At 60.7% G+C, this 63,397-nt stretch overlaps 8 protein-coding genes and 1 non-coding gene across 14 annotated transcripts in view; 4 read left to right on the top strand and 5 right to left on the bottom strand.

Annotated features, from left to right (window-relative positions):
- Window positions 1–4,522: 4,522 nt before the first annotated feature.
- Window positions 4,523–13,552, top strand: CARNS1 (carnosine synthase 1). 2 transcript variants are annotated; one of them, XM_045855499.1, is made up of 10 exons: window positions 4,523–4,640; window positions 5,129–5,149; window positions 6,514–6,787; window positions 7,480–7,569; window positions 7,834–8,321; window positions 8,509–8,683; window positions 8,774–8,859; window positions 9,511–9,742; window positions 9,845–10,128; window positions 11,317–13,552. In XM_045855499.1, the coding sequence occupies exons 2-10, from the start codon at window positions 5,147–5,149 to the stop codon at window positions 12,550–12,552; spliced, it is 2,868 nt and encodes a 955-aa protein (XP_045711455.1). In that variant the 5' UTR covers window positions 4,523–4,640; window positions 5,129–5,146; the 3' UTR covers window positions 12,553–13,552. The 2 variants fall into 2 exon arrangements, with proteins under 2 accessions (XP_045711455.1, XP_045711456.1); XM_045855500.1 differs by lacking the exon at window positions 5,129–5,149 and having other exon boundaries at window positions 4,580–4,640.
- Window positions 13,553–14,618: 1,066 nt separating this feature from the next.
- Window positions 14,619–25,342, top strand: RPS6KB2 (ribosomal protein S6 kinase B2). 2 transcript variants are annotated; one of them, XM_045854841.1, is made up of 15 exons: window positions 14,619–14,800; window positions 15,154–15,194; window positions 15,289–15,409; window positions 15,677–15,745; window positions 21,512–21,659; window positions 22,669–22,726; window positions 22,803–22,903; window positions 23,018–23,108; window positions 23,195–23,285; window positions 23,421–23,528; window positions 24,064–24,126; window positions 24,244–24,321; window positions 24,411–24,518; window positions 24,636–24,748; window positions 24,972–25,342. In XM_045854841.1, the coding sequence occupies exons 1-15, from the start codon at window positions 14,726–14,728 to the stop codon at window positions 25,153–25,155; spliced, it is 1,449 nt and encodes a 482-aa protein (XP_045710797.1). In that variant the 5' UTR covers window positions 14,619–14,725; the 3' UTR covers window positions 25,156–25,342. The 2 variants fall into 2 exon arrangements, with proteins under 2 accessions (XP_045710797.1, XP_045710796.1); XM_045854840.1 differs by having other exon boundaries at window positions 14,620–14,800; window positions 24,414–24,518.
- LOC123829630 lies at window positions 17,861–17,996 on the bottom strand. Its single transcript, XR_006787633.1, has one exon. It is a non-coding gene; the product is annotated as a small nucleolar RNA SNORA21 (small nucleolar RNA).
- Window positions 25,343–25,444: 102 nt separating the features above from the next.
- LOC123829299 (protein tyrosine phosphatase receptor type C associated protein) lies at window positions 25,445–27,765 on the bottom strand. 2 transcript variants are annotated; one of them, XM_045854844.1, is made up of 2 exons: window positions 27,454–27,765; window positions 25,445–26,264 (listed from the first exon to the last, which is right to left on the bottom strand). In XM_045854844.1, exons 1-2 carry the CDS (start codon window positions 27,454–27,456, stop codon window positions 25,647–25,649), a joined length of 621 nt encoding a protein of 206 aa, XP_045710800.1. In that variant the 5' UTR covers window positions 27,457–27,765; the 3' UTR covers window positions 25,445–25,646. The 2 variants fall into 2 exon arrangements, with proteins under 2 accessions (XP_045710800.1, XP_045710798.1); XM_045854842.1 differs by having other exon boundaries at window positions 27,406–27,533.
- Window positions 27,766–27,917: 152 nt separating this feature from the next.
- Window positions 27,918–33,287, bottom strand: CORO1B (coronin 1B). The gene is made up of 11 exons (XM_045854839.1): window positions 33,179–33,287; window positions 32,174–32,376; window positions 31,668–31,790; window positions 31,437–31,566; window positions 31,076–31,257; window positions 30,870–30,989; window positions 30,106–30,210; window positions 29,875–30,020; window positions 29,607–29,664; window positions 28,492–28,770; window positions 27,918–28,378 (listed from the first exon to the last, which is right to left on the bottom strand). Exons 2-11 carry the CDS (start codon window positions 32,372–32,374, stop codon window positions 28,253–28,255), a joined length of 1,470 nt encoding a protein of 489 aa, XP_045710795.1. The 5' UTR covers window positions 32,375–32,376; window positions 33,179–33,287; the 3' UTR covers window positions 27,918–28,252.
- Window positions 33,288–36,088: 2,801 nt separating this feature from the next.
- Window positions 36,089–44,342, top strand: LOC123829381 (calcium-binding protein 4-like). Its single transcript, XM_045855034.1, has 7 exons — window positions 36,089–36,208; window positions 40,793–41,490; window positions 41,874–41,904; window positions 41,984–42,127; window positions 43,339–43,448; window positions 43,751–43,898; window positions 44,006–44,342. Exons 2-7 carry the CDS (start codon window positions 41,113–41,115, stop codon window positions 44,032–44,034), a joined length of 840 nt encoding a protein of 279 aa, XP_045710990.1. The 5' UTR covers window positions 36,089–36,208; window positions 40,793–41,112; the 3' UTR covers window positions 44,035–44,342.
- GPR152 (G protein-coupled receptor 152) lies at window positions 37,393–40,262 on the bottom strand. Its single transcript, XM_045855026.1, has 3 exons — window positions 40,222–40,262; window positions 37,915–39,174; window positions 37,393–37,794 (listed from the first exon to the last, which is right to left on the bottom strand). Exons 2-3 carry the CDS (start codon window positions 39,133–39,135, stop codon window positions 37,603–37,605), a joined length of 1,413 nt encoding a protein of 470 aa, XP_045710982.1. The 5' UTR covers window positions 39,136–39,174; window positions 40,222–40,262; the 3' UTR covers window positions 37,393–37,602.
- Window positions 44,343–50,045: 5,703 nt separating the features above from the next.
- On the bottom strand, window positions 50,046–54,812 carry TMEM134 (transmembrane protein 134). 2 transcript variants are annotated; one of them, XM_045855051.1, is made up of 7 exons: window positions 54,554–54,812; window positions 53,590–53,654; window positions 53,031–53,120; window positions 52,803–52,879; window positions 50,744–50,788; window positions 50,517–50,570; window positions 50,046–50,438 (listed from the first exon to the last, which is right to left on the bottom strand). In XM_045855051.1, exons 1-7 carry the CDS (start codon window positions 54,725–54,727, stop codon window positions 50,356–50,358), a joined length of 588 nt encoding a protein of 195 aa, XP_045711007.1. In that variant the 5' UTR covers window positions 54,728–54,812; the 3' UTR covers window positions 50,046–50,355. The 2 variants fall into 2 exon arrangements, with proteins under 2 accessions (XP_045711007.1, XP_045711008.1); XM_045855052.1 differs by lacking the exon at window positions 53,590–53,654.
- Window positions 54,813–62,248: 7,436 nt separating this feature from the next.
- The window catches only part of LOC123829378 (aryl hydrocarbon receptor interacting protein), a 5,261-nt gene continuing 4,112 nt past the window's right edge, over window positions 62,249–63,397 (top strand). Inside the window, exon 1 of one of the 2 annotated variants that reach the window (XM_045855030.1) lies at window positions 62,249–62,458. In XM_045855030.1, the coding sequence (XP_045710986.1) occupies window positions 62,360–62,458 (99 nt within the window). In that variant the 5' untranslated portion in view covers window positions 62,249–62,359. The remainder of the gene's footprint in view (window positions 62,459–63,397) is intronic. The other variant, XM_045855029.1, reaches the window with a different exon arrangement.

Genomic DNA, 63,397 nt, shown 5'->3' with positions numbered 1-63,397 from the left:
CCCAGGTTTACCCCGACCCCTACACTGGCAGCCATGAACCTGCCCCCTACCACTGGGCACCCACCTCAGTCCGCCCTTCTGGGGGTGCCCCCTCTCCTGCTCCCTCCCCCTCCCGCAGCCGGCCCCAGCGTGAGGCCCCAGCCCCTCTGAGCACGGAGCAGCAGCTGGGCCGCCTGAGTTACAAGAACGTGGAGAGCCCGCCCCGCCCCACGAGGGGAGCTGCATGAATAATAGCCAGCTCACCTGCAGGTCACAGCCCCTTTCCCCAGCCCCCTCCCCACGCCCTCTCTCTGCAGGCGGGACTGATGGCTGACACGGAGACTCTGGCAGGCTGAGCACCCCGCCCACAGTCACAGGGAGGCCGGCGGTGCTGGCCGGAGCACGGGGCCTGGTGCCCTCTGGCCCGTGCCTCAGCCGTAGAGCGGGGCAGCTAACGGGCTCTCAGGCACGGTAGTGGGTGGGGTTGGCGGATTTGCCCCTGGGATCCCCCCAAACTCCTGGCTCTCCGTGGGCTCAGCTCTTCTTCTGGGGGCGTCAGAGACCAGGACAGGCACAGCCGCGGCCGGGCCCAGGCGCCCATCAGGAGGCTGGGGGGGGGCCCACGGTGGCAGTGGGTCCCCTGGGATAGAGACCCTAGGGGCAGGTGGTCTCCAGCAGGGCCCCTCCACGTGGGGCTGAGTCACTGCCCTTCCTACTCAGGAAGGGATTTTCAGGACAGGTGCTCTCAGCAACCCATCCGCACGGGGAGACGGAGCCAAGGCCTGAGGCCAGAAGGTCAGCTCCCTCCTGGTGAACGTGCTCCTGTGCACTCAGAGGGACTTGTGGTGGGGGGGAGAAGTGACTCATGCAGGGTCCCCCAGCCCCACCCGCATGCCCCGCGCAGCTTCCCAGGGCTGGCTGCAGGGGATCTGCCGGCCCCGGGTCCCGGGCTGCTGGGATGACAGGCAGCCACCCTAGCAGGTCCTTTCTCTCACAGCGCAGGAGTGGGAGTGGGGCACGAAGTCATCAAAGAGCATGAGCTTTGACACTTAGCACGTGCTGAAAAACAGAATTCAGCTGAGTAGATCTCAAAGGTCTTTTTTTTAAAGATTTTATTTATTTATTTATTTTTAGAGAGAGAAGGGAGGAAAAAAGAGAGAGAGAGAGAGAAACATCAATGTGCCGTTGCTGGGGGCCGTGGCCTGCAACCCAGGCATGTGGCCTGACTGGGAATCGAACCTGCGACACTTTGGTTCGCAGCCCAAGCTCAGTCCACTGAGCTACGCCAGCCAGGGTAGATCTTAAAGATCTTACTGGCTCCATTCCGCTATTCGTGCATCGAGCAGCATCCAATCCCGCGCAGAGGAAGGGGCTCTGAGGCGCTGTGAGCGATGAAGGAGTTTATGGGTAGAGGGGCGGGAACAAGGAAGTAGCTATGCAAAACAAACCCAGCTTGTTTAGTGCAAGGTTGGTTACTGCATATCTTTTTTTTTAACATTATATTATTTTTAGACAGAAGGAAAGGGAGGGAGGAAAACATCTATGTGTGGTTACCTCTCACGTGCCCCCAACTGGGGACCTGGCCCACAACCAGGCATGTGCCCTGACAAGGAATCGAACCCCCAACCCTCCGGTTCATAGGCCAGCACACAATCCACTGAGCCACACCAGCCAGGGCAGTTACTACACGTCTTTAATGGATGGCAGGGGTCTAATGAATGCTGACCCGGTGATTCCTGTTTAATGGGTTTACGATCCCATTTCTGGGGGAGCTGCAGCTATCAGTAAGTCATGGTTTCTGTTGTCTTGGTTTTTTTTTTTTAAGATTTTATTTATTTATTTTTTGGAGAGAGAAGGGAGGGAGAAAGAGAGAGAGAGAAACATCAATGTGTGGTCGCTGGGGGCCGTGGCCTGCAACCCAGGCATGTGCCCTGACTGGGAATTGAACCTGCGATGCTTTGGTTCGCAGCCCAAGCTTAATCCACTGAGCTACCCCAGCCAGGCTGAGCGAGGAGTGTCAGAGGTGAGTGCTTAGTAGCAGTGACAGCAAGCATTTTTTTTTTAATGTTTTATTATATTTTTATGCTCCCTTGAGGACATTTTACTCAAGGACATTTTTCTCCTTGCTTTTAGAGAGAGGAAGGAGAAAGAGAAATATCAATATGAGAGAGAAGCATCAGATGGTTGCTTTGCACACACCCCTGGACCAGGGATCCTATGCACCCAGACGGGGGATCGAACTCACAACCTAGGTAAGTGCCCCGACCAGGAGTGGAACCCGTAACCCTTCAGCCACAGGATGACGCTCCAACCGACAGAGCCACATCGTGCTGGGCAGCAAGCGGTTCTGGACCTTGTCCCAGGCGCCGCGGGGAGGGCCTTACGTGCCACGTCTCCCTTAGCCTAGAGAGGTGGGCATCACGAGTCTCTGCCTCTCACGGATGAAGACAGTGAAGCCCAGAGAGGTGGTATCACTTGCCCAAGGTCACACAGCTGGTGAGTGGCAGAGCTGGGCCCCTCCCTCTGCCACCGTGCACGCACACGTGCCTGGAGAGCAGCGTGGTTCTGAGCCCACCCCCAGACCCAGGCCCGCCCTGGCTAGGCGCTGGCCGCGGTGGTGTTTGTCTTGCGGGCGCCGTGAGGAAATCAGGGTGGAGCAACGGCAGCTCCGGCCCGGGGCTCTGGGGTTCGGGGCGAGCAGGCTAGCAGGGCAGGGTAGTCCTGCTCCGGCCTGGCCAGGCGCTCCTGCAGGGCACCGGAGGCGGGGCTGAGTCAGGTGGGGTGGGGCGAGGAGACTCACCCCATGCCCGGGCTGCCGCCCAGCTCCACTGGGCGCTCGTCACAGCAATGAGGGTGAGAGCTCTCTCGGGGCCGGAGTGAGAGCAGCTCTTATCCCATCATCTGGGGGAGGAACCTGAGGCTCAGAGAGGCTGAGAGGGCCTTTCCCACGCAGGCTTTGCAAGGAGTCCTCAGCTGGTTTCTAAGTGCCTGGGACAGTGTGGGGATGGGCAGAACCTCTGTGGAGGGTGGCAGATGGTGGCAACCCCGGCCTCCTGTCTCCTGACCTGGGCTGACGCACACAGCTGGCTGCCATCCCAGCTTCGGTCCCCCCAGGCTGAGTGCTCCGGGGCGCACGGCTTGCCTTCTCTGAGCCCTTTCCCCGCAAGCTTTGCGGGAGCTGGGCTGCCAGGACCACCGAGGGTGCCTGCCTGCACAGGTTGCTCGCTGCACAAAGGTACCCTGCTGAGCGGTCGCTTCCCTCTGCCCAGTGCAGAGGGCTGCACGCGCCCAAAGGAGCGGCAGCGTCTTTGTCCGGTCGGGTGCTGCCATTGCAGAAAGGACCCCAAACTGCCCCCTCTGTCCCTACAAGTGCCATGAGCCCCTCAGCACCCCCCGCCCCCCCCAGGAGGCTTTATGGGACAGCCAGGGGGTCTCTAGGGAGATGGGGTCAGTTTGGGGGCGTGAGGGGGCGGGACTGTAACTGTAACAGCAGCCCACCTGTGCTGGGCGCCAGCAGGTGGCAGTCCTCACAGCCCTGGTGTGGGGGGGTGGGGGAACCAGCCCCATTCCAGGTAGTGGGAAAGTGAGGTTCAAACCGGAAAGTGGGGGTTCCCTGGTCCCATGCTGGAACTAGGGGTGGAACCCACCAGTATGACACACTCGGGCTTGAGCAGAGGGTACCCATCTCTGGGTGCGTTTCTTGGGGTCAGTGAGTGGCTGTGAGTCGAATCTGGGGTGAGCTTCTGCGGGTGCACTTGTGTGTGAGGGGGTGTGTCTGGGAGGCCATGGGCACCCCGCTGGGTGTGACCTGTAGATGGCCCCCTCCCAGCGCTCAGGCCCGCTGGCACGCCCCCAGCCTGGCCTCCAGTGCTGGCCACCAGTTCCCTCTCTGCCCCTGTAGGCCAGAGGTGTCCCCAGAGAACCGGGACCACCCTTGTCGGGGCATCTTACTCAGTGGTCACTACTGTGGCAGGGGCTGGGACGAGCGAGGCGAGGACCCACGGGGACACCTGGCCAAGAGGCTCTTTCCAGAGAGTCTGCCCGTGGCTGGGACAGACGGTGGCCAGCTGGGCGTGCTTGGGGGCTCAGGACACCAGCCAGGGTCAGAGCTCTGGATAGTGTGCCCCAGGGCTCCCCTGTCCACCCCACCCCCAAGGGCCAGCCCTGGTACCAGCCCCTGTGGGCTTGCTTGCCCTTCCCCTCACCCCCTGTCCCCTTTCCATCTCTTCCGTGGGGGGACGTTGTCTCTCTGTCTCTGTCCTCACTCCTGTCTGTCCTGTACCACAGCCCTGTGTCTGTGACCCTCTCCGGGCCTCGGGCCAAGGGCACTTGGCTCTCCGTTCGACAGTCTGTGTCTCCGAGGATCTCATCTATCCCTCCGCCTCTCCCGGGCCCTCCTGGTCCGCCCTGCCTCCAGGGGGACCCCAGATTTCCTGACGTGGGTGGAGGGTTTGGGCGGGAAGGGCGGGGCGCGTCCTCTGGCAGCCGGTGTGGCCCCAGGGCCCCCGCGCCGCCCCAGCCGGGCACTGGGCATGCCCCAGGCGCTTCTATATAAAGCGGTGCTGTCTCAGCCTGGCATTGTGTCGCCACCGTGCTGTCGCCAAGCCCCCGCCCGGTCCTTGCCATCCACTGAGCCCCGCCGAGCCTCTGTCACCCGCCAGGTACCCCGGCTCCTGCCCACACCCCGGGAAAAGCCAGGGAGGGGAGATACCTGGGCAGGGGCTGCGAGCACAGCGACCTTTGAGCGCCCGAGACCCCGGCGGGACCCGCGACACTACTCGCCCGCACGTACCCATGCGGGGTCCCTCCCCTCAAACCCTCCTCTCGTTGGCCGGGCTGAGTTCCTAGAGCCCCAGCGCCGGCGCCGCAGGCCTGGGGCAAGCTCGCGGGGTCGGGGGCAGAGAGGCGGGACCACCACGGCCGCAAGGCTCTCGAGTCCTGGCAGCAGAAATCCCTCCGCCTCCTTGGGGTGGGGGTGGGGCTGGGGCCGCCTCGGGCACTTCCTTGCACGGACGGCGGAGACGCTGCGGGGCGCCCACCTCCCCACCCCGAAGTCTGAGGGGCAGGCCGGGGCGGTGGGGTGGAGACCCGGCTGCCCTGACGCCCTCTTTCTGTCTCTCTCCCTCCGCCTCTGCCGCCGGGCACTCAGCCTCTCTCCACCTGTGAGATGGTGAGTTTCCTCCGGCCTCTCTCCCAAAGTGTCCAAGTCCCCACCAGAGGCAGGGGGACATGCCCGGACGGCCGCCTCTGGCACGCAGAAGCCTCGCCTAACCTCGGCTGCCCTGCGTGCAGAGCCAGCTGCAGGCGCCCTCCCACGCCCCGGCTCCTCCCCATTCTGTGTCCTGCGGGACCGGAGCGGCGCCTCCGCGCGTCTCACTCACCCCGTCCGCTGGGAGGTGGGCCCTGTTGGTCTCCTCCGGCATTCACTTATTCCTCAGCATTTATGGAGCACGTACTATGTATCCGGTACCATTCTAGGTTTGGGGACATGGCAACGAACCCAGTCTGGGTTCTCAGGGCACTCGCTTTCTAGGGGAGGGCCCCAAGGCACCAAGTTTGGCCCTGGTGAGCTGGGATTCCCGCCCAGGTCTGGGCTTTCTGCCCTCCCGGCTGCGTGCGGTATGCCGTCCCTCCAGCACCGAGGCGATGCTTTTGGTCCAAGGTTCATCAGCACCCAAGGGTGGGACACGCAGCACCCAGCATCCACAAGACCCATAGAAACCTCACGACCTGTCTGCCATGGCCCAGCTGGTCCCCTGCCAGAGAGAGGGGCCCGCCTGTCTTCACACTAAGCCTCTGAGCAGCCCCACCCGGGTGTCGGCCAGATGCAGAGCAGGTCGGGAATATAAAGGGCACCCAAAGAAAGCATTTCCATGACTCAGAACATCCGAAAAAGGGCGTTTCGGATGTTCTCCCCTGCCAATGCCTAGCACGGAGCCTGGCGCGCAGCAGGCCTCTGGGGCCAACCTGCCGATGCCGATGACCGAGGAGCAGCTTCGCCGGCACGTTCAGGCCTGGGCAGAAACCCCTGACGGCAGATGCTCATGGAGCTCGGAATCGAGCAGCGGTCCGACAGCGGTCCGACTGCCCGCTCATCCTGTCCGCCTCCGCTCCTCTCTGCTCAGCGCACAGTCGTTCCCCCCCCCCCAGCAGCCGCGGGGCGCCAGGCCCCGTTGTGGGTGCCAGGGCTGCCTTGAAGAACCAAACACACAGAAACCTCTGCCCCCGGGAACCGCGCTAGGGCAGACCTGGCACAGGCGGGGGTGCAGGGGGTGCCGCAGTGGTCCAGCCTGCAGCACCCCCCCCACCCCGGGGGCACTGCACACACAGCCTGGGAAGCACCGCCACCTCCACCCACGTTCCCGGTCTCCACGCCCCAGCCCAACCTCACCCTCTCCGGGTTCTTGGGACAGGGTCCGCCCCCCGCACAACCCCGGGCTAGGAGAGTGGGCACTTATTCTCTCGGGCGACCTAGTGTGCCCCCTTACCACCTTGCCCAACACCTACCGCTTCCGCCCCACCCCGTCTCCCCAGCTCTCCTTGGATCCGCTGGGTCCCAAGTGGGACCGCCCCCTGGGCTCCAAGGTCCTGGAGGATGAGGAGGGCCCGCGGGGAGGAGACTCGGGCCTGCCACCTCCAGACGACTTCCCCGGCTCCTGGCGCCTCGACGTGGGCCTGGACTGCAAGGGCTCCCCGGAAGGGGCAGAGGCCCGGGCCTGGACGACCTACTACTACAGCCTCCTGCAGAGCTGCCTGCAGCAAGCCGGCCTTCCGGAGACCCAGGACCGCAGCCAGGCGCCCCGAACAGGTGCCCGGGGGCTCCACGGAGGGGGGATCCCTGGGCTGAGGGAGGTGCCCACAGCCCTTCCCCCAGACTCGGGCGAGGTCTGGAGCCAGGTGAGCCAGTCACCTGTGGGCGGGCAGGCATTGCCTGTGGCTCCAGTCAAGTCAGAGCTCAAGGCCCCCCCCCCACCACCCCCAGCCCTGGAATTTGCAACCCTGGTTCTGCAGAGCCAGAGCCCCTGAAGAAGTGTCTTGGGAGCTGCTGTAGAGGCAGCCAGCAGTCGGGACCCAAGACTCTCCCCCGCTTTAGCTATTTTACATGCCAGGTGGCTGCCAAAGTTCTAGAACATACGAGGAGGCACAGCCTCGGCTGCACTGTGCAGACCAGGACTCGGGGGTGCAGAGACTGGGAGGAGGGCCCACCACGGCACAGGGGCCAGGGGTCCCACAGAGAGTCAGCGGGAGCCAGGCTGGAACCCCGGGCTCCGGTCACCAGGCCTCCAGTGCCTTCCAAACCGGCTACAGAGAGGAGGCGGCTAGCCTCGCAGGGCAGGGCAGGGCAGGGCAGGCAGCACCTTCCTCTTCCCTCCCCGGCTTCCCCTTCGTTCCCTTCGCTCTTCTCACCCGTGCCCAGAGGGACCACGGGGGTCGGCAAGGGCGGGCAGAAAGACAACAGGGGAGCCCCCGGTGAGCTTGGCGACGTCTCTCTCCCCCCAGGCTGCCCTGGGGCAGAGGTGACCTTGTGCATTCTGGGCTCCCCCAGCACCTTTTGGTCAGTGCTGCTGGAGGGCGGTGTCCAGAGTCCGGGTGAGTGTGTGCCTGAGGTCCCCACCCCCTCCCACGGAGACGGAGACGGCAGCCCTGCCCTGGCCCAGCCTCATCCCAAAATAACCACCGCCCCTGGCAACTGCCTGCGTTCCAGGGGACCAGCTGCCGTGCTCTAAGTGGGGGTGGGTTCTGGGAGCAGCTGCCCCCCAACCCCCGCTACCCAGGGGGCCTGGGCTGGAGGTGGGGGGGGCACAGGGACACAAAGCCTGTCCCGGCCAACAACCCTCCCTGCTCTCCCCACAGGAAACATGCTTCTTTGCCTGTCCCCTGCTTGGCTGACCAAGGTGCCAGCACCGGGGCGGCTAGGAGAGGCAGCCCTGCTGGTCTCCAAGGCAGTGAGCTTCCACCCAGGGGGCCTGACATTCCTGGATGACTTTGTACCCCCGCGCCGAGCCACCTACTTCCTGGCGGGGCTGGGACCCAGGCCTGGCCTGGGCCAGGAAGCGGCGGAGCTTGCTCGTGACCTCACCTGCCCCACCGGAGCGTCAGCGGAGCTGGCCAGGCTGCTGGAGGACCGGCTGCTGACAAGACAATTACTGGCCCGGCGCGGTGGCGTGGCTGTGCCAGCTACCCTGGCTTTCACCTACAAGCCACCCGCACTGCTTCGGGGAGGGGAGGCCAGCCCGGGGCTGCGGCTGGTGGAGCTGAGCGGCAAAGAGGGCCAAGAGACCCTGGTGAAGGAGGAAGTCGGGGCCTTCCTGCGCTCTGCGGTCCTGGGTGATGCCCTGCAGGTAACAGGCTCCCGCCCCCGAGGTCCGTGCACGCGCCAGCGGGACGGGACCCATGCATGAGTACCGAGTCCTGCTGGGAAGTTAACCCCAACTTGGTGCCCATTTCTCTCGGCCCCTGCGGTATGACGTCTCATCCTGCAGTGACATGGGGTGGCGAGGAAACCCCTTTCCCTTCCTGTGGCTGCAGGTGGCCGTCAAGCTCAGCAGCTGGCGCTGGCGAGGGCAGCAGGCACTGCGTCTGCACGCCCGGGCAGAGGTGGGCACAGTGGTGGACACAGTGCTGGCGTCACTGGAGAAACTGGAGGAGGAGGAGAGTGTCTTAGTGGAGGCCGTGTGCCCACCTGCCCGGCTGCCCTTCCCAGGTGAGGGCCCCTGAGTCAGCGGGGGTGGGAGCTTGGCTTGGCCTCCCGGCTGCTCTGTGCTGGGCTCAGGCCTCCCTGGCCTCCCCCCAGGCAACGCTCCCGCTGGCCCCGCGCTGGCTGTTCGGATCTGCGCCGTGGTGTGCCGGACGCAGGGCGACAGGCCCCTGTTGAGCAAGGTGAGTGCGGACAACATCTTTGAAGGGGGATCCCGGTTGCCTCTGGGGGTACTCCCGGGTCTGACACTTTTTCCCTCCCCTCCACCCCTCCTGGACCCCTCCTGCACCTCTCCCCACATGGGGGCCACAGCTCAGGGCTGAATGCTCTTCCCAGGGAGCTCTTTCCCGCAGAAGAGGCTGACCCAGGGTCCCTGATAAACCCCCAGTGCCTCCAGCTCTTTAGGAGGGGCCTGCAAGCTAGGGAGCTCAGGAAGGCTTGGGGACCCTCCTGGGTGTACAGCTCTGGGCCAAGCTGAGACGGAGAGGCTCAGTCCTGTCTGCAGGGTGTCCCTGGGCCGGGGCACACCAGGGTAGCACAGGCCTGCGGGGCTGCAGGAGCTAGGAGCCAGTGTGCTGGGGGCCCTCAGGGAGCAGAGACTCTGGCTGGGCCTGGAAACCTGGGTGGAATACCCCGGGGGTCTAGGGACCAGATGGGCAGTGGGAGGGGAGGCGGTGTGCAGTGTAAGTCACGTTGGGGAACAGGGCTTCGTGAATGTCCAGAGGGGTCTGGCCTGGGTCTTGGCACAGGGGGAGGTGTGCATGCACGGGTGGGGGGTGGTTCTGGGAGGAGGGCTCCTGGGCCGTCTGTCCTCTGAGCCACACCCTGCCCAGGTGGTGTGCGCCACGGGTCGCGGGGACCGGCCTCTGCGGCACCAGAACTCTTTGCCGCGGACGTTGGAGGTGGTGCTGGCCCAGTGCGGCTTGGGCGAGGAGGCCCAGGTGGCGGTCTTCCGGCGGCGCGTCAAGGAGGCGGCTGAGGCTGCTCTGGCTGCCGTGCTGGCCTTGGAGGCCGGTCTGAGCGCCCAGCAGCGCGGCGGGCGTCTGGCCGGCACGGACTTCCTCGGTGAGTGCGGACGGGCCGGGCCGGGGGCTGGGAGGGGGGCAAGGGTGGGTGGAGCAAGGCCCGAGGTGGTCCGCGCTGAACCCACGCCCCTGCCCCGCCCAGGCGTGGACTTCGCGCTGACGGTGGCGGGTGGCGCGCTGATCCCGGTGGCCCTGGAGCTGAACAGCGGGCTGTGCCTGGAGGCGTGCGGCGCGCTCGAGGGGCTCTGGTCGGCCCCGCGCTCGAGATCCGCCACCGAGGAGGCGGCGGCCGCCGCGCCGCTCGTGGAGACCATGCTGCGGCGTTCGGCGCGCTGCCTCATGGAGGGAAAGCATCTGCTGGTGGTCGGCGCGGGCGGTGTCAGCAAGAAGTTCGTGTGGGAGGCGGCGCGCGACTACGGGCTCAAGGTGGGCGGGGCGCGGGCGGAGCCAGTCTCGGGAGCGGCCCGAATGGTGGAGGCGGGGCCTAGGCAGGGGTGGGGCCGGTTTGGGGGCGGGGCCATCGCCACTAGGGGCGGGATCTGCTGGGGGCGCCGGCCACCTAGCCCGGGTTAGAAGTCAAAACTGGGCCCCTAGCCCAATTCTGTCCAGGTCAGTTTTAAGCGGAGCTCAGGGTAGACAGCCTGGGGGGAGCGGGGACGGCGTTCAGGGTTAGTGCCAGAACCCGGGCTCTGAATGCCAGGCTGAGGAGCCTGGCTGCAGAAAGGTCGGGCGCTTCCTTTGAGGTTGAATTCCTGAGGGCAAGAGGAGTGTGCTGGGGAGCAGCTTACAGACCCAGAATCACACTCCCAGCAGCGGGCTTGTTACAGGATCTGGGGCCACGCAAGCCCACTGGCCATTCTTATCCCCATTGAACAGCTAAGAAAACGGAGGCCGAAGGCCCAGGCCTTCTCTGGCCCCACCCAACCACATGGCCTCCTCTGCCCTCCCCCACAGTACAACACCCCCCAGGCAACCCTCCCCTCCAGCCATTCCCATGCTTCTTCGTCTCCTGCCTTACACTGCATTCGTCTGGACTGTCTCCTCACACTGCCGAGGGTTACAGCGCTACCCTCCCCGCCCTCCTCAGGGGCTGCCTCTGCCCTGGGTACCAGCTGTTTTGTGTCTGCTCCCCCAGTGGGCAGTGAGCTTTGGAGGTGTGGGGGCCCCCCCTGGATTCTTCTGTGGGCACCTCCCATTTGTCAGGGCACATTGGATTAATGGTGACCCAGAGCATAATGCCCCAAGACACCAGACCACCTGTCCCGAGCCCCCAACCTGGTGGTTTCCTTACAAGCCCTGGCCGGAGTGAGGCTGTCTGTGGGGACGGGCCCACTTGTTCTCCTCACCCTTCCGCTCTGCCTTCTTCCTCCCGCTGCCAGCTTTCCTCTGGCTGCCTCTCATTCAGCTCCCAGCTCAAGCATGGCTCCTCCAGGATGCCTGCTCTCCCCTCCGCACCTTCCATTTACTCAATAACCAACAATTATTTCTCTGAGCTCCTGATGTTGGTGACCCCACCTCCCCTGAGGGCCAAGACCACCTTTGAGGCCCCAACCTGCCTCCCCAGCGCCCGGCACAGGCTCGTCTGAGCGTGTTGCCCTCCTGTGGTTTCTGCAGCTGCACCTGGTGGAGTCGGACCCCAACCACTTTGCCTCCCAGCTGGTGCAGACCTTCATCCACTTCGATGTGACGGAGCACCAGAGGGACGAGGAGAACGCACAGCTGCTGGCCGAGCTGGTGCGGGCGCGCGGGCTGCAGCTGGACGGCTGCTTCTCCTACTGGGACGACTGCCTGGTGCTCACAGCCTTGCTCTGCCAGGAGCTGGGTCTGCCCTGCAGCCCCCCAGCCGCCATGCGCCTGGCGAAGCAGAAGAGCCGCACCCAACTGCATCTGTTGCGCTGCCAAGGCCCGCCCTGGCCTGCGCCCTCCCTCCATGCTGTGCCTTGCTGCCCCCTGGAGAGTGAGGCCGACGTGGAGAGGGCTGTGCACCAGGTGCCCCTGCCAGGCGTCATGAAGCTGGAGTTTGGGGCAGGCGCGGTGGGCGTGCGGCTGGTAGAGGATGCATCACAGTGCCGCCAGCACTTTTCCAAGATTGCCCACGACCTGCAGGGTGAGGCAGATCACCCTGGCATTGGGCTGGGCTGGGGCAACTCCATGCTGCTGATGGAGTTCATTGAGGGCACGGAGCACGATGTGGACCTGGTGTTGTTCGGTGGGAGACTGCTGGCTGCCTTTGTCTCCGACAATGGCCCCACGCGGCTGCCTGGCTTCACTGAGACGGCAGCCTGCATGCCCACCGGGCTGGCTCCGGAGCAGGAGGCGCAGCTGGTGCAGGCGGCCTTCCGCTGTTGCCTGGGCTGTGGGCTGCTGGATGGCGTCTTCAATGTGGAGCTCAAGCTGACCAGGACCGGGCCTCGGCTCATCGAGATCAACCCCCGCATGGGTGGCTTCTACCTGCGAGACTGGATCCTGGAGCTCTACGGTGTGGACCTGCTGCTGGCTGCTGCTATGGTGGCCTGCGGCCTGCGGCCTGCCTTGCCCACCCACCCACGGGCCAGCGGCCACCTGGTGGGTGTCACTGGCCTGGTGTCCCAGCACCTGCAGGTGCTGAGCTCCACGGCCAGCCAAGAGGCCTTGCAGTCTCTTCATGAGCGGGGCCTGCTGCGTTTCAATCAGTTTGCATCTTTGGAGGAGGCCCGGGGACCCGGCGAGTATGAGGAGCCCTACTGCAGCGTGGCCTGTGCTGGGTCCAGCCTGGCCGAGGCCCGCCTGCGCCTGCTGGGCCTCTGCCAGGGCCTGGGCATCGACGGGCCCCACTACCCCGTGGCTCATTTCCTGTCCCACTTCAAATAGCAACTGGGGCCAGGGCGCAGGAGCAAATGCTGGAGGTGGCGCTGTGGTGCCGTCTGCTTCCTGACACTCTCCCTGCCTCTCTTCCCACAGCCCTGCCCCAACGCTGGCCTCAGGCCGAGGGTCCCTTCAGAGTAGCAGGGCCATTTTGACACCAGGCCTCCTGGGCTTAAGGGCCACAAAAAAAGTAACTGGGGCGCCGTGGGGCCCTCTTGCCCTTCCAAAAGTTCCAGTCCAGCTCTCAGCTGCCCCAGGACTCTGGCCAAGGAGAAGTGACAACAGCTGCACACACGCACACACACCCACACCCTGCCCCACCTGCAGGGAGGTGGGGGTGGGCCCAAACCTAGCCCGTCCTCCCCACCCCCCAAGCGTCTCTCTCTTCCTCCCATCCGCAGGAGAGAACCTGGCAGGCCCCTGGCCTTGGACAAATCCCAAGAAAGCCTGAGACTGAACCCCCATCCTCCGATCCCCACCACCTCCTTTAACAAATTCTGGAGCAGTGTCGCACCTGCCTCACGTGACCTGAGCAGCAGAGGCAGGTGGCCCCGGGGTCAGCAGTTACCATCTCCCCTCCAGGCAGACACGATGGTCTCATTCTGCAGATGAGGAAACATGCTCAAGGCAGAAAAAACACGCCCTCGAGGTCATGTCGAGGTGGATGGAATGACGAGGGGAAAGATGCAGGGCCCAGGTTCCGCTTTTACTAAGTCTTACGTGCCCACTTAGTTTCTAGGCCTTGCTCGCCTCCTTGCCCTCATTCATAAGTGGCCCCGACACATGCAAACAGCCCCCTCTCGTGCACCAGGCATCTTCTGCACCGAGTTTGGATGCTTGGCCTCTGTGTACAGCTAACCAGCACTGGCGGGGGAGACTCTGCGCTCCCTTCCTAACTCAGGGGAGTCGGCTTTAAGAACTCCTGCTCCACGAGCACCCCTCCCCAAATAAAGGCTTAAGGACTACTGGAACGTCCAGAATCTGGGACAGGTTCTTGCAACTGGGACAACACCTCTCAGGCTCAGCTAGATGGGGTTGGGGAAGGGAGGAGGGAGAGGTGGCCAGGGGGTACCCGTGGCACCTGGAGCTGAGGATGACTGCCGCACTGGCCAGGCCTTTGGGTTGAGCGGTGGGAGCCTGCTGGGGGCACCCCCCCACCCCCAGGCTGCAAACCCGAGGGCCTCCTGAGGGTGGAATTACAACCAGAGGGCCACATAATAGATAACCTTCCTCTAGCATGGAGACCCCTGAGATCTGTCCATCTGAGTTTGTATCTACTCATCCAAGGCCTCCTCTGGCCCAGATTCAGCCCTTCAGAGCCCCACCCAACGAGAATCCATGGCCAAGTCTTCATCCATTCTTTTAACAAAGTTTTGGTTTTTGTTTTTGAAATTTATTTTTAGAGAGAATGAAAGGAGGAAGGAAGAAAGAAATATCAATGTGTGGTTGTGGTTGCCTCTCGTGCGCCCCCATCTGGGGACCTGGCTGCAACCAGGCATGCGCCCTGACTGGGAAACAAACCGGGGACCCTTTGGTTTGCAGGGCGGCACTCAGTCCACTGAGCCACACCAGCCAGGGCTTCTCTAACACTTGTATTAAGCCCCTATTCTGTACCAGGCTGCCAGATTACTAAATGTGCTTAAGTTGGCCACGGAGCAAATTCCAACATAAACCCACATGTACAGGTGGATTAATAAAACCCAAATCCTTTCTGGCAGGAACCTAACAACAAAGCCCGGAGGTAAGCTGGGCACGGAACAGTCATGCAGTAAACACTCTGACCGGCAGGTGCCTCGGAGGCACGACAAGGAGAGGCTGATGCAGCCGACGGTGCCCCTTTCAAACTCTAACTCTCTCCAAGAGCCAAGAGGGTAACTTCCCAGGCTGCCGCTGTCCGGTGCCGCTCCCTGGGAGCGGTGCTCTGAGGACTCGAGAGTTTCAAAGACAGACCCATAGGTTTTGGCACCCGGGCACCCTGAAACTACAATTCCCGAGAAGCCTTGCGACGGACGCCATCTTTCTCGCAAGTCCGTGCGGCCGGCTCCAGGGCGGGCGACGCCTCTTGCGTAATCGGCGCGCGCCGCCGCCGTCTCAGGGTGATAACGTTGAGCCCCTGCCCCAGCTGTCAGTCACAGCGCGGCCGGGCACCCGCGGAGGGGCTCGCGGGGCCTGCGCCTCCATGGCGGCCGTGTTTGACCTGGATCTGGAGACGGAGGAAGACAGCGAGGGCGAGGGCGAGCCGGAGTACCCTGCGGTGAGTGGTCCGCCCGGGCGGGGCCCGATCCCGCAGCCGATCTCCTCGCCCTGGCGATAGGATCGCCTTGCAGCTTCCCCCACCCAGAGTAGGCCAGCTCTTGCAGACCCCCTTCTCCCTCAGATCCCGGCCCCTAGTAAGCTCCCACCCTCCCCTCACCCCGACCCGCTGTCCAGGACCCTAGCCTTTCCCCTGATTCTCCTTTTTCTGCGCTCGTCCTCTCCCTCCCCCGTCCTGGCGCATCACCTGCCAGCTCCCATTCCTGACTCTCTCTTCCCCTGAGCCAGGCAGCCCAGCTTGTGGGGGAGGGGTCCCTGTACCTCCCTTGCCTCTTACCCCTCGGTTTCTCACAGGACGTGTGTCCCCTTGCCGAGTCGAGGGCGGCTGGCCTGGAGTGAGTGAGGGTCGTGCTGGGGGAGGAGCAATGGGCTGGGGAAGGGAACTGGGGCGTATGGAGCCTTGTCCCCATCGACTTCCTGTGTCTACAGGCCCGTGGGACACTACGAGGAGGTGGAGCTGACCGAGACCAGTGTGAACCCTGGCCCTGAGCGCATCGGGCCCCACTGCTTTGAGCTGCTGCGTGTGCTGGGCAAGGGGGGCTATGGCAAGGTAGGGGCCCCGCCTCCTTCCTCTCTGGCCCCCCAGTGAAGGCTTCTCCAAACAAACAGACTTGTCAATCAGGAGAGCCCCGGACAGAACTCGGAGACAGAAGCAGTATTAAGGAGGGAAGGGCAAGTCCTCTCAGAGTCAGACTGGAGATCATTCCTGCCCCACCCTTGGGTGGATGTCAGCCTCTGGATCCCAAGGGTCAGGGTGGGGGCTTTCCAAAGACAGGGCGTGGGGAGGGAAGTTGATCCGGTCTTCCCTGCCCCGCAGGTGTTCCAGGTGCGAAAGGTGCAGGGCACCAACGTGGGCAAAATATATGCCATGAAAGTCCTGAGGAAGGTGAGTCATCCGTTCAGCCAGCGAATGTTCACCGAGTGGCCGCCATTCCAGATGCACTGCGCTAGGTTTTGGGAAGACAGCAGTGGGCATGATGAAGGAGACAGTCCCTGTGCTGGGCATTTGCCAGTTTGCTGTCTATGCTGATTACAGTCATGTTCTGCTTAACGAGGGCGTACATTCTGAGCAATGCGTTGTTGGGAGATTTCGGCGTGCGTGCATGCGAACTTCGCAGAGACACCTAAGCAAACCCAGGTGGTCTAGCCTCAGGCACACGGACGCCGTGTGGCGGCGCCTACGGCTCCCGGAGTATAAGCCTGGACAGCACATTGCCGAACAAAATAGCGCGAGATAGCATCAAGCACAAGAGAAAGAGATACGGTCCAGATATGCTGTAAACTCGAGATGCACGAGGCTGCTGCCGCTGTAACACGGCACTGTTTTACAGCAGGCTTTTTTTTTGAGGGGGAGGGGGTGGTGGATTTCTTTTTATTCATTTATTTTTAAAATATAGTTTATTGATGATACTATTACAGTTGTCCCAATTTTCCCCCCTTTACCCCCTTCCACCCTGTAACCCCATTCCCTCCAGCAATCACCCCCTTAGTTCATGTCCGTGGGTCAGACATATAAATTCTTTGGCTTCTCCATTTTCTACCCTGTTCTTAACCTCCCCTGTCTACTCTGTACCTGCCAATTTGTGGTTCTCGCTCCCTGCACCACCTTTCCCCACATTCTCCCTCCCCCTCCCAGCTGACAACCCTCCGAATGATCTCCGTATCTGTGATTCTGTTTCTGTTCTGCTTGTTTGCTTTGTTTTTTAGATTCCGTTTTTTGATAGTTGCGAATTTATCACCATTTTAATGTTCTTAGTTTTGATCTTTTTCTTATGATTCCCTTTAACATTTCCTATAATAAGGGCTTGATGATGGTGAACTCCTTTACCTTTACCTTGGCTGGGGAGCACTTCATCTGCCCTCCCATTCTAAATGAAAGCCTTACAGTAATCTAGGTTGTCGGTCCTTGGTTTTCATAACTTAAAAAATTTTTTAATGTATTTAATTGATTATGCTATTACAGTTGTCCTATTTCCCCCCTTTACTCCCCTCCGCCCTGTGCACCCCCTCCCACCCACATTCCCCCTTTTTAGTTCATCTCCGTGGGTCATACATATAAGTTCTTTGGCTTCTCCATTTCCTATACTATTCTTAACCTCCCCCTGTCTATTTTCTACCTGCCATTTATGCTACTCATTCTCTGTACCTTACCCTCTCCCCTTCCCACACCCCTGCTGATAACCCTCCATGTGATCTCCATTTCTGTGTTTCTGTTCCTATTCTAGTTGTTTGCTTAGTTTGCTTTTGTTTTTGTTTTAGGTGTGGTTGTTAATAACTATGAGTTTGTTGTCATTTTACTGTTCATATTTTTTATCTTCTTTCTCGTAGATAAGTTCCTTTAACATTTCATAAAATAAGAGCTTGGTGATGATGAACTCCTTTAATTTGACCTTATCTGGGAAGCACTTTGTCTGCCCTTCCATTCTAAATGAAAGCTTTGCTGGATAGAGCAATCTTGGATGTAGGTCCTTGCCTTTCATGACTTGGAATGCTTCTTTCCAGCAAGGTTTCTTTTGAGAAATCAGCTGACAGTCTTATGGGCACTCCTTTGTAGGTAACTGTCTCCTTATCTCTTGCTGCTTCTAAGATTCTCTCCTTATCTTTAATCTTGGGTGATGTAATTATGATGTGCCTTGGTGTATTCCTCCGTGGGCTTATCTCCTTTAAGACTCTCTGAGCTTCCTGGACTTCTTGGAATCTATATCCTTTGCCAGATTGGGGAAGTTCTCCTTCATTATTTGTTCAAATAAGTTTTCAATTTCTTGCTCTTCCTCTTCTCCTTCTGGCACCCCTGTGATTCTGATTTTGGGGTGTTTAAAATTGTCCTGGAGGTTCCTAGGCCTCTCCTCACTGTTTTGAGTTCTTGTTTCTTCATTCTGTTCTGGTTGACTGTTAATTTGTTCCTTTTGTTCCAAACCGTTGATTTGAGTCCCAATTTCCTTCCCATCACTGTTGGTTCCCTGTCTATTTTTTTTCTGTTTTCTTTTTCTTTTTCTTTTTCCCTTGTCACACCACCGACTGGAGCGAAACAACACGACACGCTGCCGCTTCACCCAAAAGCGGTGTTTTCACTTTGCCCTTTCTGGACGGCGCAGTGGGTCATTAGTGAAAGGCCCAAAGAGTGCTTTTCAAAGGGGTTACATTTTCTTTTATTTCACTTAGCATAGCTTTCATTTTTTTCATCTAATTTGGGACCACATTCAACCAATTCTGTGAGTGTCCTGATTACCAGTGTTTTGAACCGTGCATCTGATAGGTTGGCTATCTCTTCGTCACTTAGTTGTATTTTTTCTGGAGCTTTGATCTGTTCTTTTGTTTGGGTCTTTTTGTCTCCTTGGGCCTGTCATGTAGTAAGGGGCGGAGCCTTAGGTGGTCACCAGGGCAGGGCAACCCATGTCTCTGCCTTGTGACGCTGTATTTGGGGGAGGACCCAAGAGGGAACAGCACCACTTGCTCCGCTCTCTGCTGGTTTCAAGCAAACTGGGCCCTTCTGGTGCTGATTCCTGGGTGGGAAGGTTTGTGTACGTTCTAGGACCCTGTGGATCTCTCCAGCGAACTCCTGTGAGGCTGGGAGTTTCTTCCGCTGCTGCCGCAACCCCCACAGGTGTTTTCAATCAGAGATTTGAGGCTTTATTTCCCCACACTGGGACCCTAGTTTGCGTGGTCTGTCTCGAGCCCCAGTTGTACCTCCCGGTTTATCTGCGTGCGAATGTGGGTCCATCCAGTCTGCCAGCTGCCGCCACCTCACCTGCTCCACCGGCCACTGCCTCCCCGTGTGTCCTCTCTGCCCAGCTGCCTGTCTCCGCCCCTCCTACCGGTCTGGTTGAGTGTCTCTTCTTTAACTCCTTGGTTGTCGGACTTCCATACTGTTTGATTTTCTGTCAGTTCTGGTTGTTGTTTGTTTTTAAATTTGTGGTTGTCCTTCTTTTGGTTGTGCGAGGAGGCACAGTGTGTCTACCTACGCCTCCGTCTTTGGTTTCCATAACTTTGATACTTGTTGGCAGTCTCTTCTAGCCTGCAAAACTTCTTTTGAGAAATCAGCTGACAGTCTTATGGGAACTCCTTTATAGGTAACTCTCCGCTTTTCTCTCGCTGCTTTTAAGATTCTCTTTTGCTCTGGCTGGTGTGTCTCAGTGGATTGGGTGCTGGCCTGTAAATCAAAGGGTTGCTGGTTCGATTCCCAGTTTAGGGCACATGTCTGGGTTGTGGGCCGGGTCCCCAGTAGGGGGAGTGCAAGAGGCAATCACACATTAATATTTCTCTCTCTTTCTTCCTCCCTTCCTCTCTCTTAAAAAAAAAGGTAAAGATTGATTTAAAAACAGATTCTCTTTATCTTTAACCTTTTGCATTTTATCTTTTTAAAGATTTTATTTATTTTATAGAGAGGGGAAGGGAGGGAGAAAGAGAGGGAGAGAAACATCAATGTGCGGTTGCCTCTTGCACACCCCAGGCATGTGCCCTGAATGGGAATCGAACTGGAGACCCTTTGGTTTGCAGGCTGGTGCTCAATCCACTGAGCCACACCAGGCAGGGCAACCTTTGGCATTTTAATTATGATGTGTCTTGGTGTGGTCCTCTATTTTGGGACTCTCTGTGCTTCCTGGATTTGCATATCTATTTCCTTCACCAAATTAGGGAAGTTTTCTTCATTATTTTTTCAAATAAGTTTTCAATTTCTTGCTCTTCCTTCTTCTCCTTCTGGCACCCCTGTGATTTGGATGTTAGTACATTTGAAGATGTCCCAGAGACTCCTTAGCCTATCTTTGTTTTTTTTTTCTTTTTCTTCCTGCTGTTCTAATTGAATGCTTTTTTCTTCCTTTTGTTCTCAATCATTGATTTGATTCTGAGCTTCATCCCCTCCTGTGTTGGTTCCCTGTAGACTTTCCTTCATTTCACTTAACGTAACCGTCGTTCCCGCCCGGGTCTGTCCTGTGCCGCTGAAGTGCCCAGGGAGTTCCCGGAGCGTCCCGGTGCCCAGTGAGCTGAACTGCGCACCGGGTAGGCTGCTCATCTCTGTTTCACTTAGTTCTTTCTTAGGAGTTTGTTCTGTTCCTTCATTCTTTCTCTGTCTCCTCACTTTGGCAGCCTCCCTGTGTTTGTTTCTGTGTGTTATTTGGTGGAGCTGCTGTGACTCCCCACCTTAGTCGTGTGGCCTGTGGTGGCAAAGGCACCTGTGAGTTGTCTGGGGCGGGGCCTCAGGTCATCGGCAGGGCCCGCGTCACCGCTCTACGGCTCTGCGTGGGAAAGGGCTCGCAGAGGGGACAATGCGACTGCCTGGCCTCTGGAGTTTTGTCCAGGAGGAAGCTGTCCCCTGGCACTCAGCCGGGTGCTAGTCACTTCACTTTCTCCCTGTGATGCCCCTGGTGCCCTTCCAGCTGCTGCCCCGGGAGCTGACTCCCAGAGGGCGTGGGTCTGCGTAAGTCCTAAGTGCATGGTTGGCCCTTTAAGAGAAGTCCCTTGTGAGCCCCACAGTTCCTTCCGCCACCCCAGCCCCTGCCGGGTTTCCTAGCCAGAAGGTGTGGGGACTTATCTCCCCGGTGCTGGAACCCTGGGCTGGGTGATCTGGTCCGGGGCTGGGACCCCTGCTCCTGGGGTGTCCCTTCTGATTTTTACCCACCACACATGGCCGTGGGACCGCCCGTTCCGCCTCTCCCTGCCACTGCACGTCTGCACACCTGACCCCGCTCTGTGCCCCCGCTCTGTGCCTCCGCTCTGTGCCTCCGGGCATCACCGCGTCTCCACCCCTGCTGCCCGCCTGGACGACTGTGGCTTCTTTCAATCTTGGTTGTCGGGCTTCCACGCAGCTGTATTTTCTGAGGGTGCTGGGGGATCATTGTTTTGTCGTCTAGTTGTCATTTTGTCTGTAGTCGTGCGAGGAGGCCAAGTATAGTTACATATGCCCCCACCTGGACTGGAAGTCTCACCGGGTGACAGTGAACTTGTGTGTAAGTAGCAAGAGTGCACTCTACAGTAGAGAAGAAAGTGTGTGTAGTGCACACACACACGTCAGGAACGCAGTCATTGGTCCTTGTGAACGGGCACCGTCTGCGCTCTGTGATCACATGTGCTCTCCTTTTGCACGCACAGCCGGCAGGTCCGGTTACGCCGGCACCACCGTGACCAGGCGAGGAACGTGTTGAGCTAGGACTCCGCCTCGTCACTGGGAGACAGGAATGTTTACCTCCGTTATGATCCGTGGGACCGCTGTCATGTGCGGGGCCCACTGTCGACCGGAATGTCATCGTGCGGCACGTGACTGCACATGATTTTTGCAGAGATTATCAGTCACGGGCAGTGTTGCCTCCCAGGGGACACTCGGCAGCGCCCGCGTCCCTTCCGGAGTCGTCGTGCCCAGAGAGGGTGCTAGTGGCATCCAGCGGGGGGTGGGGGGCCAGGGATGCTGCCGAGCATCCTGTAGCGCACAAGGCGCCTCCCACACCAAGGAGTTATCTGTCGCCCAGGACGGCAGGGGTGCCGCGGCCGAGACACACGGAGCCGGCGGAGGAGCCGGTCCCTGGGAAGGGCTGCTGACGGCGGCGGCGGCGGCGCGGAGAAATACAGTGGAGTGACAGACAGTGGCGGAAAGAGGACGGTGGGGGGCCCCGAGGGGGGCCCCAGACGCCCACCTTCTAACCAGCTCCTGCCTCTCCAGGCCAAAATTGTGCGCAACGCCAAGGACACGGCGCACACTCGGGCCGAGCGGAACATTCTGGAGTCTGTGAAGCACCCGTTCATTGTGGAGCTGGCCTACGCCTTCCAGACTGGCGGCAAACTCTACCTCATCCTTGAGTGCCTCAGCGGTATGCTCGGGGGCCCGGCCGGGGGCGCGGGCGGGGTGCACGCAGCCCTGGGGGCTCGGGGGGAGGCCTGAGAGGTGCGGTGTGTAGAGTGGCTAGGGGGCCCCCACACCCATCCATCCATCTGTCTGTCCATCCCGTCATTCATTCATTCAGCAAACATCTATCCGGCCCCTCGTGTGCCCCTCCCCTGTGTCCGGGGCGGAGGGGATTGGGGGGGGCGTTTGGTTAGAAGTCTAAGGGTTGTTTTGTCCGTTTCCACTGTCCCTTCATGTCCTGTGCCTCTCCCCTGTGTGCCCTGCATGCGGTCAGGCCCCAGAGCCAGCTGGGTCGTTCTCCACCGTGTTCTCCATCCTCACTGCGCTCTCTCGGGGGGAGGGGGAGGCGCAGCTGTGTCTGAACTCCGGCTCGCCCTCTCCCAGCATCCCCTCCGCCAGCCCCCGGGGCCCCGTGCCCAAGCCCGGCATCGTTCCAGACACCCCTCCTCAGAACGCACGGCTCCCCGTAACTGCCTGGCCCGGCCCTTCCCTGGGGCCTCTTGCTCGCTGTGGCGCGGTCCAGGCCTGCTTCTCCCGCTGGCCTGCCTGTCCCAGCAGGGCCCTGTGACCCCGTGCCCTGGCCTCCATCTCAGCGTCGCTCCGAGTCCCACCGCTGCCATGGACCCCCTGCCCCCTCACTGGGGTTGGTTCTGCCCCGCCTTGTCCGCTCTGGGAGGTGTTTCGGGTGGAGCTCTCGGGGCCGTGGCCCCGGTCTGGCGCGTCTGTCTCCTCTCAGCCTGAGCATCCGAGGGCCACGGCGGGGTCTCTTCCTCTCCGTGTCCCCAGCCTCGCCCAGCACAGGGCCCGGCACCGAGTGGGAGTCGGTAGATGTTTGCTGAATTGACCCCCACGGCAGCTCTGTGAGGCAGGTAGGGCGGGCACTCGGGGCCCCCCCCTCCCCTCGCAGAAACCTGGTCTCGGGGAGCGCAGGGGCTCGGGCCCGGCCCGCAGCCGCTGACGCGTGTGTGTCGCAGGCGGTGAGCTCTTCACGCACTTGGAGCGAGAGGGCATCTTCCTGGAGGACACGGCCTGGTGGGTGCTGCTTCCTGCCTCTCTCCGGGGGGCGCCAGGGGCCCGCCGTGGCCTTCACCCCGCTCTGTCTCCGCAGCTTCTACCTGGGGGAGATCACACTGGCCCTGGGCCACCTGCACGCCCAGGGCATCATCTACCGGGACCTCAAGCCCGAGAACATCATGCTCAGCAGCCAGGGTGCGTGCGCACGCGTGTGCGGCGGTGTCTGCCGGTCGGGGCCTGCGGGGTGGGCTGCGGCGCCCCCACGGGGCGGCCCGGGTCCCTGACCGCCCCTCCCACGTTCCCCCTCAGGCCACATCAAACTGACAGACTTTGGGCTCTGCAAGGAGTCGATACATGAGGGCACCGTCACCCACACCTTCTGTGGCACCATTGAGTACATGTAAGGGGCAGCCGGCTGGGCCCAGGGGCCGGGGGAGCGGTGGGGAAGGGCCTTGCCCCGCTGACGGTCCCCCCCCCGGCCCTCAGGGCCCCTGAGATTCTGGTGCGCAGTGGCCACAACCGGGCGGTGGACTGGTGGAGCCTGGGGGCCCTGATGTACGACATGCTCACTGGATCGGCAAGTCCAGCCTCCTGGGAGGGCGGGCAGGAGCGGGGTGGGGTGGGCTGGGTGGGGGAGCAGGCCCCTCTCCCGGGCAGGGGCAGGGCCCGGCGGGAGGCCCACGGGGCCCCTCTCACCCTCCGCCTCCTCCAGCCACCCTTCACTGCAGAGAACCGCAAGAAAACCATGGACAAGATCATCAAAGGGAAGCTGGCGCTGCCCCCGTACCTCACCCCGGACGCCCGGGACCTCGTCAAAAAGGTGGGTGCCTCCTTGCCCTTGGGTGAGCCCCCGTCTCTTCTCCCAGGCCCCGCACGGGTTCCCGGGTGCCCCCGGGCCGCAGGGGGCCACAGCCACCCCTGCCTGCGTGGCGTGCCTCTGGGGTGGAGGGCGCTGGGCTCGGGCACCCGGATCTTGAGCCTGGGCCGAGCGCCCACGCGGCAGCTGCTGACCTTGCACGAGTCCTCAACCTGCGTGCCAGTCCTTGCAGACTCTTCCTGATGAGCTAGTCGCTCCTCCACCAAAAAGGGGGGCGCAGGGCGGGGGTAGGCCCACGTGCAGAGTTGGGTCCCCACGAAAGCATCAGGGGTGATGCCAGCAACCACCTGCCTTTGTGATGGTGTCGTGGAGGAGCAGCCATTGGACTGAACCTCGGGAGCCCAGGGGTGTCGGCAGGTGGAGACCACACTCTGGAGGCTCCTCTCCCTGCTTCCCCCAACCCCAGCCAGCCCCGGGGAGCGTGGGGACATGCAAGCAGACCTGTCCGTGACCCCCACCCCCTGCCCTTGTCCTGCAGTTTCTGAAGCGGAACCCCAGCCAGCGGATTGGGGGCGGCCCAGGGGATGCTGCTGACGTGCAGGTGGGTCTAGGACCCCACCCCCACCCCGAGGGGTTGGTGGGGCCGTAGGGCAGAGGGAGTTACCAAGGATGCCAAAGTGGGTGAACCTTGGCATGCCTGGGGGCTCTCTGTCCACAGAGGCACCCCTTTTTCCGGCACATTAACTGGGACGACCTCCTAGCCCGCCGTGTGGACCCCCCTTTCAAGCCCTGTCTGGTGAGTGGAGGTCCTGCCGGCCCAGGGGTGGGGGGCGGGCCCCTCTCTCGGACACCCCCCGACCTCTCCCCACCTGAATCTGCCTGCAGCAGTCGGAGGAGGACGTGAGCCAGTTCGACCCCCGCTTCACGCGGCAGACGCCAGTGGACAGTCCGGACGACGCGGCCCTCAGCGAGAGCGCCAACCAGGCCTTCCTGGTGCGGTCTGGGGGCCCGGGGGCTCGGGGACGCGGGCGGGGGGCGTGGCCGGGGGCCGGGGGCGTGGCCGGGGGCCGTGGATGCTGAGCGCCGCCCGGCCCCGCCTCTGACCCCCAGGGCTTCACCTACGTGGCGCCCTCTGTCCTGGACAGCATCCGGGAGGGCTTCTCCTTCCAGCCCAAGCTGCGCTCCCCCAGGCGCCTCAACAGCAGCCCCCGGACCCCCGTCAGGTACCTCAGGGCGCTCACGGCTGGGGCGGGAGGCCCGTGCCCGCTCTGGCTCTGCCGCCAACCCCGGGGGCCGAGTCCCGTAGCCGGCGTTAGCCTGTTTCCCGTCCCCCACGGGGACCCCTCGTGGCAGGGGCTACCCGGGTGGGCACCCAGGCAGGTGGGCAGGCTGGCCCTCCTGCCCCGGAGCCGGTAGGCAGCGATTGTGCCTTGGTTTCCCCTGCAGCCCCCTGAAGTTCTCACCCTTTGAGGGGTTTCGGCCCAGCCCCGGACCACCGGAGCCCATGGAGCCCCCTCTGCCTCCTCTGGTGCCACCACCGCCACCGCCCTCAAGCACTGTCCCCCTGCCCATCCGACCCCCCTCAGGGACCAAGAAGTCCAAGAGGGGCCGTGGGCGCCCTGGGCGCTAGGGGACGGGGGCAGTGGGACCCTGGGGGCGTCTCGGGGCACAGGAGGGGGTGTGTGGGAGCGCATGTGTGTGTGTGTGTGTTGGGAGTGGCTGGGCCCCTGAATCATGAGTGCGAAGGGCCAGCCGCCGGTGGGGGCCTCCCGCGGCCGAGCTGCACCCTTGCGGAATTAAAGTGCCTGATCACGGCGGCCCCTGGCTCTTCCTTCAGCCGTCGAGGGCAGGTGTGGGCAGGGTCGTGCCCGAGGAGCCCCTGCTTAGGGACAGGAGGGCCACCACAGGACCAGAGGACCTCAGGGCTGGAAGGGTTTTATTTCAGGTGGGTGGCCTTCCTGGAGGAGGGGGGGTGCACAGCCTTGGGGACGAAACCGGGGGGCGGAGTGACAGTCTGAGGCCCTCCACGTGGGGTGTCGGTGACCAGGGCAGTCAGTGTCCAGTCATAGCAGCTGGGGAGGCAGAGGCACGGTGACAAGGGAGTGACCCCGGGGCCGGCCCCTACAGCGCGGTGACGTGGAGGCCCTGGCCCCCGGCGGCCCTGGCGCTGTCGTCCCAGGCCGCGCTGCCCGCAAAGGCGTGCAGGTCACTCAGCAGGGCCTCGGCGCTGCCCGCGGAGCCCTCCGGGCCCTGGGGGCCGAGGCCCGGGCCCCCTTGCACGCCGCCACTGGGCGCCTCCTGCGCGGGCTCCGGGCCGCGCTGGGGGCCGGGCTGCTCTCCCCGCCCCTGCTCCTCTCCCAGGGGTCCGGCCTCCTCCTGGCCCCCGTCAGAGCTGCCGTCCTCCACGTCCTGGTCCTGCTCGTCCTCCTCCCTCTCCAGGTCTTCATTGGTCGGCTCGAACTCGGCCCGGGCCCGGAGCCAGCGGCCTGGCGGGCTGGCCCAGAGCAGGCGGCGGGTGCGGCCCCACAGCGCCGCGCCCAGGCGGGCCGGGTGGTAGTAGCCTCCGGAGTCCCGGCTGAGGCGGCGCCAGGCCAGGGCCAGGCCAGTGGCCAGCAGTAGTAGAAGCAGCAGCAGCAGGACCACGGTGACAGTGCTGGAGCCCTGGCTGTCCTGGCCACTGCTGCCCAGGACCCCGGGCAGGGCCAGCAGCGTCCAGAGCCACGGGGCGCGGGGCAGGTCCTGTGGGGAGACAGGCGGGGGCTCAGCATCCTGGCTGGGCCAGGCCGTGGGCAGGCTGGGTGGCGGGGTCCTTGGTTGCTTTTTGGGCGAAATGGGAACAGTCGCGCAGAAAAACCCTTGCTTGGGTGACAAGGCCCCGGCCCTGGGGTACCTGCCCACTTCCTCCCTCCCACTGCACCCTAAAAGCCTGCTCCTGTTGGGGGGCGGTTGGAGGATTCTGTCTGGAACGCTCCATCCCCCCTCTCTTCCCTCCCAGCCACACGACTCCCCTGCTCACCTCGGCTCGGGGTACCTCGCGCCTCAGTGAAGCCTAGTCTGAGCTGGGCCGCTGCCCTCGTCCCTGCGGCCTGCCCAGCCGGCTCTCCCGCCTGCCCCCACACCCCGTCCTAACCCCACAGCTAGGTAAAGCTGCTTGTTCACTAGGGTTATTGTCGTATCACCCCCACCAGAATCGGCTGCAGGAAGACAGGTCTTTCTGGTTCAAGCACCTACACAATTCCTAGCACATAGTAGGTGCTCCATAACTATTGGTTGACTCAAAACTGCCCACAGGAGCAGCAGTGGGGATGGACCTGCAAGGCCAGTGTTGGGGTAGCCCTTCCCGAGGCCCGGGGTGCCAGAACCAGTCCCAAGGCACCTGTTCGCCGTCCACTTGGCCAGGTCTGAGGAAGGGGGCCAGAGACTCCCTTCTCGCCCCCAGGCCCCCGGGACAGCCCCGCCGCCGCCCCAGCTGCAGCGCTTCCGTTCAGTCCCACCCCCTGCCCCTGGGGGCCGCGGCGGCCCGGGCGGGCTGTGCAGCTGCCAGAGGAAGCCTGCGGTCGGAACAAGGCAGGTGGGGTGTGAGCGGGGGAGGAGGGGTGCAGGGCGCAAGCAGGACTCCCGCCCGGGCAGGCTCCAGGGATGCTCCCCGCGGAGCAGGGGAGGGTCTGCCCCCGGGTCTGGAGGGGGGTCTGGGCCCAGAGTGGGGCGCCGGGGCCACCACCTGAGCGCTGAGGTGGGAGGGGAAGGAAAGGCCCCATTCCTGCCCCATCCACGCCTGTCCTGGCTCCCTGGCTCTCGCCTCCCCCCCCACCCCGACTGGCTGCTGGTGGCCCCCAGCACCAGGAATTGTTCCTCCCTGCCCAGGCCCCCCAGCCCTGACCTCCAGTCGCCCCCACCCGAGGACGCAGCAGCGGGATCCAGCGCTCACCATGGGTCCGTGGGCCTCTCAGCGCCGGCGGCGTGTGGAGAAGTGAACTCTCGTGCTGTGCTCCACTGCAGCTAGGGGTTGCTTGACGCTTCCGCTTCCTGCCCACCACACCCCTCCCAGCCCTCCCTGCCGTGGGCCCCTCGGGCCTCTCGGGACCACTCTGACCACCACCAGATCCTCCCAGGGCTGTCACTGGGCCAGGCTCGGGCTACGGAGCCCGGGGCCAGGCTGCCAGGAGGAGGGACTGGGCCCCCAGCTCCGAGCAGGACATGGCTCTAGAGGTTTCTGTGTGTCCTCAGCCTCGGTGCCCTGCCCTGGCAGAATTCAGGGGGGCTGAGCCGACTGGGGGGGCCCTCGTGGCCCCAGGCCTTTCCCACATCTCATGCTCCCTGGGGGCCTCACCTGTCCCCGTCTCCAGACTTCCTGTCCCAGCCCCACCCCCGCAGCAGAACGGTGAACCTGACTTTTAGAAAGAGAATTTTATTTGGAATGAAAATATAGAGCCCACCCCGCCCACTCCTCCAAGGAGCAGGGGGCCGGGCGGGGGCGGGGCGATGGTCCCTCAGCGTGTAAGCTTGCCTGGGCACAGAAACCCTCCGCGAGAACAAGGACAGACGCCAGGCGGGGGCTCCAGCCTGGGCCCGCAGGATGGGTCAGGGCGCGGACCGGCCCGAACCTGCCCCGAAGGCCCTCAGCAGGGGGCGGGGCCGGCCAGCCCGCGGCGTGGCCTGCCGGCAGAGGCTAAGTGAGAGGGGGCTGGAGGCGGCGGTGGGGGGTGGCACCCGCGGGACCTGCGGTCCTACGCGTCCCCGTTCTCCATGCGGCCCAGATGCTCCTCCAGGCGGCCGATCCGCTCCCCCTGCTCCTTGACCAGCGCTCTCAGCGCCCGCAGCTCCTGCATCACCTCCTCCAGCTTCCCGGCCTCCTGCGGGGACGTGGAGGGTGGTCAGGGGTCCCGGAGCGGGAGCCCTCCCCAGATCCACTGCCAGGCAGGGACCCGGGGCTCCCCAACACCACTGCGGACCGCTGGGCACGTACCCCGGCTCCGGCGAGGCTGCTGCTGGGGGCGGCCGCGCTGGCGGGGGCCGCGGGTGTGGAGGCCCCTGAGCGAGCGGCGCCGGGGCCCACGGCGGGCCGGCTGTCGGACAGCACGTTGCGCCGGCTGACCTTCAGGTCCCGCTGCTTGCTGGGCACGTAGGCCTCCCGCAGGGAGATGAGGATGGGGCCGGCGTCCCGCCCGCTCACCCACTCCTCCGCCTCCAGCGCCGCCTCGGGCCCCGCCGTGTCAGGGTACAGATCATCCTGGAAGAGGTCCGACTGGGTGGGGGGCGGGGGGCAGGGGAGGTCTGGATCAGCGGGGGGCCCACCACCTGGGCCCTCTCGTCGGGACCCTAGGCGGCCACCTCCGCATCCCTCTCCTGGCCTGCAGGCCTGCACCCTGCCAGCCCGTTCCCCCGTGGCCCGGCCCCAAGTCCCCCCCTCTCTACACTCAACTCTGTCCCTTCACTTCCTCTCTGGACACCGTCAACAGCTCCCCCACCCCGAGGGCCCCCCAACATTCCCCAGCAGGGCTTGCTGGGGTCTGGGAGCCGCGCTGTGCCCCTGGATGCTGTGCTCTGGACCGCGAGTGCCCGGGGCAGCCCTGTCTGCCTCGTTCGCAGCTCGGCTCCCCGGGGTGCGCCTGGCACGCCGGGCGGCGCGCTCAGCAGACACTGGCTGGAGGAGGGCGGATCGCGTCCAAGGCTCTTGGCCGGGCATCTGACGCCCGGACACATGTGGCCCGATGCCCTCACTCTCGGGGGCCTCCTCTGCAGCCAGACTTCCTGTTCCTCTCGCCATTCCCCGCCCTGGCCTACCGCCCACCCCTGGAGGGCCCTGCCCAGCGTGCTGTCAGCCGGCCTCCGTCGGGAAGGCCTCCAGGCTCTGTCTCCCGGGCTCCTCCAGGGGAGGGTCTCAGCTCACCCGGCTTGCCCTGGGCCCGGCACAGCCCAACCCAGCCCCCAGCACAGCAGGGGACGCACTGGCGCTCGCCCAGCCCACTGACTGCACCCACTCAGCCATGACTCCTTTATGGGCCTCGCCCCAGTCCCCCCCCCCCCGCCCCGTGGCCTGACAGACAGGAGGGAGTGGACAGGGGAACCTGGCGGCCTCACCTTCCGTGGCACGGTCATGACAATGGGCTCGCACTTGCGCTCATGCAGTTTGTAGAACCTGGAAACGTGAGGGGAAGGAGGAGCCGTGGGTGCAGCTCCCCCCACACCAGCTCTCCTGGTTTCCTCTGCTCTCAGCTTCCTCACCCCAGCCCCCCCTAGACTGCCCCCAGGCCCTGGGGCCTCCTGAGCAGCCTCCCATCATCTGACCTCTGCCCCCTGCCCCCAGGGCGCCTCCCCCAAAGCCAGCCTCCTTGGTGGCCCCTCTTACCGGGCGATCTCACACTTGCTGACCTCCAGGCCCCTCTTGGGCATGCTGCCCATGCCCCTTTGGGGCTCTTTGCTGGTGAACGTGTTCAGGAAGTGGATGTAGGGGGGCTCGCTGGTAATCTCGAAGTACCGGATGCTGGAGTCGCCCTGCAGGGTGGCAGGGAACAGGTGTCAGCGCCCGGCACCCCTCCGTCCCGCCCCACCAGGCCCGGCCAGCCCAGCCCAGCCCCACCTTGCCACAGACGTAGACCACGTTGGTGTCGGGGTCATAGAAGGGCAGCAGGGCCCCATTGCTCGAGTCCAGCTCCTGCAGGGCCATGGGCTCTTCCAAGTTCTCCTGGCGAAGGGGCAGGGTCCCGTCAGGCCTGGCCAGGCCAGAACCTCTCCCCTCCCCTCAGCGCCCCACCCCTCCATCAGGACCATCCAGCCCAGCCAGCGCTGCCTCTGCCACACCGGTGGGCTCCCTCTCACCTCTGAGCCTTTGCCTGCACAGTGTGCCCCGCACCCCGCCTCCTGTCCGTTCCCAGGCGCCCCCACCCCCCCTCGCTGGCCTGCTCCAGGCATGCAGACTAACTCTCAGGCCACTGAGCAAGCGCTGAGACACCCCACCGCTCGGGAGCATCCGCTGGTCTCAGGGGCCCCCAGAGGTCAGGGCATGGAAGCAGAGCTCTGGGCGGGGGCTGGGAGGCCTCCTGCAGGAGGGGTCTCCGCCCTGGGCCTCACAGGACAGCCAGGTGGGAACAGGCCAGCCAGGAGAAAGACTTTGCAGTTGGCAGGAACAACGCGGACAAAGACTGGGTGACTGGAGGCAGTGGGGGAGGCTGGGGTGGGGGACAGGGAGAAGGGAGGCCGGTGGGGTTCCCGGTCCCGAGAGCCTCAAGTGCCAGGCCGAGAGCCTGGGAACCACAGGCACCTCCAGGGTGACCCCTGCCCTTCTCGCCCGGGTTGGGGCCTAAGTCCCCAGCCTGCCACCTCAGGCCAGTCGCAGCCACTCACCAGGTCCCAGAGGGCCAGCTGCCGCTCACTCATGCGGCTGAAGCCCGTGGTGAACACCTTGCCGTCCGCCAGGAAGATGGCCCGCATGGGCCGGGCCCCCTCGTGAGCCTTCTCCCGCTCCTGTCGGGGGACGGAGCGGTCGGTGCAGTGGCCCGATGGAGCCCCTGGCCCGTCCACCGCCACCCTCGCCCTCCAGGGCCACATACCGCCACCAGGGTGCCCCGGCGGGGGTCTATGATGCGCACGCTCTTGTCCTTGCAGGCGGAGCAGAAGAGGCTGCCGTTGTGGTTCCAGCTGACGTTGTAGATGAGGTCGGGGTGCAGGGTGTCCAGGCGGTACAGCTCCTCCGCCGTGCCCACGTTCCAGATGAGCACCACGTTGTCGCAGCCTGCGGGGTCGGGCGGCATCAGCCCACCAGGCTCCCTGCGACCACCCTCCTGGGACCAGACCCGACCTCTCGACCCCAGGAGACCTTGGCTCTCCCATCTTCCACACGGGCCCAGGTGGAGGTGCGGGAAGTTCCAGGGCTGTGCTCGGAGGGGGTGGGGGCGGGGGCGCGGTGCCGACCTGCACTGAGCAGCACGTTGCGGGCCGTCGGGTGCCAGGTGACGATGCCCACTCGCTTGGTGTGCCCCTCCAGCACCACCACCGGCTCCGTCAGCGGGGACACCAGCCCGTTCTCCGGGATCTGCCACACCTGAGGGAGGGGGAGGTTGCAGGTGGGGCTGTGCTCGGCCTGGCTTCTGACAGCCTCAAACCGCACGTGTGACCCTGGACCCGCCACAGCGCAAACCTCACCATGACTGTGCAGTCCTCTGAGCCGCTGGCAATGACTTCATCGTTGTGGGGACACCAGTCGATGTCCAGGACGGGTCCTGTGTGTCCACACACCGTTGGGTAGGCCTTGTCAATGCGGCCCGTCTGCGGGCATGAGGTGGGCAGTCAGTGGGGACTGAGGGCCCCCAGCCTCTGTCCCTCCCAGAGCCTCGGTCTTCCCCTCTGCGGCGCCGGGATGACGCGCAGCGCCTGGCCCACAGGTGGCCCCCATGTGACTGCCTCTCCTGGCCCACCTCTGCCTCCAAGGCATCGCCCGGTGGGCAGGGAACGCTCGTTGCCTCTGAGCCTGACCCTGTGCAGTAAGACTTTCTCCTCCTGGGCTGACACATCTCAGGCAGTAAAAGTGGACGTGACCCCTGCCCAGCAGTGCAGGGACAGGCAAGATAAGGGGTGTGGGGTAAGCAGGCAGGTCTAGCAGGAGTGGCCAAGCCACCTCCAGTCCTTCCCCCAGCCCGCACGGGCCCCACCTTGCTCAGGGGGAGCACCAGGAAGGCGCCCCCGCCGCTGGCCTCCACAATCACCGCCAGGAACTTGGGGTTGACTGCGCAGAAGGTGCTGTCCCAGGTGACCCGGGACACTCGAATGTCCTCGTAGCACTGGTCATTCTTGACCGGCTGTCCGAACACGTGCCGGAATTTGCTCTGCCGAACCACCTTTCGGAAGGACATGTCTGCAGCGTGCAGAGGCCTGTTAGCACCCGCCGACCCCAGCACCCCCCAGCCTCCCAGGGCTGCCTGGAGCCAGGTGGGGAGGATGCCCCTGGGCCTGGTCACTGTGACCCACCTAGCCCTCAGTTTCCCCTTACAGAATGGGGTCACCGGCACAAACCCCGGCTGCCGGCCCCCAGGGCCAAGAGGGAAACGCCCCCACGGCAGGCCTTGAGAGGCTCTGCAGGGCCCTTCCTGGGGCCCCTCGCTGGCTCGGCGCTGTGCGCGCCTGTGGGGCGGGGAGAGGCCGAAGCCAGCGCAAGCTCAGCTCTCCTGCGCGTCCCCGCCAGGTCTCACCAGACCCCTCCCGGCCCAGGATTTGAAAACTGGATGATGCGAACGGACAGAGGAGGCAGGGGCGATTTCTGCTGTCCGGGCCGCACTAGGCCCCAGTTACGCGTCCCACGGAATGTGCAATGTCCGCAGGAACGTGCAGGGAGCCCCCCCACCCCCTCCCCGCCCCTCGGGCCGGCCCCAGGGGTCCTGGCAGGACTGGGCGGGCGTCGGGACGCTGCTCCCAGCCGCAGAGCATCCCAGAGCCGCCTTGCAGCGGGGTCCAAGGTGAACCAGAAGCCCCACTACCAGGGACCCCGGCGCAGGAGGGGAGAGGCTGGGTGGCCACCAGGAGTTAGGACTGAGGGCTAGGCGCCGCGGAAAGGAGGGGCTCCTGGGATTCGCGACCTCCCTCCTCCAGCCCCGCGGCTCAGCCCCCGCAGCCCCGCCCGCCCCCTGCCTGCGCCCCGAGGCTCGGCCAGTCGCGCTCACCGGGGGCGCCGGGGACTGCGGCACCGGCCTCGGGCGGCTCCGGATCCCGGCCTCTGGGAAGCAGGAAGCGGGAATCAGGAAGTGACAGAGGAGAGGGGCGCGAGGGGCGGGGGCGGGGCTGGGGCTTGCGGGGGTGGGGCCGAGGTCACGCGCGGAGGGGCGGGGCGGGGCGGGAGGCTGCGAGTGGAGCCTGGAGGCCGGGAGCGCAGGGGCGCTGAGGGCGCGGGGGCGGGGCGTGGGCGGGGCCTTGGACGCCCCGCCCCGCAGGCTTTCAGGTCGCTCTGGGGCGCCGGGCTAGAGGCTGCGACAGCAGTGGGGATGGGGCCTGAGGGCCTGCAGCCGCGGTCCACGTCCCTGTGGCAGACCTTGCTCTTCCCAGGAGTGGGTAGAGCCCAGCCCTCCCGATCCCCCAGTCCACCCCAGTGCATGCTTTAGGGTTCCCCAGTCCACCCCAAAATATGTTGCCTACTGGGACGGTCGACATGTGAGCGTGCCCCCTTTTTAAGGTGCAGAAGTGTATAGCTCTTGTTTCACGATGGAAATAAAACAGGTGTTTTAAGGGAAGAGCGGAAGGCCCAGCCAACTCATTCTCCCTGATGAACGCCCCTGGGTCTCGCTGCCTCCTAATCACAAACAGAACCGGGGCCATGCTCCCCAGGTCCCTCACTCCTTCCTGCCTGTCCGCGGCCACCTCCCGCGGAGACCCGGAGGTCAGTCCGCAGACCTCCCTCCCACGCAGCTCCTGCGAGGAGGCGGCTGAGTCGTGCCTGTGGGTTTCTCAGGCAGAGCCTGCCTGCTCCCCCTGGGGCTGCTGTCCCCCTGGGGCTGCTGTCCCTGGGGCACTGGCCGCCTCCCCTCATTCCTTCTCGGAGCCTCCACTGCCCCGGATGACCAAGGGGTGATGGACAAGGAGGCCCCTTTCCTGAAACAGTGGGGTGCAGGGGGAGAAGGGCGGAAGTCACAAGGAGCTCTTCCCCGGCTCCCTGAAGCCCCCTGTGTGTCCACCTCGGCCGCCTCACCGCACCCTGCCGAGGACACAGCTCAGAGAGGAGAGGCACGTGCCCCAGGTCCCTCTCCCGGGACTCAGGCCCCACGGGTTTGGCTCCGAAAGCCCTTACTTTTCCCACTGCCCCGGAAATCGTGAGCAGGCCATCCCTCCAGCCCCGGACTCGGATGTGGGTGGTTGGGGAGAGGGCAGGCAGCACAGAGCCCCCCCCCCGCCCCCCGCTCCCTGGGTCAGGAGCCCAAACTGGACGGCAGCCACCGTCGAGGCCCACTCTGCCCAGCACCCCCCTTCACCTACTACTGTCCTTTCTCTCCACGTGGCCTGGTGACGCTGACCCTCCTGTGCCTGGAACGCACCACCTGCCTTCCCGCCTCAGCGCCTTGACGCCTCCTGCTCCCTGCGTCTGGAAGCCCGCTGCTTCCCCCGGGTCTTGAGAAGCCTCCGTCCCTCACGTCCTCCAGGCCTCTGCTCAGACGTCACCTCCTCCCAGGGCCTTCCCTGACCACCCCTGGCCCACCACTCTCTGGCCCTCACTTGTCCCCCCTGCGTTGTGCTGGATCGCCATCTGACGTCATATTACGAACTATTGTGTGTCCGCCTCACCCGCTGGGACATCCGCAAACTGCGGGCAGCGCCTCGTCTCATCTCCCGCCGTATTCCAGCACCTAGAACAGGAAGACCTAGCCCGCAGTTTGTGTCCCATGAGCACACGCTGAAGGAAGGAATGAACGAACAGCAGCCCCGAGTGCAGGACCAAAAAGTGTTCGTGTTCACAGCGCTCGGAATCCGTGTCTGGCCCCCACGACAGGGAGGGTGGGTGTCTCTTATCGGGAGAAGGGATGAGCTCCCCGGGGGACCACAGGAGCCCCGTGCCGCAGGGTGTGCTGGGGGAAGTGGAGGGGCTGCGGGACGTCGGAGGTGACACCGGCCCTCCTGTCCCTGAAACACACACCTTCCCTCCTCCCTCAGGGCCTTGGCACACACCCTGCCGCCCGCGTCCTCAGAGCCCTTCCTGTCCCTGCTCTTCCTCCTGGAGAGCAGCCGTCCACCATGGGTGGGGTTCCCCTTGGGGACCTTGGAGATGGGACTGGCCCAGCCTCCAGGGGGTGGGGTTCGGAGCCTGGACCAGAGCCGAAGGCAGGCGGCGGCGGGCACTGAGGTTTCGGTCTGCGCTCTGCCTGCCTTGCTGAAAAGACGTCAGGACCTGCAGCTGGGGGAAGGGGGAAGGGCCCTGCCGAGTGCCCCAAAGGGACACAGCCCACTTCTTGTCCTCAGTGGGGGTGCTGTTTGGGGAGGAGGGGAGGCAGGATGCTGCCACATGGGCTCTGGCCCGCGGCTCGGCACTGGTCCCAGGCCAGCGTGAGGCCTGGGGCTACAGGCTGGTAGAATCACACTAATGGCTGACAGTTACTCTGCACCAGGCAAAGATGCCAGCATTCACAGGGATTAACACTCCCAGGAAATCGGAACCATGACTATGCTCCCCAATTTACAGATGAGGAAACTGAGTCCCACAGAGACCAAGAGGCTTCCTAAAACATCACACAGCTGCTGAGCGGCGGAGCCCGGATTCAAACAAGACCCGAGGGCCGCCAGAGGCCTTGCTCCTACGCCTCCCCGTGTGTCTCCAACACGGAAGCCTGGCTGGCAAGGCACCTAGCAAGTGCTCAGTAACTACTTGCTGAGTGAATGAATTCGACAAGTTTGTGCCTGTCCAGAAATCACTCTCACCCAGAGGCCTCAGTGCCCCTCGGTCCCCTCGATCCCCTCACTAGGAGACGCTATGGCTATGCTGCTCTTGTCACCACCGCCCAGTGTGCTGCTGTCCCAGCACAGGAAACGACCATGACAGCCAACTTTGCCAGGACGACATTGTCACCCCGTTTTGCAGAGGGGAGCCCTGAGCCGGAGAGAGAGCCGGGAACGGGCCCAGATCGGCCGCCTGCACAGCCTGCTGCCTTTTGGAAATGCAGGCACCCCGGGAAGGGTAGCGAGTTGAATGTCATTGTCATTTACATCAATGGGTAAGGGCATTGCCAGACGGCTGAAGGTCACAGTGCTGAGCTAATGGGAAAAGGTGGGGGTGGGGGTGGGGAGGGAGCATGGTTTGGAAACGGAAGGGGCTGAGAGGAAGCCGTGTGGTGCGGTGGGCGCCAGGGGAGCGTGAGGGAAGTGAAAGGGAAGGGGCCAGGGTCAGCCTTCCAGCACTTCCTAGTTTTGGGTTTGTTTTGGTTTGGTTTGGGTTTTGTTTTGCAGTATCTGCAGCCTGAGAGGGAAGAGGTTGGCTGGCTACACCCCGGAGATGTTGTGTGGCCTCTGGGGACCTCTGCCCTTTCTGGGGCCACCCGTCCCCAGAGCTCTCTTCTCGGGCCCCTGAGCCAAGTGTGGGGGTGGGGGGGGTGCTCAGAGGGAGGCAGGCCGGGCGCGCTCCGAACCTGCAGCTCGCACAGCGTTGTGCGGCTGGAAACCAGCTGCACCCTTAAATGGAGCGAACTTGGGAATCCCCGGAGCTGCCCGAGGTGCAGAGGTGGCCCCGTGCTTTGCTCTCTGCGGCTACCTGGGTGTCCGCAGCCCAATACTGGTCACGGGCACAGCTGATGGGCCCCCCAGCTCACAGGATCCAGATGCTTAGGCCAGATGGTGCCTCCTCCCATCCGTCCCCAGCCCCTGCAGGGACATCTCTGGACGCCAAGAAAGGAAGGACATCTGTTCACTGAGTCCCTACTGTGTGCCGCAGGCTCTTGCTAGGCACCTTACACACGTTCTCATTTAATGCTCATGGTGGCGGATGGAACGGGGCCTCGGAGAGGGAAACAGCTTGTCCAGAGCCCCGGGAGCAGGATTGGACCCCAGGGTTCCGCTCCTGCCATCCCGCCCCCGCCCCACAGCTTGCGGGCTCCTGCTGGCTCCAGAGGGACCCCCTCCTCCACAGGGACTTTCTCCTTTGGCACCCTCGTGCCCGAGTCACTGGGTGGTACGGGGAGGGGGAGGTGGGGAGAGGATGGAAGGGAGTCAGATCGAGCCCAAGGAAGTCCCCCCTGCTGTCTGTCCCCGCACCAGCAAGGCTGAATCCTCACGGGGCCTGAGGGTATCGGAGGGCAGAGCCCAGCGGACACCATCGGCTGGGACCGTCCAGGGCTGTTGGGCCACCATGTGTGTGTGGGGGGGGCGGGGGTGGACGGGGGCAAGCATGACAGCGATGGAGGAGCTTGGTGGGACCCAGACAGGGACACGACGCTCACGACGAACTGTCTGGGACTTTCGGCCGCTCCGTTCTCACTTCCCCCGAGTCCTCCTGCAGGCCCCAGGGCCCGGCGGGGTTTTCCGTGATGACTTCCTCCACGGCGCCCTCCTCTCTGACGGGCCGGTTCCTCCATCTCCCTCTGGCCACCTGGCAGGCCTGGGCTCTCCCGGACCCTCACGTGGGGTCTGCTCCAGGAGCCTCCTCCGGGGGGCCACTGCTGGGGCTCCCTCCCTCAGAGGCTGCTGGCGCGGCTGGGTTCTCGGGGGCCTCTGGGCTGGGATCCTGGGATGGGGCAGAGGAAGCTTCATCGCAGGGGCTGGGGGCTGGGCTGGCGGCAGGTCCAGGGGTCTGGGCCCCCGGGCTGGCCTGGGGCTGGGCCACAGGGTCCAAAGCAGGCTGGGTCTCACGGTCTGCCCGTGGCTGGGCGGGCGAGTTCAGCTGGGGCTGGGCCACAGAATCTGACTGTGGCTGGGCCGTGGGGTTCACCTGGGGCTGGGCCACAGAATCTGACTGTGGCTGGGCCGTGGGGTTCTCCTGTGGCTGGGCCGTGGAGTTCAGCTGAGGCTGGGCCATAGAATCTAATCGTGGCCGGGCCGTGGGGTTGTCCTGTGGCTGGGCCGTGGGGTTCTCCTGTGGCTGGGTGGCGGGGTTCGCCTGGGGCCCGGCCTCGGCACCCGGCTCTGGCACCGTCTGCCCCGCAGAGTCCGCCGGGGTCTGCGGCTCGGCCGGCGTGAAGCTGCCCGGCCGCTCCTCGCAGAGGGCTGCCGCGAAGGAGGACAGCACGGCGCGCAGCAGGGCCCGGAGGTCGGCGCTGGCCAGGAGGCAGAGGAAGGGACTGAGGCAGCTGTTGAGGAGGATCAGGTAGTCGGAGTAGACCAGCGCCTCCCAGAGCAGGTAGCCAGGGTAGATGTCCCACAGGAAGGCCAGGTACAGCAGCTGTGCCAGCTGGTAGGGCAGCCGCAGGACCACGTAGGCCGACAAAATGGTCTTGGCCACCCGGGCGAAGCCACGGCAGGCGGGGCTCGGCTGGCGGCGGCGGCAGCACGTCTTGCAGGAGGCGGCCTGGGCGAGCACGTGGCAGACGAGCAGCAGGAGGAACGGCAGGAAGCCCCCCAGGATCTCCAGCATGCGCAGCGGCAGCTCCTCGCTGTCCCAGAAATCCAGGCAGATGACCAGGTCGTACCACCACACGACGGCCTCGGGGAAGACCAGCCAGGGCACGCTGAAGAGCGTGGCCAGCACCCAGACCCCGGCGCAGACCCAGAGGGGCAGGCGGACCGGGCGGCGCCCGGGGTACCAGCGCGGGCACAGTGCCAGCAGGCACCGGTCCAGGCTGAGGGCCGCCAGCAGGAAAAGGCCCGAGGAGTAGGACACACCCCACAGGAAGTAGTAGAAGCGGCAGGCCGCCGTCCCCAGCGGCCAGTGCCCTCCATGCTGGATCTCCAGGATCTGGAAGACCGCCGCCGCCAGGAACAAGAAGTCAGAGAGAGCCAGGCTGAGCAGGAGCAGGGCCAGCCTCGTGCCCGCTCCCTGTCGGGCCTGCGAGCCCGCCAGCCACGCCATGAGAGCATTGGCTGGCAGCCCCAGGAGCAGCAGGGCCACCAGGAAGACCGTGTCCCAGCTACCCTGCGGGTAGTAGTCCTCGTCCTCGAGTTCCGTGCGGGGCCGGCGGCCAAAGACCCCCAGGCTGGCTTCCATACTGTCCATCTGAGGTCCCCAGGGTGGTGCTGGACGCAGAGTGGGTGCCTGGCAAATCAACGAGGGCATGGGTGACTGGTCACGAGAAGCGCTCTGCGTCTCTAGGCGAGTCACTCTCCCTCTCTGGGCATCGCCATCCCCTTTCGAGTAGGTGCCCTCTACCAGGGCCTCTAACGGACTGCCTCGCTCAGTCCTCATGAAATCCGTTTTGGAGGGGACGAGAGGAAGAGTCAGAGGGCCAGTGACTTGGCCAAGATCAGAGATAGGAAAGGAGACACCAGGACTCGAACTCAGACCCGACCGTTCTGCCCCTCGGAATCCCAGTGTGTGCAAGTAGGCTAACCCAGGGGCTTTCGGACATACGTTTCAGGCTGGTGAATCTTTTCTTTAAATAAGACATTGCGGTTCCCATGAACTAAGAAGGAGCGGTGAGATTAAAGGAAGGGAGAGTACCGGTAGGGCCGCGGGGAACACGGTTTGCAAACCACTTGGTCAGATCTTTGCAGACGCCTTTTGTCTGGTATTCTGGGGCTCAAGTGTTTAAAAGTCCAGAAAGGCAGGACTCCGGTCTCATCAGTTCCACAGGAATCCAAGGGTGCCTGGGAATTGGGGGCGGAGGAGGCCCCTCCCCCCACCCCTGCAGCTCCTGGCCTCGGGTAAGGTCTGCCGCTCAGGGCCACGCGGCCTGGGGCCAGGAGGGCCGTCCAGTCCCGGGAGCAGCTTGCACCTCTGCCTCCTTCTCCTGCCTCACCGGGCCCTCTCCCCTCCTCCTAGCTCAGGTGGAGGTGGCCCCATTTGTCCCGTGGGGCTACTAAGCAGAGCAGGGGCGCAGCAGTGTGGTGCGGAGGAGGGTGGCTGCTGCCCCCCACTTCCCTCCATGGTGGGGGACTCTCCCTCTCCGGACAGAAAGCCCCAATGGCGGCGGAGAGTCAGGGGACGCCCCAGAAAGGCCGCATCCGCCTGTGGCCTGTGGCTCCAGCCACTTGGCCTTCGGCCCAGGGGCCTCTCCCCACCCCCCACCCAGGCCTCTTCCTCAGGCAGACCCCACTCCGCAAGCTCCAGCCCCTGCTGGACCAGAGCCCTGGCTCGGCTTACCTGGGAGGTGAGGCTGCTGGCCGGAAGGAGCAGGGCGTGCCTGCCTGCCCCGAGGTCCCGCCGTCTGCGGGGCCTCACACCGCGGCCTGCTGCATGGCGCCGGGCGGCGCTAAGGCGGCCGGCCTGAAACCCAAGCTGAGGACATTAATCATTCATGGGGCTGCTCACCGGGAAACCCTAACCCCTGCCCAGTGGGGCCGAGTGGCCGGCCAGGCCCCACATCTTTGACAATGCCACATGGCTGACACCCCCTCACCCGGACTCCTCCAGCACAGCGCAAGCAACGGGCCCCCCAGGACCCACCTCCTCTGACCTCACCTCCGTGCCGCTAAATCCAGAGTTCAAGGCCTCCGTTCCCCAATTTCACGCACCCTCTGCTCCAGCCAGGGTGGCACCCACAAGGGGGCCGCCGTGGGCAATTCACCCCATCGTTGCCCCCCTCCCAGCCTTCGCCCAGAGTCTTCCTCCTGTCTGAGAGCCCTTCTCCTGTCCTCTCTTCGCTCAGCGCTGCCCTCATCACACCGCGGGGCTGATCCCTCCACCCTGCAGCAGTGTCGCTCCCATTTTACAGGCGAGGCAACCGAGGCTTGGAAAGGCGACTTGCTGGGTCTCCCAGCTCACCAGTGGACGGAGCTGTAGCCCGAAGCTCATTGCAGCCACCACGCCCTGGCACCCACTGTTGCTGAGAACCGTCCTCTTGGCCCATCTGCCCCGGCCACACGGGGCAGAGGGCCCCGGGTAGGGCCTGAGCTGCCTCTGTCACTCAGCCTAATCCGCCTCAGGGCCCCGTCCCAGGCCGTGTGCTCTCTGGGTGCATAAGCAGCTTTACGGGCCCTGAGAGCCAAGGGTGCTTCTTGCGCTGTGTCTCTGAGCCCCGTTGCCTGTCTTCGCATGGCCACGGAGCAGGCGAGGGGGCAGCATGGCCCAGACCTTGCTCCCAGCCCCCAGAAGCCCCCCGTGGGGGTCACAGCTCCCAGGAGTGGTGCTGAGGGGCAACCCTTGACCAGGAGAAGCAGCAAAAGGGAGAGGGGGCCCCGAGGGTCCCAGAAAGGCGCCGACGGCTCTGGGAGGCAGACCCCCGTCCAGCACCCTGAGGCCCCCGGGAGCAGCAAGCAGGCCTCTCGGACAGGAGGAGGGCCGGAGGAGGAGCCAGCCCCTGCAGCCCCGGGGGCAGCCTCTCGGCGCCAGTCCCACCGGCACCGTCCTGTCCCGCACCACGATGCTGCCCAGAAGACATACGGGCCTCTGCTCAACCGTGTCTTTGGGAAGGTCAGGAGGGGCCTGGGCAGGGCTGGGGGGCCTGGAGGGGGTGGGGAGGGGGCCTGTGCCCTCAGGTTCAGCCCACCCTGCCCCTAGAGCTCAGGCCTCCTGCCTCTCCTGCTCTACGCTCTGGAGCCTGGCTGGGAGCTTGGGTCTTGGGCCAGCCTGGGCAGCGGGTGGGCCTAGACCTCAAACCCAGGGTTCCATGAGAGCTCAGGCCCCAGGGGCAGGAAGAGGAGGGGTCGTCTCTTTTCCTGGGGCCCACGGGACTTCAGCTGCCTTCTCCTGTCCTTGTGGGACTGGCCCAGTCCAGGCCAGCGCGGGCAGGGGCTAGAGGAGGCTGGCCAGAGTGCTGGCCGGCCCTGGGGACACGCTGGCCTGTGCCTCCACAGGATCGCAAGCTGGGCCCCGAGGAGCTGGCCGGTGAGTGAGCCTTGCTGGCGGCAGGAGGTGGGAGGTGTCCCCGAGCTGGGCTCCTGGGCCTGACCTCCCTCCCCCGCAGAGCTTCAGGCGGCCTTCGAGGAGTTCGACACGGACCGGGACGGCTACATCGGCTACCGGGAGCTGGGCGCCTGCATGCGGACGCTGGGCTACATGCCCACGGAGATGGAGCTCCTCGAGGTCTCGCAGCACGTCAAGATGCGGAGTCAGTGCCTCGTGCCGCTGCCCAGGGGGTGGGGGGGCGCTCTGGGCGCCCCGCAGGCGTGGTGGGGGTAGGGCGAGGGGGGGACAGTTTCCAGGGCAGTTTGGCAGTTTGACATCGGCCCCGTCGGATGCAGGGACACCGGGGTGCGAGGAAGGCACCGGGGACCCAGACACACAGGCCCTTGGGGCTCTGCAGGGCCGCCGGCTGCAGAAGCCCTCCTCCGCGGCCGGCCCTCGTGACGCAGCGCCTCCTGCTGGCACCGCCCGCACTCTCGGCCTCTGGCTCCCACAGAGAGCCCCCTGGGGTGCGCTGAGGCCCAGCGTGACAGAGTCCTGGCCCTCGCCTGTGATTCAAGGAGGGGTGGGCGGGCGCCGTGTGCTTCTCATCGGCTGGTTTGTCCAACAGCAGATTCCCTCCGCTCCGGGACACCCGCCCTCGTGTTACCTTTGCGATCCACAGTGGGATGAGGCGCACCGTGAATGTGCACATTTCGGTTCATGCTTCTCTTCTTTTCCTTTCTTTCTCCTCCCAAAGCTGTTATTTAACCATTTAAAATTTTTTATTTATGTATTTATTTTTAGGGAAAGGGGAAAGGAGGGAGAAACAGAGGGAGAGAAACATCAGTGTGTGGTTGCCTCTTATGTGGCCCTCACTGGGGACCTGGCCTGCAACCCAGGCATGTGCCCTGACTGGGAATCGAACCAGTGACCCTTTGGTTCACAGCCCATGCTCAGTCCACTGAGCTACACCAGCCAGGGCTATCGGACCATTTTTTTAATACATGACGGCATCTGGGAACCGAGGGGAGACATGGGTGTGCTTCTTCAGGGGCGTTTGTTGCTGCCCACAGGGACCCGCCCACTCGGTAGCCGTGCACTGCAGCCTGAGAGCACCGCCGGAGTGGGTTCCCTTGCCCGCAGCCTAGGGTGAGGAGGGCGGTTTACTCGGTCACCCAAATCCACTCACCACGAGGTGGCAGAGCCAGGGCTCAGGCCCAGGACCAGCTGGTTCCGAAGCCCGCTCTTTCCCCCACCCCCGAGTGCTGCACCACGTGCACCCCCAGCCGAAAATGGGGCCCCTGCCCCCTTACCCCCTCCAGGGTAAGAATGCTGGGTGTTCTTCCCTGGAGGCAGAGCCAGGAGGGACTGGCCCTGGTGATGTCCCTCCCTGGGCCCCGGCCCTCCACCGTGACGCTCTGCTTGGGTCTGCAGTGGGCGGCCACGTGGACTTTGAGGAGTTTGTGGAACTGATGGGCCCAAAGCTGAGGGAGGAGACGGCGCACATGCTCGGGGTGCGGGAGCTGCGCATCGCCTTCCGAGAGGTGCGGGGCGTGGAGGGGTGGGCGGGCCGTGCGGGGTGGGACACTGCCTTAGTGGTCTCCCACCCACGCCAGGGGAGGCAGAGAGTGGAGTCCTCAGCCTCTGGAGGCACAGGGCCCTGCGGAGGGTGGGGCTGGGGCCGGGGAGGGGTTGGAGAGGGTTTGGCTCACTCCAGCTTGGGGCAGGGGCTGGTCCACCCAGGGAGACTTCCTGGAGCAGGAAGGCAAGAGGGCATCTGAGGACAGCAGATGCAAAGGTGGAGGTGGCTCTGGGTGGGAGGGGCTGAGTCCTGCTGGGACCCTAGTTCGACAGGGACAGGGATGGACGGATCACTGTAGCCGAGCTGCGGCAGGCAGCGCCGGCCCTGCTGGGGGAGCCGCTGGGGGATCCTGAGCTGGATGAGATGTTCCGAGACGTGGACCTCAACGGGGACGGCACCGTCGACTTCGATGGTGAGTTTCCTTCCTAGACAACCCCCCCGCCCCGCCCCCTCCAGCCCCTAGGCTGAGCCCCGCAGCTCCCGAGACCCCTGACCCAGTCGGTCCCCTCTCTCCCACAGAGTTTGTGATGATGCTCTTCACTCACTGAGGCTCCAGGCGGGGGACCGCCTTGTCCCTCTGGCCCCAGACCGGCAGGGTCCCTGCTGCACGTCACCCCCCCTCCCCCCGGGAGGCCCCAGGATGAAAGAGACCAGCAGCTGAAGCTTCTCCTGTCCCTGACAACACCTGGCTGGAGCGCCGGCTTGTGACGGCACCCACCCACCCTCATCCTCGCCTCCTTCCCACCCGGAGAAAGGAGGTTCCAGGAGAAAAGCGACAGTCAGCTGCCTGGCATTCCCTGGCGAGAGCAAGATTTGGGTCTCTGTAGGCCCTCGGGGGCGGGGGGAGCTCCCCACACTGGCAGCATTAACAAATGGGGGTGGGGGGGGAGAGGGCAGCTGGACAGGACCCTTCCCACTACTTAAGTGTGAAAGGATAGACATATTTTAAAGTTGCACCCGAGCCCTGACCCGTGTGGCTCAGTGGGCCGGGCATCATCCCGCAAAGCGAAAGGTCACTGGATCCATCGCCAGTCAGGGCACACGCCCGGATGCGGGTTCGGTCCCTGGTTGGGGTGCATAGGAGAGGCAACCGATCTATGTTTCTCACGTCGATGTTTTTCTCCCTCTCTTTCTCTCTCCCTTCTCCTCTCTCCAAAAATAAATAAATAAAATCTTTTTTTTTTAACGTGGAACTTGAAAGGAAAAAAGGGATGACCTTGGGTACCAAAGGAAAGAGAGAACTCCAAGCTGGGTGGCGGGAGGGAGTGAACCCTGGGGGCGGGGCTTCAGACCCGGAGGTCTGAGAGCCTGGGCTCTGGCACCAGGAGTGTCTGGCGCAAGGCTTGCCAGGGGCAGGGGAGCCAGACACGCCCCTGAGTACCCTCCAGGCCTCCAAGGGGTCCCCTGTTCTGGAGAAGGGAACCCAAACATACTCCCACCTACCAGCGCAGGGAACTGGCACGGGCACAGATGTCCAGGGCCCGGGGTGGAAACATTACCCTAGGGAACCAACCCAACACTCAGGCCTGTGCGTCGGGCAGGAGCGCGGTCAGGCCCCATGGCATGAAAAGCTGAAGAAATAGGAAAAAATGGCTGTCAAGGGCACTCTTTCTACCCAGGGCACACAGGACTTAGAACACACACACACACACACCCGCACCGTCACTTCTGAAGGTGAACTCGTGACAAAATATTACAAAGCACATAAGAAAACAAGCCACTTTTAGGGAGCCTGGGCGGATAGAACAACCAGGAGAATCGGTGCCCCAGAGTGTAAGTAATAGGACCATTTAAAAGAGACCATAAGCCCTGGCTGGCATAGCTCAGTGGATTGAGCTCGGGCTGCGCACTGAAGTGTCCCAGGTTCGATTCCCAGTCAGGGTACATGCCTGGGCTGCAGGCCATGACCCCCAGCAACTGCACATTGATGTTCCTCTCTCTCTCTCTTCTCCCTCCCTTCCCTCTCTAAAAATGAATAAGTAAAATCTTAAAAAGAAAGAAAGAAAGAAAGAAAAAAGAAAAAGAAAGAAAGAAAAAGAGACCATAAAGTAAATGCAAAAAAAAAATTGAGATAAAAGAAGGAAGAGAGACCAATATGTAACAACAGGACAGGATTAAGACTGCACAGGGAGATTAAAAAAATAACACAATAGAACTTCTAAAAACAAAATCTGTAGCCGTTGGAATGAAAAGAAATCCATGGAGGAGTTCAACAGCAGATTAGAAACCATTTAAGAGAGGATTAACAAATTGGAAGCTATTACCTGAAAATCACCATAATGTAGCACTGAAGGATAAAAAGATGAAAAGTTGTAAAGGATAATTAAAAGTCATTAGGAGTCTTAGAAGGGGAAAATAAAGAGAAGGAACATGAGGCAATAGTCAAAGAGATGATGGCTGAAGATTTCCCATAAAGATTCCCACAAAGTCAAGTGCTCGGGCGGACGGAGCACATTGCAGCCAGAGAAGGAGAAATTAAGTTAAGCGTGTGCCTAGATGCATCCCGGGGAAAACTGCAGAAGACCAAATGAAAGTGAGGGGTTCCCGTCTGCGTGCTCTCACTGAAGGGATGGCTCTAGTAAGAAGGACATTTATGCCCTGGCTGGTGTGGCTCAGTGGCTTGAGTGTCAGCTTGTGAACTGGAGGGTTGCTGGTTCGATTCCCCATCAGGGCACATGCCTGAGTTGCGGACCGGGTCCCTGGTTTGGGGGTGTGTGAGAGGCTACCATTTGATGTTTCCCTCCCTGTCTTTCTCCTCCCTTTCTCCTCTCTCTAAAAATAAAATAAATAAAATCTTTTTTAAAAAATTTAAACAGGAAGGAAATTTGCTCAGGAATGAAGGCGGAGCACGTACTAGATAATAGTCAGGAAAGAAGCCAGTAAACACGCTGGCGGATCTAAAGAAGCATTTACTATTAAAAAAAAATTAATTTGGAGGATTTTAAAAATAAGGAGAGACTGAAATAAAAGACAAAAACCAAATGGAAGGTGGAAGGGGATGCTTTAGACATGCCAAAATCTTTTTCTTGTTTTCCCTACAGGATAGACTACTTGATTGACTTTAGATGTTTTTAACCACTTAAGGGTACGCATCCATATACTATAAATAGGGGTAGGATGAATCACGGAAGAGGAAAAGGGGGAAACGAAGAGCTCTCGTTGAAGTGAGTAGAAGGCCGGGGAGGTGGGGAAAGCAAAGAAAAACAGAGTCCATTGAAAATATTAAAACAGAAGGTAGAAATAATCCTTAAAAGAACAACAGCTATAAAAGGTTAAGTTTTCCAGTTAAAAGCAGGAGTCTCAGCCCCAGAAGAAAGTATCAGTTTTAGACTGGGTTCCTGGTGAGTGGCAGAGACCCAACGCAACGACGCCTTAAACCAGAGAGAAGTTTATCTTCCCCACAGGAAGTCTTAGACAAAACCCAACCACAGGGTCTTCAGGGACCTGGCTCCTGCTGGCCGCTGGCCACTCCTAGGGTGGCTCACGTCTGCCTTCCAGGTGGCAGGACGGAGGCAGGAACGAAGGAGAAAGGAGGCCAAGCACGTGAACCACATAATTACACCCCATTAGGTAGGGCTCCTCGCCCGGTACACCTAGACGCAAAGGATGCTGGGAAGCGCAACCCTTGTTTGAGGTTCTACAGCTACAAGGGCAGAGGGCAAACGCCCAAGGGCGGAGACCAGCCTCTTCCCCGCAGCTGAGTGCAGGATAGAGGACACGCGTCCGAAGCGCAACGGCCACCGCGAGGCTGAGAGTGAAGGCTAGGAGAAAATGAGCCGGGGGGAGGCGTGGGCTTGAGGCGGAAAGCACTAGAGAGAGAGAGAGAGTCACGGCTCCCTGGGGAAATCCGGCGTTCCTCGCGCACGCGACTGGTAACGTGTTTCCCGAGTAAACGTAAATTATGTTTCGAGTTTGGATACTCCTTCTTCCCTGGGGAGAGAGCTGCTGTCAATCCAACTTGGGTGACATGCAAAAACCAAGCACATCGGCTCCCTCACAACTTGAAACGTTTCAATTTCGTGTTCCGTCCAAGGGCTCCTGTAGCTCCAGGGCTGGCAGATATTTTCTCAGAAGGGCTGGACAGCAAAGATGGGGGGCTCGGAGGACCGCCCGGGTTTCGCTGCAGCCGCGCACTCGGCCCTCGGAGTTGCTGTTGCCCAGCAGCCGGAGGTAACATGTAAGCAAATGGGTGTGGCTGGATTCGCGCTTCAATAAAAAATAACTAATTAAATTCGACGCATTGACCCTGAAATTTGAATTGTATCAAGTTTTTAAAAAGATTTTATTTATTTATTTTTAGAGAGGGGAAGTGAGGGAGAGAGAAACATCAATGTTGCTTCTCAAGCGCCCCCTACTGGGGACCTGGCCGGCAACCCAGGCATGCGCGCTGACTGGGAATCCCACTGGCAACCCTTTGGTTTGAGAGCTGGTGCTCAATCCACTGAGCCACACCAGCCAGGGCAAATTGTATAAAGTTTTATGTATCACAAAATCCTATTTTACTATTCTTTGACTTTTTCCCAACTGTTATAAAAATGTGAAAACCCTTCTTAGTGTTGGGGCTCTACTGGGCCTGAGGGCTGTAGCTTGCGGGTCCCTGATACAATAGTCTTATACTGTGGAGAATCACCACTTCTGGGATCATTGTAGAAAAACAAAAAGTTATGAACGTAGTAGCAACTCTGCGTAATAATTTGCTGATTTGCAGACTTTCAATGAGTGTTTTTGGTGATTTTTCTTTTTTCCTATATTCGTTCTGATTATATTTATTGGACTGTAATTTTATGTCTGATAACAAACTGTGGGTTTGATACTGTGTGTCTTTTTTTAATTTCACTTTTCTAGTTTTTGTTTTATCTTAATGTATTGGTCTCTGATAAAGTTAGAAATGAAAATTGGTTTTCAGTTCAGCTACTTTGAGAAGCACTGATTTAGGAGTTCCTGCATCCAGGTGGTGCCCCCGAAAGTGCCTTGACTGGGGGGCTGAGGGTGGGAAGGCCGGGTGGTCCGGGAGAGCAGGGGCCTGGGTGTTCATTTTTTTTTGTCAAAGTCACAGAAATCAAAAGGCACTGTCCTGCCTGCTGCATACACAGTGGAGGCCAGGCCAGGCCAAGTTCCCTCCTTTTTTTCTTCAATTAAAAAAACATTTTTTAAAGATTTTATTTATTTATTTTTAGAGAGGGGAGGGAGAAAGAGAGAGAGAAACATCAATGTGCGGTTGCTGGGGGCCGTGGCCTGCAACCCAGGCATGTGCCCTGACTAGGAATCGAACCTGCGACACTTTGTTCGCAGCCCGCGCTCAATCCACTGAGCTATGCCAGCCAGGGCAATTAAAAATTTTTTTTAAAAGATTGTATTTATTTACTTTCAGTGAGAGGTGAAGGGAGGAAGAGAGGGAGAGAAACATCCATGTGTGAGAGATACGTGGATCAGTTGCCTCTCACACATCCCCAGCTGGGCACCTGGTCTGCAGTCCAGCCCTGGGCTGTGACTAGGGATCGAACTGGCAACCTTCCTGTTCTGCGCTCAGTCCACTGAGCCACACCAGCCAGGGCCCAAGTTCCCAAGTTCCTTCTTAATGGCACTCACGTGTTTACTGGCTGGGGGGGGGCAGACTGTAAACACGTGATTACACGAACAGGGTCTAGCTGGCCCACACCTGTCCGTCCAGACCCTCAGTTGCTCGGTTGGTGACCACCGGCCGGGTGACCTTCCCCTCCCCACCGGTGCATGGAAGCCCTGGGTTATGTTCCTAACCTCGTCCACTGGTGAGTCAGTGTCTCTGGGTCTCAATTTCCTCAACTGCGAAGTGGGGCTGAGGAGGTGAGGGCGGGAAATAACTGGTGTTGAGGGCCCAGCACAGGCCCTGCTGCCTTCCGAGTTTGATAAATGGTAGCTATTACCATCTCCGATTTCGGGGTTTGCAGAGATTTTGTTTCCTGGTTCTTAGGATTCTGAGATAGTGGGACTTTTCAAGATCCTGAGATGGTCTGTTCCCAATGTTCTGTGCTCCTGAGTCTTTGATCACGGAGGTTCGCTGTCACACAGGCCCTGCTTCCCATGTCCTTCCCTCTGTCTCCGGTTTCTCCCAACCTCGGGCAGGGGAAGTAGGGCAGTGGGTGGAGGGGGCTGGGCCGCGCCTGCTGGTGGCCCACATTCCGACCCGGCTGTGGCAGCCCAGGGCCCCAGAGCCAGACTGGAACCAGGATAGCAGTCTCCAGGCCCCGGGCCTGCGTCATCCGAGCCCTGGGCCAAGGCAGGTACTAATGCTGCCCCTGCAGCTGAAAACAGGGGCAGGGCGGACAATGCTAAGAGCAAGGGCGGCGGGAGGCTGGAGGACGCCCCTGCACATTGCAGGGCCGAGTCCCAGGCTAAGCGCAGCCCCTCACGCGGAGCCCTGGGCAAGCCTGGAGCTTCGGGGCTGTCCTGTGTACAGTGGGGAGATGGGTGGTCAGGGCGCCCTTGGGTCGCGGGATCAGCCCTTTTCTCAGCCTTTGCGGGAGGGGGCTGTGGCCCGGCTGATGAGCAGGTTGGAAGGAAAGAGCAATTCTCTGCTGGATATAATTACCCCTTTTATTAGCACAAGACACCGCCAACCCAGGAGCCTCAGAGCCCGAGAATAAGTTAAGGCACAGAGCGGGCGAGGGGCGACTTTCCCGGGCCCAGGGAAAGGGTGCGCCCCAAACTTCCTGAGGAAACTCCGGATGGGGCCGGGGCCCCGAGGGTCCTGCAGAAGGGACTTTTCCATCGAGATGAGGGAACTGGAGTAGCGCGGGCCGGCCGAGGAGCGCCCCCTGGGGACGAGAGGAGGCTACCAGGGGCCCACGCGGATCCCTGCCGTCCGTGGTCCCTCGGCGTCTGCAGGCGGCTCACTTCTCGAAGTAGGGCAGGTAGAAGAACTGGAAACCCCGGTGGCCCTTGACCGCACAGTAGATGAAGATCACGTGGTAGACTGTGGGGCGGGGCCAGTCAGTGCCGAAGCTCCGCCCCTCCCAATCCCTCTCCTCCCACCCGCCAGCGCCCCTCGCACCTCCTGGGACCAGCAACAGGAAGCCGGGCACGAAGAAGATGGCGCTGGAGACACCTTCGGGAGGAGAGGGGGGCGGGGTCAGGGCAGGGAGGCACCGTCCGCAGTGCAAGGGGCCCTTTCTGGCAGGGAGGGTGGGGGGTAACGGGAGGGGGAGGGCTCGCCGAGACGCCCCGGGCAGCGGAGGGGAGTGAGCGCTGCCAGCGGGGGCGGCGGGAGGGGGCGCTCACCTGGGGAGGGGGCCACCTCCAGTCCCACGCCGACCAGAATCAGCACTGCACACAAACGGAGCCGCGAGGGTGAGGGCGGGGGCGGGGGCCAGGGGCGTGGACGTCCCACCGCACTCCCCCCACACGTGGCTTAGGCTTGAGGAATGCCCTTCCCACGCCTGTGCGGAAGGTTCCCCCGGGCACAGGCCCTCCCAGGTAAGCTGGCCAAGCTCTGCGTTTGCAGAGCAAGGCGCCTGGCAGGCCCTGGGAAATGTCTGCAAAGAGGTATTTTTACCTGCTCCTTGGTGGCACCTGTCCTCCAACCAACAAACATTTATGGAGCACCTGGTACTGGGAATGGGGGGGGCAGATGAAGTCCCTGCCCTCGTGGCCCTTCCCTAGTGGAACCGACAAAACCCTGCAAGCTGCTGCCTGGCGATCTGCAGGGCGAGCTGGCGGCGCGGGGCCTGGGGCAGGCGCAGGGGCATCTCAGCCGAGCGGGCAGCAGTAGCAGTAACATCTAGCGACAACTTACCAGGTGTTGCCACACACTGGGCTAAGCGCATGACATGCACACCTTATTTAATTGTCACCTTGACGGAATGAGACCCGTATGGTCCCCATTTCACAGAAGATGAAACTGAGGCACAGAGGGGGAGAGTATTCCAGACACAGGGAACAGCCCGGAGATAATGAGGGGCTTTCTAGAAGCTTCCAGCTTTTGGTGAGACTGGAGAGACAAGAGCCCAGGCTTGAGGAGTCTGGCCGGGCCTCCAGGCCCCGGGGAGGAGGGGGGTGCGGATGCAGACTCTGGCTGAGGACAAGGGGGTGCTGGGGGAGCTGGGGAGGGCACTGCTGATTGAAGTTCAGACTCAGGGTCCTGGGCCCCCAGGTAGCGGACAGGTGGGGCGGGGAGCAGTGGGCTCTGCAGCCGTGAGGGCTGTAGCACGGAGGCTTGAGGAGCCCCCCGGGGAACTGTTACATGGTTTGTGCACCTCAAAACCGGTATAATAGGGGCTGAACTCTCCCTGCACCCTGGCGCAGGACTGTGGGCTGCGCCCCCTCAGAGGAGGCATCTTTTTTCTAATTCCTGCACAGGCCCTTTAGGGGCACACGGTGGCCCCCAGGCCTGGCAATGTCACCGAGGTGGGTTTAAATCCCAGCTCATCTACTTAGCTGTGACCTGAGGAAGTCCCTTCACTGGCCTGAGTGTGTGTGCTTATTTCCGACTGGGTTGGTGACTGCCCTTGCCCTGCTGGGGGCTGGGAGGGGATAAAATGAGATGAGGCGATGAGGCGGGGGCGGGGGGGGCAGTGCGACCAGTGCCCGCCGTGCAGGTGCTGGGGAAGTGGTAGCTCCCTCCCCCGCACGAGGCCCTGAGAGCGGAAGCAAGGACTCTGCTGCTCGGCCTTCTGGCCAGGGGCCTCGACCTTCCTGGAGGAGGGAGGGCGGCTGCCACAGTGGGGGCCTCCTAGGGGCCCCTCTTGATCGCAACCCTGGACCCCTTCTGGGGACCCTGACCCCTCAGCCCCCTAGAGTGAAAAGCGCGGGAGGCAGAAACCATCCGGCCGGAGCTCTGCCTGCTCTGGGCCTCAGGGTTCCCGTCTGAGCACCGGGGCGGGTGAGGGTCCTCGCCAGCCCTCAGGCTGCAGAGCAGGGGGTGGACGGCTCTGGCCGTGGCTCCGGGCAGCTGCCCGAGCACCCGCCCCGCACATGGGTTCTGGGTCACAGCCCTATCTCTTCCTTGCTGTGTGACCTCTGTCGGGCGGGGCAGTAAGCCTGCCCTGTGCCTGGTTTGATGTAGACACAGAACAATGGATTAAACAGGATGAGTTTAAAAACAAAAAGGGTTTGGAGCACTGAACCAGTTTGCACTTTCAACGACAGTCTGATTTCCTGGCTGGGCGGACAGGAGGCTGGGCCTGCCCCTCTCAAAGGCCTCAGTTTCCTCACCTGTAAAATCAGGGTGGGGTGATGGCAGCCAGCCACCTCCCCAGCATGCTGGGGGGCTCAGTGGGCCAAGGCGGATGCAGAGCCTGCAAAGGAGGGGGACCTCCCAGGGGCTCCCAGGGACACTCACCCAGCCCTAGCAGCAGCAGCAGGAAGGACGCCAGCACTACCCTGCGGTTCTTCTGGATCAAAGGGTGTTGAGTCCAGCTGCGTAGCAGGAGAGCAGGACGGGTGTGAAAGAGGTGACAGGAGGCCCACCTCTCCTGTCACCCTCCCCACCCAGGGGGCCGAGGGGAATGGCCAGGGCGGTCTGCCCTGGGGCTCTGCCACAGGAGGCTCAAGGAAGATGGGGTCTCACCTGCAGCAGGCATTGTAGGAGCGCTGGGTGCTGCTGCTGATGGTGCTAAAGGACCACTGGGAGCTGCGGACGGACGTGCGGCCAGAATCCCTGCAGGAAAGGTGGCCCGGTGAGGGGCAAAGGGGAGGCAAGGCAGGGGTCCCTTGGGGACAGGAGTCGTGATGGGGGACTAGGACTGGGGGTGCTCCTGTAGAACAGGGGCCACTGAGCGGAGGTGGGGTGAAGAGGAATTCAAGGGCTGGAGGTTTCTGCAGGACTGGGTGGAAGGCTGGGGATTCAAGCCAGGGATTCCTGCAGGACAAGCAGGAGAGGAGGTAGGGGCCAGACCAGGCCAGGATTTCTGCGGGATAAGGAGCCTGGCAGAGGTGGGTGGGTGAGGCTAGTGCCAGGATAAGCTGACCCTGCAGGACACGGAAAGCCAGGAGAGAGGAGTGGGGGTCGGCTTAGGGGGTCTTGTGGGACAGAATGGGAAAGAGCTGAGTTAGCGGAGGTGGGAGACTGAACGGGGGCCAGAGGCACAGCAACAGGGGTGCGGGCTGGGTCCCCACCTGGCCCTGACCTGGTGCTGACTCCCCCATCTGGCTCCGGAGACGCCTGGGCTCCATCCTCATCGTTCTCCAGGTTCTATTCCAGAACACGGGGCTCAGGGATGGGCTCGGGCCCTTCCTCGATCCCCTTCCAGGGAGAGGAAAGCAAGCCCACATAGCTGTTTGTCCTGCCGCTTGACAGCTGCTCACCTGGCCCCTCCCCCCTCCCCACAGAGCAGAACGGGTTTGATGATTCACAAACCGAAACCAGGTAGTAGGCAGGAGCTGGAGGCTCTGCGGGGCAGGAGCTGCAGGGTTGGAGGGCTCCCAGCTCGGGTCCTGGGGCCAGGAGATAGCCCGGGGTTGGGAGTCAGGGTGGAGAAGTCAGTATGGTATTTCAGGGGCCCCATTGGAGGCTGTGAATTTGGGGAGGGAACGGAAGACCCATGGTTTCCAAGTTTGGAACATAGAAATCTGGTCCAGCTCTTCAAGAAAAGGATAGAGGTGGTGGGGGTCATCTGGGAAAATGGGGATTTCCAGTTTCGTGGGAGTTCAGGTGTGGGCAAGGATTCATCGTGTGAGTGGGGGTTCCCAGCTCTGGGGAAGAGGATGGAGTGGGGACTTCCAGAACAGATTCCTGTTAGATCATCTGGCCTGGGGCTCAGCGGGCTGGCTGCCCCTGAGTATGGATAAGGTCTGGTTCAGGTACAGAAGGGGTCCCCATCTGAGGAAGGAGGGGTATCAGTGCCCATGACGGGCGAGGACTCCAGCTGGGGCGGGAGACGAGCTCCCGGGTCCAGGTTCTGGGCTCTCAAGTGGTGGCTGGGGACCCCAATCAGAGCTGAGGGTCTGGGCAGGGCTCTCCATCAGTGGCCACGTCGTGGGGCGGTCTCCCACTCGGGCTAGGGCCTCTAGACAGATTCTCCCTCGAGGTGGGGCTCTTCAGGGTCCGGCCTGGGGTCCCGCCCAACTCTTGAGGAGGGCCGGGCCGGTCACCTGGTAGCGCAGTCGGGACTGCTTGTCCTCGTCGGCCACCTCGAACCGCGCCCGGCGTTCGAAGTGCAGCGGCCCAAAGCGGGCGACCCCGCTGGACTCGGGCCCAGGGCCCGCGTCCTCCAGGGACAGCTCGAAGGCGTCATCGATGCTGAACTGGGGCCGGGTGGCGCTCATCGCCCCCGCTCGGTCAGACGCCCTGCGCCGCCGCCATCCGCGCCCGCCCGTCCCGCTCCGCTGCGGCCCCGCCCCCGCACGCAGGCCCCGCCTGGTGCCGTAGTCTGGGGAGCTCGACTGTCCGGCGTCCTGCCCGAGGCCCCGCCCCCACGTAACCGCCCCGCCCCCGCCCGCCCTCAGCAGACCAGAGCTGCGGAGCGCCGAGCTGACTAGTGGGCGGGGCATCCTCTGGTTCTGACCGCGCTGGTCCCAATCCTGCGCCGCCCAGCGGCGGCCTGCGGAGCGACAACCCGTGCCGCCATCCGATGCAATATCCAGGTGTGTAGGGACGTGGAGGGGAGGCCTGCCTCGCTCTGTCCTACCGACTGAAGTAGGGCCTTCTGCATCCCATCCTGCTCCCGCAGGATGGGCGTATGTTCGCGATATAGTCTTTCCTGTAAGTCAGCCTTGGTCCTGCTCCGATTGTCTGAGCCAAGCCTTAGGAACCGAAAGCGCAGACCCGCCTGTACCACCACCAGCCCTACAGGTGACGCCGGCACTGAGAAATAACAGGGAGCCAACACGGGTGACTATGCGGCTCACTCGGATTTTATTAATGCAGATTTAACCCAAATCCATACTAACCTAATAACAATGCCAGTCACTCAGAAACAGTCAGTACTAACATCAGAGGAGAGAATAGGGGGATGAAGAACCCGAGTCCACGAGTCTGTCTGCGGGTCAGGGAGACAGCATGGTGCTCAAGGAGCCATCAGCGTCTTGCAAGGGAGAATCCCTGGAGCCAGGTGGGCAGCAGGGCAGAGGAAGTCCTCAGTCCAGCTGGTGGCCGGTGCCAAGGGAGATCAGCCTGGCGTGGAGCAGCCCTCTGGTGTGTGGAGCTCGGCTGTCTCAGCGGTGGTCTGGAACCCACCTCAGTTATACCCTTGAGAGTGGTGGACTCCACCCTTCTGGGCCTTTTGATAAGTGTCTTGGCACCCCTGATGGCAAGTGGGGGTTTCCCCAGGAGCCTGTCTGTGGGTGGTCCCAGTCTGCAGACACAGCTGTTCTGATCACATGTGTAGATATCTCAGATGTGTCTCCTTGCCAGATGTGTCTGGCATGATTTAGGTAGTTTCCCTCTTGAACCAAATCGTCACAGTTGACTGACAGCCATCTTGGTTGACATGAGTGACTCCACTTTGTTTTATATACTTGATGGTATCCTGACCAGACCAATGCCATTCTGTTGGTCCTTCTCTCCATGTCCAGTGCCAAGGGGACTCCAGGGAACTGTTTCCCTACCCTTACTCACCAGGGCCTTGCATGGGAAGGGTATTCCCTCTCACCGCCTTGCAGCTGTGCTAACAGGCTCAGAGAGTTTATGTGGCTTCCACTCTCCTCCAATCCACCCTCCACTCAGTAGCCCAAGTGTTCTTTAAAAACATAACCGTGGCTGGTGTGGCTCAGTGGGTTGAGCGTCGGCCTGTGAACCAAAGGGTCACCGGTTTGATTCCCAGTTTAGGGCACAGGCCTGGGTTGCTGGCCAGGTCCCCATTGAGGAGCAAGAGGCAACCACACATTGATGTTTCTCTCCCTCTCTTTCCCGCTCCTTTCCCATCTGTCTAAAAATAAAAAATAAATAAAATCTTTAAAAAATAAAATAAAAACATATCTGATCGTTTTCTGTTCTTCTTAAACAAAAGTTTATATATATGTATATTTGTAAATAGACACACACATATATATATATTGCTCAGTCACTCCCATATAAACTGTCCCTTGGTTTCCCATTGTGCTTACAATAATGTCCCAACTCCTGACTAAGGCCCACAGAACTCTGAATACTCTGGTCTCTGCCCACCTTTCCTGGTCTTATCAAGTGCCCCTCTGCCCCTCCTCCCCCACTCAGCCATTCAGGCTGAGCTCGACCCCCCCAGGGTCCGTGCACGTGCTTTCACCTGTGCCCGGGAAGCACGCATCCCCTCTCGGGAAGCCGTCCCTGACTATGTGATCCAAAGTCAGTTTCGCATCGCACAGCACCTTAAATTACCTTTAGTTCTATTCGCCACTGTGTCTACAGTGCCCAGAACAGGGCTTGGCATTAAGTACACGCTCAAAAAATATTTGTAGAAGAAATGAACATGTGCTTTGTTAAAACCCCAAATGCAAGCCCTGGTTGGTGTAGCTCAGGACCGCGAGGGCTGCGAACCAAAGTGTCGCAGGTTTGATTCCCAGTCAGGGCACATGCCTGGGTTGCAGGCGACGGCCCCCAGAAACCGTGATGTTTCTCTCTCTCTCTCTTTCTCCCTCCCTTCCCTCTCTAAAAATAAATAAAATAAAAACTTAAAAAAATAAAATCCCAAATGCTTGCTGACAACAAACTAACAACTATCAACAACTGAACCTTAAAAAGAAACAAAAAAAAAAAAACGAAAACAAGAAGCAAACAACTAGAACAGGAACAGAATCAGAGAAATGGACATCACATGGAGGGTTTTCAGTGGGGAGGGGGAGGAGAGAATGGGGGAGGAGGTACAGGGAGTAAGCGTAATTGGCAGGCATAAAATAGGCAGGGAGAGGTTAAGAATGGTATAGGAAACAGAAGTCAAAGAACTTATATGTACAAATCATGGACATGAACCTTTAAGCGGGGAGGACCTGGAGGACTGAGGAGTGCAGGGCAGAGGGGGGATAAAGGGGGGGAAATTGGGAAAACTGTAATAGCATAATCAATAAAATATACTTAAAAATAAAAAATAAATACAAATAAAATCTTAAAAAAAAAAAAACCCAAGTGCTTGCAAGTGGAAGAACTGGGAGGTGAACGCAGGCCTGCCCAGCTCCAGGAGCGCCCACTCTCCCCCTCCCCCGACCACCGCACTTCGTGTTATGACCTCACGTGAGGAGCAGTGGCGATCGTCCCTCTCCGTTTGCGACACATCATCCCCCCGGGCAACTTCCCTCCTCCCCGCCCTGCCACCAGCCCCACATCAGTGAGCTCAGCCCGCTTCCTCGAGCCCCGCCTGACTCTCTAGTGCACTTGGCATTGGCTCCTTTGTGGGTGTGTTCGCAATTTATAAACGAGCACTATAAAACTCATTCTGATGCTTACCTTTGTACCTTTGGACACTCCATGCTAATGTTCTGCACAAGCATCTCATTCGTTGCTTCTACCGGCTGCATGCGGCGTACCACGTTGAGCATCTGGCACTTTCACTATCCACCCCCTCCTCCCCGAGGGACGCACACTCAGCGGGGCCTGCTGCCCCCATCACGTCCCACACATCACGGCTATGGACATCTTCACACCGTGCCCTGATGGGCTGGGGAGCATTCTTCTTCAAGCAGGACTTCCAGGCCATGGGGTCCGTGCACCCTTGACTTCGCCAAGCACCGCGGATGCCCTCCCGAGTGGCCGTGGGAGTTCACACATCCGCCTGGAGGGCTCTGGTTGTCTCTGCGCACGTGGTATTCAGCTGCCTCATGGTTCGCCAGTCTGATGAGTGTCAAGCGGTGCCTCGGTTTCACCGGGGGTCTCTGATGACAGGGTTTGCACAGCTCTTCACGCAGTCATGGTGTTTCCCTCTTCTGTGGATAGTCTGGTGGTCACAGCTTTTGTCCTGTGTTTTTTTTTTTTCTTCCTCTTGGGTTTCTGGTCTTTTTTCTGCCGATTTGAATGTCTGTTCATTTCTAAGATTTAATCCCCGGCTGGGTCCTGACATTGCACGTGTCTCCTGTCTGTCTGTGTAGCTTTCCTTTGTCCAAGGCGCCCTGAGTTAAAGAACCATCCTCGTTTTTACAGGCAAGCCCATCAGGTTTGTGCATTTTGAGGCTTGTTTGAAGCGTTTCCTCACCCCGAAGTGACAAAGATATCCTCCAAGATCTCTTTCTACCGGCTGTTAGTTTTACTGACTGTCTAGAAGAGTGTTGCAACAAGACATTCATGGGCTTTGGAGCCAAACTGCATGCTCTGGAATCCTAGTCCTCTCCTTACGAGCTTTGGGATCTTGATGGGCCAGGACTAGGACAAGGGAAGTGAGGCATTCCCCCCAGGTGAAAATTTTAAGGGAACACCCAAAACTCAATAAGAAATATCAATACTAGTTTAGTATATTATTTTTAAAAAGATGTTATTTATTTATTTTTAGAGAGAGTGGAAGGGAAGGAGAAAGGGAGGGAGAGAAACATCAATGTGTGGTTGCCTCTAGTGCGCCCCCTACTGGGGACCTGGCCTGCAACCCACGTATGTAACCTGACTGGGAATCGAACCAACGACCCTTTGGTTTGCATCCCATTCTCAACCCACTGAGCTACACCAGCCCACACACTGATATTCATCTCCCTCTCTTTCTAGCTCCCTTTCCCTCTCTCTAAAAACAAACAGAATCTAAAAAAAAATTCAATGATGTACAGTGACAATTTTCAACCTTTTTTATCTCATGGCACACATAAACTAATTACTAAAATTCTGTGGCACACCAAAAACAAACTTTTTTTCCAATCTGAAAAAAAATAAATAAAACAAAGCAACTGGGTATAATTTTGATTCATTCACACTGGATGGCTATTATTGTGCTGGCTGTTGTCATTTTTTTATTTGATAATCTGAGCAGGGAGGGGTTTTCAAACTTTTGGTGTCTCTGCACCGCACTGGAAAGAGTTGTCTTGGGTCACACAATTAAGTACATTGTGACACATGACCACAAGGAAATCTCATAATGTTTTAAGTAAAATTACGATTTTGTGTTGGGCCGTATTCATTCCTGGGCTGCATGTGGCCCACGGGCTGCAGGCTGGACACCCCTGGAAGGGAAAAGAGGTCAGTGCCCCTGACTAAGTAAGTAGTCAGGAGTTGCATGTTTTAAAAGTTCCTGAGGTTCACTGCTTGAAAATTACTGATGTACAGGCAAACTATTTTATTTTAGTTACTTATTTGTATTTATTGATTTTAGAGAGAGAGGAAGGGGGAAAGAGAGAAACATCAATTTATTGTTCCACTTATTTATGCATTCATTGGTTGATTCTTTTTTAAAAGATTTTATTTATTTATTTTTAGAGAGAGGGGAAGGGAGGGAGAAAGAGAGTGAGAGAAACATCAGTGTGTGGTTGCCTCTCATGTGCCCCCCACTGGGGACCTGGCCGCAACCCAGGCATGTGCCCTGACTGAGTATCGAACTGGTGACCCTTTAGTTCACAAGCCGGCAGGCACTCAATCCACTGAGCCACACCAGCAGTGGTGTTTTCCATGTTGAGATAATCACTCTTATTTCTTTGTCTTGGTTTATTGCTTGAGCCAGGACTATGCTAAGCAACATCCCGAACAGAGAGCATTCCTCGTCTTGTTCCTGATCTTGAAGAGAACGTGAGTACTTGTTCCATTCTTAATTGCCTACGGCTTTTACCAACCAAGAGGGTTTCTCTTTTTTCCTGTGAGTTTTTATTATAAATAGTCATAGAACTCCATTACATGCTTTTTCTGCATATTTTGAGGTAGCTCTGTGAGTTTTCTCCTGTTGTTCCCTGATGTAATGAATGACACAAATAGATGTTTCTAATATTAAGCTGTTCTTACATTCTGGGAATGAGCCCTACTTGATCTTGATGCTTTTTAAAACAGTTTTTAACTGTGGTAAAATACACGTAACATAACATTTACATCTTTGACATTTTAACACCGTTCAGCAGTGTTAACTGCACGCACACTGTCGCACAGCCAGTATCCAGGACTTTTCATCTTGCAAAACCAAAACTCTGTACCCTGCTCCTTAAACAATGACTTTTCATTTCCCCCCCATCCCCAGCCAACTGTCATTCAACTTTATCTTTCTGAATTTGACCACTCTGGGCACTGCGTATAAATGCAATCATACAGTATGTCTCTTTCTGTGAGAGGCATTCACTCAGATATTGATGCATTTTTTACATACACCAGTGGATTCAATTTGCTTAATAGGTCATTAGAATGTTCATATCTATATTTATTAGTAAAATGTGGCATATATATTTAAAGCTGGGAAGACAGATATCTGTGTATCTGTTTATGTGTATTTAATTATTTTATTTTATTTTATTTTATTTTTTAAAGAGGCAAAGAAACTACAACGTGTGGTTGCCTCTTGTGCAACCCCCATTGGGGACCTGGCCCGCAACCCAGGCATGTGTCCTGACTGGGAATTGAACTGCAACCCTTTGGTTCTCAGCCTGAGCTCAAGCCCCTGAGCCACACCAGCCAGGGCTATGTGTATTTTAACTGTACACACATAGTCATAATTGCAATGAAGGAGAAACACTGCAGAGGAAGAGGGAGAGAGTGGGGTGGCGGAAAGGAGAAACAGAGAAAAAGAAACATCAATTTGCTGTTCCACTTATCTATGCATTCATTGGCTGAGTCTTGTATGTGCCCTGACAAGGAATCCAACCAACAACCTCCGCATATCAGGAGGATGCTCTAACCAACAGAGCTACCTGGCCAGGGCCTACTTTTTGTGCCTTATGGTATATTTATCTGGTTCAGGAATCAAGATTAAAGAAGGCTTGTAAAGTATAGTGGTTGGCTTTCCTCTTTTTCTATTTTCTGGAACAATCTGTACAAGATACAGACTACTTGTTGCTTCCAAATACAGTACTGGCCAGTAAAATTTCCTGCATTGGTTAAAAACAATAACAATAAACAAAGCATGTTTCCCTTTCATCTGAGGTCCTGCCTGTCTTAGGGAGTTCTCGTGTGAAATGAACCGGTGTAAATATCTGAAGCACTCGGCACCTGGGTCACAGAGGACCCCCGATAATCCTTCCCAGTTATGATGATGAGATGTAGACAATGCACAGGTCCCGGGACATCCTCTTATGTGGTGACCTAAATCTCTTATAGCTGTTGTCCACAGCCAGCTCCCTGGGGCTGAGACGAACGCTGTTTTAGCCCTAAAGTACCTCGCTTCTATCATTCATGTATTCCCTTATATTTAAAGAGCACCCACTTTGTGCCGGACACTGGGGAGTCAAGGGTGAGGACACTCCCACCACCAACCCCACATGGCGCTCTCTCAGTATCTTGGGGAGCTTACGGTTCCCACAGGGATACAGAAACCCTCCTTTTCCTCTTACTCTCGTGTTTTGTTTTTTTTTTTTTAATTTGTAAGAGAAAAACAAATTCAGTATTTAAAATTCCCGACTACTGTGCTTCTAAATATGGCTATAAGAAAAAGCCAGAGGGGATACACAAAAATAGCTTTTGGGGGCGGTGTTACGATGAGCCTCAACTCCCGGCCCAGTCCCCATTCTCTTCTCCTAGGTCTGAAATGCTGTTAAACGATTTCTACAACTTTAAATGGAGTGGCACTAGGCCACGTGGGAGGGCCGCAGTCCTAATCAATTCAAGGACGTGATTCCTAGGGACGCCCCCAGGGCCGTCCAGCCCAAACACTCTGGTCCCGCCTCCCTGGCCGGCCCCGGCCCCGGCCAATCGCGCACGCTCAGCCGAAATGCGGAGAACCAATCACCGTCCGCTTCCATAATCACTCCCTCTTTGGCGTCTGCCATCAGCCTAAATGGCGCCACCTCGGAAGTGGCCGAAGCGCCAGAAGTTGCCGAAACAGGTCCGGAAGCTGCCGAGCGAGTCCGGAAGTTGCCGAAACAGAGCAGCGGGTGAGGAGGATGGCGGATGTCATCGCGAGCCTCCGGGAGGACGGAATCCAAAAGCGTGTGATACAGGAGGGTCGAGGAGAGCTCCCTGACTTTAAGGATGGAACCAAGGTTAGTGTCTTAGCCCGGCCCCTTAACCCCTCCACGGCGCCGTGCGCTCGCGAGGCGGGAGGAGGCCTTAGGCGAGAGGTTGCGCATGCCTAGAGAGCGGCGGCCCATGAATCTACCGCTCTCCTGCGGAGCTCGACGCTGATTGGTCTGAATTTAAGTAGGGGATGAATTTGGATGCGTCTGCCCCGCCCCCGGGCTTGGCCCCGTGATTGTATTGGCCCGGGAGGCCGCCAGGAGACATAAACAGGTTGGGGGGGTGTCTGTCCTCAGTGCTTGCGTAGACCCATCGCTGGAGAAGACCCTGAGCTGGAACCTTGGGATCCGGGAAGGGCCTCCATGGGCTGGGGGTTGGTGGCCTTGAAGAAGGTCCTGGCAAGGGAGATTCTGGATGGAACAGGCACCAGGAGAGAACGTTGTAAAGAGAGTAAAGTTCTGTGGACAATGGCACTGAAAGAACAGGGACAGGTGATATTAAATGACCAGTCACCAGCACTGGTTGAGTGCTCACTATAGGAGCACCGTGCTAGATGGTTTCCGAGTTTATTCCCTTTCATCTCCACAATGTGGGGTGAGTAGGACTGTTGACGCCGTTTCACTGATGTGGGAACCGAGTTCAGAGGAGCAGCGTGGCAGCTGGTGAAGGGTGTGGGCTCCTCTAACCACGGCCGGTCGAGGGATGGGTCTTCAGACGCCTTCCGCCTGCACTCACCCCCAGAGGACCTCATCCAGCCTAATCCCGTAACGTGCCCTGTGCCTGGACTAGCCCACGTGTATATCTCTGCCTTTACCTGCCCTTAATCCTGATATCTAACTCCCTACTCACCATCTCCACCTGGATGTCTGGTTGGCAGCTCAGATTTAACCTGCCCTGCCCACACCTTCCCCATTTCGGTTAAGGGCACCTCCAGCTTCCCCGTTGCTCAGGCAGAAAACCTCACA

Source organism: Phyllostomus hastatus, unplaced genomic scaffold (genome assembly GCF_019186645.2).
Source record: "Phyllostomus hastatus isolate PE091 unplaced genomic scaffold, TTU_PhHast_1.1 phas_scaffold_11, whole genome shotgun sequence".
NCBI classification, from domain to species: domain Eukaryota; kingdom Metazoa; phylum Chordata; class Mammalia; order Chiroptera; family Phyllostomidae; genus Phyllostomus; species Phyllostomus hastatus.
The sequence above is the reverse complement of the archived record's forward strand: the minus strand, read 5'-3'. Positions and strand labels throughout refer to the sequence as shown.

Coding starts and splice junctions, on each gene's coding strand:
- CARNS1 (XM_045855499.1), top strand. Junction 6,788..7,479: donor CAGCCAGGCGCCCCGAACAG/GTGCCCGGGGGC, acceptor CTCTCCCCCCAG/GCTGCCCTGGGGCAGAGGTG. Junction 10,129..11,316: donor CGCGCGACTACGGGCTCAAG/GTGGGCGGGGCG, acceptor TGGTTTCTGCAG/CTGCACCTGGTGGAGTCGGA.
- RPS6KB2 (XM_045854841.1), top strand. CDS start 14,726: ATGGCGGCCGTGTTTGACCTGGATCTGGAGACGGAGGAAGACAGCGAG. Junction 21,660..22,668: donor CATCCTTGAGTGCCTCAGCG/GTATGCTCGGGG, acceptor TGTGTGTCGCAG/GCGGTGAGCTCTTCACGCAC. Junction 24,749..24,971: donor AGCCCCCGGACCCCCGTCAG/GTACCTCAGGGC, acceptor TTTCCCCTGCAG/CCCCCTGAAGTTCTCACCCT.
- LOC123829299 (XM_045854842.1), bottom strand. CDS start 27,456: ATGGTGAGCGCTGGATCCCGCTGCTGCGTCCTCGGGTGGGGGCGACTG. Junction 26,265..27,405: donor TCGGGTGGGGGCGACTGGAG/GTCAGGGCTGGG, acceptor GTCTCCCCACAG/GACCTGCCCCGCGCCCCGTG.
- CORO1B (XM_045854839.1), bottom strand. CDS start 32,374: ATGTCCTTCCGAAAGGTGGTTCGGCAGAGCAAATTCCGGCACGTGTTC. Junction 30,211..30,869: donor AGCTGGCCCTCTGGGACCTG/GTGAGTGGCTGC, acceptor CCCCTTCGCCAG/GAGAACTTGGAAGAGCCCAT. Junction 30,021..30,105: donor TGGTCTACGTCTGTGGCAAG/GTGGGGCTGGGC, acceptor GCCACCCTGCAG/GGCGACTCCAGCATCCGGTA.
- GPR152 (XM_045855026.1), bottom strand. CDS start 39,135: ATGGACAGTATGGAAGCCAGCCTGGGGGTCTTTGGCCGCCGGCCCCGC. Junction 37,795..37,914: donor ATTCTGTGGCCCAGCCCCAG/GTGAACCCCACG, acceptor GCCCAGCCCCAG/GCCAGCCCGGGGGCCCAGAC.
- LOC123829381 (XM_045855034.1), top strand. CDS start 41,113: ATGGCCACGGAGCAGGCGAGGGGGCAGCATGGCCCAGACCTTGCTCCC. Junction 41,905..41,983: donor GGGCCCCGAGGAGCTGGCCG/GTGAGTGAGCCT, acceptor CCTCCCCCGCAG/AGCTTCAGGCGGCCTTCGAG. Junction 43,449..43,750: donor TGCGCATCGCCTTCCGAGAG/GTGCGGGGCGTG, acceptor CTGGGACCCTAG/TTCGACAGGGACAGGGATGG.
- TMEM134 (XM_045855051.1), bottom strand. CDS start 54,727: ATGAGCGCCACCCGGCCCCAGTTCAGCATCGATGACGCCTTCGAGCTG. Junction 53,121..53,589: donor GATGGGGGAGTCAGCACCAG/GTCAGGGCCAGG, acceptor CCTTTCCTGCAG/GGATTCTGGCCGCACGTCCG. Junction 50,789..52,802: donor GCTGCTGCTGCTAGGGCTGG/GTGAGTGTCCCT, acceptor GTTTGTGTGCAG/TGCTGATTCTGGTCGGCGTG.